The sequence below is a fragment of the Salvia splendens genome, chromosome 21 (assembly GCF_004379255.2).
Source record: "Salvia splendens isolate huo1 chromosome 21, SspV2, whole genome shotgun sequence".
In the NCBI taxonomy this organism is placed as follows: domain Eukaryota; kingdom Viridiplantae; phylum Streptophyta; class Magnoliopsida; order Lamiales; family Lamiaceae; genus Salvia; species Salvia splendens.
In genome coordinates this window covers 4918577-4990409 of record NC_056052.1, presented here as the reverse complement: position 1 = coordinate 4990409, position 71833 = coordinate 4918577, and the positions used below count along the sequence as shown (strand labels likewise).

The 71833-nt window shown below is 40.1% G+C and overlaps 3 protein-coding genes and 2 long non-coding RNA genes across 12 annotated transcripts; 4 read left to right on the top strand and 1 right to left on the bottom strand.

Moving 5' to 3' along the window:
- The first annotated feature begins 22018 nt into the window (after positions 1–22018).
- Positions 22019–23838, top strand: LOC121784089. Its single transcript, XM_042182269.1, has 4 exons — positions 22019–22041; positions 22111–22333; positions 22525–22541; positions 23367–23838. Exons 1-4 carry the CDS (start codon positions 22019–22021, stop codon positions 23659–23661), a joined length of 558 nt encoding a protein of 185 aa, XP_042038203.1. The 3' UTR covers positions 23662–23838.
- A 1807-nt stretch (positions 23839–25645) lies between these two features.
- On the top strand, positions 25646–26196 carry LOC121783710. The gene is made up of 3 exons (XR_006046624.1): positions 25646–25695; positions 25928–26034; positions 26137–26196. It is a non-coding gene; the product is annotated as an uncharacterized LOC121783710 (long non-coding RNA).
- Positions 26197–26675: 479 nt separating this feature from the next.
- Positions 26676–30553, top strand: LOC121784088. Its single transcript, XM_042182268.1, has 8 exons — positions 26676–26689; positions 26740–26949; positions 27298–27392; positions 28215–28232; positions 28336–28431; positions 28788–28954; positions 29085–29281; positions 30088–30553. Exons 1-6 carry the CDS (start codon positions 26676–26678, stop codon positions 28811–28813), a joined length of 459 nt encoding a protein of 152 aa, XP_042038202.1. The 3' UTR covers positions 28814–28954; positions 29085–29281; positions 30088–30553.
- A 2170-nt stretch (positions 30554–32723) lies between these two features.
- On the top strand, positions 32724–34769 carry LOC121783708. The gene is made up of 4 exons (XR_006046623.1): positions 32724–33369; positions 33450–33691; positions 33833–34072; positions 34711–34769. It is a non-coding gene; the product is annotated as an uncharacterized LOC121783708 (long non-coding RNA).
- A 4614-nt stretch (positions 34770–39383) lies between these two features.
- LOC121783707 (coatomer subunit gamma-like) lies at positions 39384–44696 on the bottom strand. 8 transcript variants are annotated; one of them, XM_042181863.1, is made up of 10 exons: positions 42704–42748; positions 42515–42609; positions 42346–42396; positions 41036–41149; positions 40740–40942; positions 40545–40649; positions 40254–40430; positions 39946–40167; positions 39765–39857; positions 39384–39685 (listed from the first exon to the last, which is right to left on the bottom strand). In XM_042181863.1, exons 6-10 carry the CDS (start codon positions 40635–40637, stop codon positions 39593–39595), a joined length of 678 nt encoding a protein of 225 aa, XP_042037797.1. In that variant the 5' UTR covers positions 40638–40649; positions 40740–40942; positions 41036–41149; positions 42346–42396; positions 42515–42609; positions 42704–42748; the 3' UTR covers positions 39384–39592. The 8 variants fall into 8 exon arrangements, with proteins under 8 accessions (XP_042037797.1, XP_042037796.1, XP_042037794.1 ...); XM_042181862.1 differs by lacking the exon at positions 42346–42396 and having other exon boundaries at positions 42704–42747; XM_042181860.1 differs by lacking the exons at positions 40545–40649; positions 40740–40942; positions 41036–41149; positions 42346–42396 and adding exons at positions 42997–43055; positions 43127–44696 and having other exon boundaries at positions 42704–42853.
- Positions 44697–71833: the final 27137 nt, after the last annotated feature.

Here is a 71833-nt window from a genome sequence, read left to right as displayed (position 1 = left end):
AGGAACATTTGTGTGAGGTGATTTTTGCGCCCAGAAAAATTGATTGGGAAGAAGTGTTCAAACTTACTGGTCAGAATGATACAGCAAAAGGGAAAGAGAAGGTAGGGCAAGAGCCATGGTATGCGGACGTGGCCAACTACCTAGTAACTGGAGAGCTTCCGGAAGTACCGAGTGTTACCAAAGCCCAAAGAATGAATATCAAGTGTGAAGCAAAATACTACTTTTGGGACGACCCCTATCTGTGGAGAGTAGGGTCCGATCAAGTGATAAGGAGGTGCATTCCTGACTGGGAGCAGCGGGATGTTTTAACCCACTGTCATTCGTTAGCATGTGGAGGGCACTTCGGGTCCAAGAAGACGGCAAGGAAGATTCTGGATAGCGGCTTTTACTGGCCAACTCTCAACAAAGATACGTACGAGTTCTGCAGGAGCTGTGAGCGTTGCCAACTGACCGGTGGAATATCTGCCCGGGATGAAATGCCGAAGGTACCCATAATAGTTTGCGAGCTATTCGACATATGGGGAATGGACTTCATGGGTCCGTTTCCTTCATCCTATGGGAATCTGTATATCCTAGTTGCTGTAGACTACGTCTCTAAATGGGTAGAAGCCAAGGCCACAAGCACGTGTGAAGCCAAGGAGGTGGCCAAGTTCTTAAAGAGTCATATCTTCAGCCGATTCGGTGTGCCCAGGGCGATCATATCCGATCAAGGTACGCACTTCTGTAACCGTACAATTGAATCCTTGATGAAAAAGTACGGTGTGCACCATAGACTATCCAGCCCTTACCATCCGCAAGCAAATGGTCAAGCGGAGGTTTCTAACCGCGAGATAAAGAAAATTTTGGAGAAGACTGTGAACACTTCTAGGAAGGATTGGAGTGTAAGGTTAGAGGATGCTCTCTGGGCGTATCGAACAGCCTACAAAACCCCCATAGGCATGTCCCCTTACCGGATTGTTTTTGGGAAGATGTGCCACTTACCGGTTGGGATCGAGCATCGAGCATACTGGGCAGTACAGAAAGTGAATATGGATGCTACAGCCTGTGAAGAGGAAAGGAAGCTGCAACTGCAGGAGCTTGAGGAACTTAGATTGGAGTCATTCGACTCAGCCATGTGGTACAAAGAGCGAACTAAATTCTGGCATGATCGAAATCTGAGAACTAAGGAGCTCCATGTTGGCCAGAAAGTACTACTCTTCCAGTCAAGATTGAAGCTTATGCCAGGGAAACTCAAGTCCAAATGGACAGGACCTTACATCATAACTGCACTCCGTTCCAATGGAGCAGTGGAAATTTTAGGGAGTTTTCCTAACTCTGAACCTTTCATAGTAAACAGACATAGGCTAAAAATATTTAGGGAGAATAGTGAGGTGGGTGTAGTGGATGAAATTCCACTGCAACCACTTACTACAATTGTCTACTGATCAGTAAGATAGGAATTTGGAGTTCCACGTGGCTAGTTTCTTTTTGAAAATAGTTTGCATATACTGGCCAAGTAGAATTCCAAATTGCCTAAGGAAGATGTAAATATTGTAAATACGTAGTTAATCTCTGCATGCAAGATAATTTCTAAAAATCCAAAAATATTTTCGGGCCTTAATTTTAATTTGGAGTACACATTGACTAAGGGATTACTTATCTGGTGATATTTCAAATTTTATTTAGGTGCCCGTTTGAATTAGTTTCTTTTTTAGGTAAGTATAGGAGATTATGGAGATGACGATAATTTGAATTAAGGCTTGTGCAGCTTTTGCAGGGTGACAGCGGCTAAGATGGCGCGTGAGCAGAGAGAAGGGACACGCTGACCAATCAGAGGCCAGAAATCTAAACCGCCTCCCTTCTGAAGCGTCGCGACCGGCAACCCCTGATAACCGGTTACAACCACCTGCAACTGCTCTCTCTCACCCAAATTAAACTCACCGTCCTAACCCTTTTCCCTCACAAACCCTCATTTTCAAATTCGCTTTCAAGAAATTTTTGTCCATCTCTCTCACGGAAACATCATTCTCAACCCCAACTCTCTCCAAGATATCAAACCCTACTTTCCACCACTAAATTGCAGATTTCCGATCATGGGGAAGAAAGCGTTCGCTAAGAAAATCAAACCGCGCCGCCAAGAAACCCAGGAGGCACAACCACAGCAAAATCCACCACCACCAGCACCGACCGCTCAGCCACCACCTATGATTTCCATGGATGCCATGATGGCATTTCTTCGTCAACAGGACCCTACTCGGGACTGGACGGCGGCATTGGTTGGTTTCGGTCAAATGGGGGGTGTAGGAACCGCACCCAGTGAAATTCCACCTGCACCGGTCAGTCATGCAGAAGTACAATCGGAGGAGGGATCTCCCTCGGCGACCGCGCCATCGGAGACCTCGGTACCAGATTCGGCAGAGCTCGACGCTGTCGCCGCCCATTATGACTCCGACCCTGAGGAGCGTAAGAAAAGGGCCAGCCAAGAAGAGACAACCCATGAGGGGAGTGGCAAAACGGAGAGGACGCCCGAGGAGGAGCCGGTGTCTCATGAAGTGGAAATGGAGGACATAGATCTGAACGAATCAGCCCAGAAGCGGTCGTTGATGACAGATGAGGAGTTTGATTCCATCTTGAACCAAGTAGGCCAAGCAGCGGAAGCTACTGCCTCGGAGGCTGAGGGTCTAGACCTCGCTTCGAAGGCAGTAGGCATGAGCGAGGAAACAAAGGGAGTAAGTGAACCAGAAAGCCCGGCATACCAGCTGGAAGAAGAGGAGGACAATACGATTACGGAAGCCAAGGAAACAGGAACAGAGACAGCAGAACCAGAGGTAGAAGCATCCACCCTAGTGGCACCTCAGGTAGTAAAGCCGATTTCCATCAGACGGAAACTGGTAGTGAAGACAAACTCCAAGGCAGAGCCGGCCAAACCGCAGAGGATATCGCAACGTTGTTTGGGTAAGTGGGCATCCAGCAGGGCGAAACCGAACACGGTGGAGGATCCTCTAGAGATCGTGAGTGACGACGAACGGACAACTCCCACAAAACCTGGAGAGGAGCCCCCATCTTTTACCGATCAAATAGATGCTGAAGTAGTAGACGAGGAACCCTCTCCGGTGCAAGAGGATCAGGGTGTGGAAACCGAGCGGGTGGCTGAGGGTCTGGACCTCGCACCCAAGTCAGTTAGGCCCGAACAACCGGCGAAGGAAGACGCCAAAATAGAGAGTAGCCCCACTACCCAGGAGATGAAACCAACCGAGGCGGAGGAGGAAACCCGATACCGAGTAGAAAGAAAGCGGAAGGGCAAGGCTGTTATGAAGAAACAGCCTAGCACCAAGAAACAGCGTGTTGTGAACACCGGGATCGTCATCGCGGAAGCAACCCAAAGAACTCCACCGAGCCAGCGGGAGTTGAGTGACAACGAATATACAGCCAGCTCTGAACCATCGTCCGACAGCAATGTTTCTCTGGACGATGAGGAGTACACGGAACAACATCTTTTGGCTGATCATAGGGAGCTCGTTCATCCGCCGGTAGAGAGATTAAGATACCGGCGGTGGACGGTCGACCTCAATGACGGCGTGATAAAGGAGATGAAGCTGTTCGACTCCAAGAAACTCCAGAACGCCTACCGGAAAAAGGACGACAAGAGCAAACAAATCAAGAGTGGAAAGGTACTTCATCTCCCCTCTTTGGATGAATTGGAGGTTCGCGACTCTTTTCTCGCTCTTTTGCGTGCGTTGGGTTTCGAATGGCTATTGGAGAATGAGGTTATGAACATCCCGGTCAAGCTGGCCAAGGAATTTTTCTCGTCTTTTAGATTTAAAGTTACCACTGATTTGGATGAGGAATGCATCAGTTTTAAGGTGTTTGGGAGTGAGATTAGGATGAGTATAATCGAGTGGACGGTGAGGTTGGGTATGTGTACATTGGAGGAAGCGTTGAGTTCGGAGTGGCAGAATAGGGAGAGGGGAATCCCACGCAGACACGTGGAGTTTGAACCACAGGAGGCTTGGGGGGAGTTGACTCACCCAGTTTCAGGAGAGTTCCAGTCCACCCTCTCGCTGTCCATCCATTTCAACGACCCTATTTTACGCTTAGTTCAACTGTTCTTAGATTTCAACCTTTTGGGGCAGTCGAATTCGGCTGTGAGAACATCAATGACAGAGTTGTACATCTTGTGGTGTGCCAAGAAGGGCAGGAAATTGCACTTGGGATTTTGGAAGGCATACCAGTGCCACCAAATAGCTACCCATCCCGCACGGAATCTTTCCCTCTGCCACATCTTGGGAATGTTCGTGAAGAACAATATCATCGTCAGAGAGGCTGAAGACCTCTCCCCGTTAAGCATGGTGGATGCCCCGAGAATGTTTGACACACCGTTGTTCGTCCGCACGAACACGGTCTATTTGAGGCAGGGTGTGCCCCGCTTCTATGCAATGGGGGAGAAAGCTTTACCTACCGGAAGGGTAGCAGCAGCCCAGGAAGTGTCAGAACAAGAGCAACGTCGCGAAAGGATGGAGAAAGCGATGGAAGAAGTGAAAGAAGAGAATCAGCAGTTGAAAGCGGAGGTGGTGCGATTGGCATCGGTAATGGAACGAATGTTGAAGGAGTCTACAAGACAGACGAGGCAGAGTCAGAAGCAAGAAGCTTTGGAGACGATTGTTACCAGGCTTGGAGAAGAGAACCAGCGGTTGATAACAGAAATGGCCAGGATGGCGTCCGTGACAGATGAGATATTGATGAAGTTAACACAACGAGGCCAAGAGGAAGCTGTTGAACCAAGTGGCCATGGAGGCCGAGCTAATGAACCACGAGTATCAGAGGAGGTATTAACCGAGACGAAAGAAGCAGAGCAGAAACTAGAGGCGGAACAAGAGGAAGGAGATGCCGAAGAGTCGGCAGAATCTGGGAACAAGCAATACGTAGATGAGGAGCAAGCCGGGACCGAGAAGGAACAATCTCCTGCACCACCTGCCCCGCGAAGGAGCAGGCGACACAAATAGACTGCCCCCCCGACCACAAGTTAGTTTTTCTTTTTCTTTCTCTTCAGTTTTTCTTATTTTTATTGTTTTCTGTGCTTTTAGGTAGTATAATTTCTGTTTGTGCGCAAACCCCATTCATAACACTTAGCCTATTTTATAGTCTAAGTGTGAGAAGTTAAGGGTTTGTCTTTTTGGCGCATGTGTTTGTGTTTTCTGTTTTCTTTTTCGTAAGCATGTTGGCTCACACTTAGCCCATTGCATGGCCTAAGTGTGAGGAGTTTTGTATATATGTGTGTTTTGTTTGTTGGTTTCTGTTTAGGTTTTCAAACTCTCCCACTTAGCCCATTCCATAGTCTAAGTGTGAGAAGTTTTAGTTTTAATAAGTTGTTTTTGTCTGTTTGTCTATGTGTCCATCATACTGGCCATTACCTTTTCCACTTCACAGCCCTATCTGAGGGCAGACACTTGTGAAGTGGGAGGGGGGACGCAATGACCAGTATGATGAATGTGTATATGTGTGGTCTGTGTTTGTGCTTGTGTTAGTGTCCTGTTAGGTATAGTTTTTTATTTTGTGTGTTGATTGGGCTTAAAACTCATCTGTCTTGAGATGACGGTGAGGGGAATTGAGGGAAATAAGACGTGCTGGAAAACAGAAACCACCCCCCTTAGTACCTCATAGCCAGGATAGATGATGTGAGTATGAGAGAAAAGCCCATACTTAGAGCCAAACACGAAAGCCCTCTTAAAATGTGAGTTATAAGCTTTAAGTGGAACCACTTTCCATATGTTTAGAAAAGAAAAGAGCGACTGCCACAAATTTCCTAGGGTGAAGTGACTGCGTGTAGCAACACTGAAGGCAGTAGGAACCCCCCCCCCCCAAAAAAAAAACCACCTTTAGAACCTCTTTTCTAACTCTTTATACCCAGATAAATACCCCTAGCCACTGGGACTGTGTGTGTGCAAGGCATGAAGCGAATGAGGCTTACTGGCTAGAAGGGTGTATAAGAAAGCAGAATCCAGCTGGACAAGAAAGTTTGGAAGAAAATCGGTCAGGGAGTCATCCCAGGCCCAAAAAGAAGGTATAAGGGTGGCGAAGCCACGAGGGAAAGAAAGAAAAAAGAGAGAAAAGATGAAGGAAAATGGTCAGAAAAATTGGCCACAAAAAAATGAAGAAGACATAAGGGTGGCGAAGCCACAATAAGCTACTGACCAGTTGGAGATCAAACCAGAAGCGCCAGCCAAGAGAAACAACAACCAAGAGCCCAAATGCACACAGTCCCCCCCGCATCAATAAAATAGAAATTTTGAACCTTAGAGCCTTAGGAACATCCACCCAAAACATTAGAAGCCAAAAGCCCCGTTACAAGCTTATAAGTCCTTCAGTAGCTGCTCGTGAGATCTAAGTCCGAAGCAACTGTGGTCCAGCAATTAGAGAGAACAGTCCTAATACTCCTGGTGAGGTATGAGTGACTGAGTGAACCTAGTGTTCGGCCGAGAGTTTGGGCGATCTTGACAAGCGGATGTACTGACTAGGAAAGAAAAGGGGGGCGGCAGAAGTTCAAGGCTGTCTAAGGCCGGATTGCACCTGATCCCGATGGGAGGGATGGTTGAAAATATAGTCCGATCTTTGTGTTTTAGTCTTTTTATGTTTGTTTGTGTGTTTTTTCTATGTTTGTTCAAGTGTTTTTCTTTGCGTCGTAGTATAGAGTCTAGTTTAGGTAGAGTCGGTCAGGGGAGTAACCAGGCTAGAATTCGACTTATTTCTTTTGTTTGTTCTTCACGCTTGAGGACAAGCATGTGGTAAGTGTGAGCAGTTTGATACGTCGTATTCTAGGCCTTGGTTACTGGTCAGTATGATGTGCATATTTGAACTTTATCTGCAAAACAAGTTGCTTAAGCGTGCAGGATGAGTGTTCTAGCCAGTAGGCAAAGCTTCAGATACTTCAGGTGAAAAGGGCGTCAGGACGATTACGTACTGACCATTATACATGCAAAAATGGCTCGAGATGGAGAAGAAGGATAGCTGGGACTGATCAACCACAAATAAGGGCAAAGAAGTCATCTCACCACAAGGATTTACCCTAAAATCAAGGGCAAGCCTCCCTATAAAAGGAACCCACTTGGAGAGAAAAGAGGGAAGATCTATTTTTCATCATCATCACTCTTAGGTAGAATTCTCTTGGTAGTTCAGTCCTTCAGCCCAGTCCAGAGTCTCGTTCCTCGCCACTGCCATGGTCACTTGAAGATCAAGAAGTTCCCAGAGTTCCTGACGTTCTCACCCAGTCATCAAGATCGTAGTTAGAAGTTCCATCGCCCGGCGTGGCAAAACACTTTTATTTCGCTTTAGTAGTTAAATTGCTTATTTTTCCTTACGTTGGATCTTTGTTGCTTTTGGATATTTTCTGCTTTTGAAGTACTTGTTGAAGATCCGAACGTGTTTATGCTATGAAGTTGTTTTCTGTTCAGTTTACTTCGCCGATCTCTTTTCCTTCTGCCTAGTTAGCTTAGATCTAGAGTTTCTGGTCGTTTTGAGTATCAAATCGTGTGTTTCCAGTTAGTAGTTTATTTCTTCGAGTTAGCATAATCTGTTTACTTTTATTTCATAGAGGTTTGTTTCATGCAATGTGTAGTTATGTGTTTCCTGTTTTCTTCCATGCTGATCAGTAGGCGGGATTTCAGTTTCGATGTTTGATTTTCGATTTGGAATTTTTTATTGTAGATCTGTGTTCGTGAGTTATTAATCTGTGTTTTTATGGTGCTGAATCTGGTTTGTTTTCTGATTTTAGTTTGTGTTTGTTGAAGAAGATGATGTCCATATCCAAGTTTGGGACCACTTTTGCTTTTTAGACGCTTTTTGCTTTTTGTCCTTCACCTATAGTATACCCTGCAGATCTGTCAGCCTAGTCACCACAACTACCACTTATTCTCTGCTTTTCTGTTTAGCCTTTTATAGAAACCTAGTACTTTCCGCATATATTCTATTACACCACATCCACCATAATTCCATGTACACCACTACATATCGACCACCATTCACCCTTCCTAGTCAGTAGGACACCATCTTAATTTCCCGTCTAGGTAGAAACTCAACCCAAGCGTGGTAGCTAACCAAACCCTCCAGAATATCACCGCAATTCCCAAAATGCATTCATCTCTGTGGGATTCGACCCTTACGTCCACTATACTAGCCAGTAGAAGTGGGTTGAGGATTATTGATACCAGGTTCAGAATTAGCAGGGACTTCCATACTGATCAGTAGGATACATCCTTGCTTGAACGACACCTGCGCAAACCTGCTCTTTCAATATGCTGAAGCAGATGTGGTATACTATGCATTGTGTGCTGCTGAAAATCTGGAGTATGCTGATCCTATGTCCTACAAAGAAGCAATGGTGAACAAGGACATAGACAGATGGATAGAGGCTATGAATGAGGAAATGGACTCTTTACTCAAGAATAATACTTGGGTTCTTGTGGATAAAAGCAGCTTGAAGCAAGAATCTAAGGATATGAAGCTCATAAGCTGTAAGTGGATCTTCAAGAAAAAGGTGGAGACAACAGATAAAGACAGGATCAAGTTTAAGGCTCGGTTGGTAGCTAGAGGCTTTACACAGGAGGAAGGTATTGATTTCAACGAAGTCTTTGCTCCAGTGGTAAAACACACCTCAATAAGGATTCTACTTGCTGTTGTGAACCACAGAAACTGGGAGTTGCAGCTACTTGATGTCAAGACTGCATTCCTTAATGGGGATCTTGAGGAGACTATCTTTATGAGCCATCCTGAGGGATTTATAAAGGAAGGAGAAGAGAACAAAGTCTGCTTGTTGAAGAAGAGTTTATATGGCTTAAAACAAAGCCCAAGGCAGTAGAACAAGAAGTTCAATGAACAAATGGTTATTCATGGTTTTCTCAGATCTGAATATGATGATTGCATATATATTAAGAAGAGTGGAAATACTCCAGTAGCATACCTCTTGCTCTACGTAGATGATATGCTACTAGCTGGTCCATCTTTGGATGAAATACAAAGGATCAAAGCTGATTTGCAGATGAGTTTTGAAATGAAAGACTTGGGTGAAGCTAGAAGGATTCTGGGAATGAATATCTTGAGAGAGAGGAGCAAGAAGCTACTGTGGCTATCTCAGTCAGATTATATTGAGAAAGTCTTGAAGAAGTTTAATATGGAAAATGCCAAAGCAGCTTCTACTCCCCTGTCACAAAGCTTCAAACTGTCAAAGGAGCAGTCTCCAAAAACTGAGCAAGAAGCTTTGGAGATGAGATCGATTCCTTACTCGAATATTGTTGGTAGCATAATGTATACCATGATTTGTACAAGGTCAGACCTTGCACATGCTATTTCAGTCACTAGTAGATACATGGTTGAACCTGGAAAAGAGCATTGGAATGCGCTCAAATGGACTCTCGGGTACTTGAAAAGTTCTAGAAGATGTGGGATCTTGTTTAAGGAAAGTCATAAGGATGGTGAGGAAGCTGTTCAAGGGTATTGTGATTCTGACTACGCAACCAATCTGGACAATAGAAAGTCTCAGTCCGGATACTTGTTTACTCTATATGGTGCTGTCACAAGTTGGAAGTCCAGCCTACAAAGTGTTGTTGCGTTGTCAACAACAGAAGCTGAGTATATTGCACTCACATCAGCCGTGCAAGAAAGCTTTTGGATTCAAGGTGTGATCTCTGATTTTGGGATCAGTCAAGGAACTATGGTTATTTTCTGTGATAGTAGTTCTGCCATTTGTTTGGCTCGACATCAGTTTTATCACGAGCGGAGCAAACATATAGATATCCGTCTACATTTCATTAGGGATGAGATTGAAAAGGGAAGGGTGAAGGTTATGAAGATAAGCACTTTGGACAATCCGGCAGATATGCTGACTAAATGTCTTGGCAAAGACAAGTTTGAATATTGGAAGGATCTTATTAGTCTGAGCAGTGAAAGAGCTGTGGCTTCAGGTGGAGAATTGTAAGGAGGAATCCACGAGCTCATCTAAGTTGCAAGAAAGGTTGTGCATTGATGTGTAATTTTAGGTCTTTTTAAATCAGAATAGATATGCACTCAAGTTTAAAAAATTATCCCTAATATTACCACTTCACTGCAAGAGTACAGCTTCGTGTGTAGTAATTTAAGGTATCGATCCACAGGGAAGGTAAGTTCATTTAACTCCAAATAAATAAAAATAATAGTAAAGATGAAGGTTTTTGTTTGAAGTTTGTTTTCTGAAAATAATGAAAAATAAAGTTGAATTCAAATTAACACAAGTGAGACAATTGTTACTCCAAACACTTGCTGACAAGACACGGATTTATCCTATGCATTCAATTCTATCTCATACGTTCGGGACAATTTAAAATTATTCAACCTGCAAGCACTGAACATGCTAAGCATCAACTAGTCAAAGAATAGCTAAACACTTACTCTTTAAACCAAATTCAATAATCCTAAGAACTCTACGGAAGCGTAAGATTCAAAGTACAATTGCAATTAAGATCAAAATCCATTATCAAGTTGTCATCTAAACAATTCCAATTGATAATTCATTACCACCACAATCCATCCCAATTCAAGCTAAAGAGACGTAAAATCAAGACTATAGAATTATCACTAAAGATGCACCTAAAGTAATAAATTCATTCAATAAAATAAGTAGTAATAACGAACATGAGATAAAAACGAGCATAGAATAAATCACGAAATCAAAATGTCATACTACGTGTTTGGAGTAACACAAGATTCTTAGCCTAACATAATTAGACCAAGAACAATGATAAATGGAGATAAAACCCTAGAAATCATGGAGCAAATTTGGAGTAGATGATGGCCGGAATTTTCTCCTTTTCTCTTCTCTCTTTCTCACGCAGAATTCCTCCAGAACAGTCCCCTCAATTGCTCAACGAAAGTATCTAATTTCTTCTCTCCGTGTATCTGCTCTCAAAAGTGTCGTCCCCCCACTGCTGCCTTTCTCCATCTCTTTTATATCTTTTCTTTTTTCTTCTTGCCCAATTCACGCCTTCTTTCCTCCAAATCCTCAACCACTTTATTATTATTATTTTTTAATTCATTGCTGGGACCCATGTGTATAATTGCTGACCAAAACAAATAAAACTCTAACTTACACTTTGTACAGTACGTATTTCTCCAACTTACACACATATATCAACTACTAAATAATAATTACTTTAATAATTAATTGATATATGATTTAATATAAAAATTAGGAGAAATATTAGAGTAAAATTAGCATTATTTGATTTACATCATACATTCGCATTTGCATGGATTCAAGAAAGAACCGTTGCTGATCATAGCCGTTGGAGGCTTTGTTTCTTTTTCAGTTGTAGATGGTTGTAACTGCTAAGTGTAGCTGAGTAGTTTGTTGATAGCAGTTGTGGTAGTTAGCTCAACTACATATACTCTACTTCTACATGAAGAGAAAGTAGTAGTCGATTGTATCAAGTTCCAAAAGTTCAATAAGAGTTTTTCATTGTTTTCTCAATCTCGTGTGTTACTCCATATTATTTCACAAATCAAGTTCTTCGATTATTTGCAATCTTAGTTTGTTCTTGCTGATATCTCTTGATTCTATAACAACTTTCATTTCAATAAAATATGGATCTCAATTACGTGATCTCTAAGAACGAAAACGATGGGATAAACAACTTCATGTGAGCTCGGGGCTAAAACGCCACGTAAATGCTGTGGAATTAAAAAAATATATAGTACATAAAAAAGAAAAAAAATTGATTAGGAAAGAGGCACTCAGCGGAACAATACTCTAGATATTAATTGTGAAAATTTTAAAATCATTTTTCTATATGAAGATAAAATTTAAAACTTTCACTATTTGTTCTTCAGATTTTTAGAAATTGCACAAGTCAAAGTCACGGAGGTACATATAGAAGTACATATAGAAAAAATTTAACTTCATATAAAATTTGTTTTAACTCTAGGGTGGATAGAATAAATGGCTAAAAATGGTTAACTAATTTATAAGTATAAAAATATTTTCTTGATTCTGTCTTAATTATCAGAATTCCAGCTTATAACCATCTGTCAACTACATAAAAAAAATTTCTATATTAAGCTGGTAAAAAATTAGAAACAGAAGAGAAGTTACGTCCTCCAATTGATCAACTTTCCCATATCACAGTTTTTAATTATAGTAGAAGTTTTTGTTACTAATTAATTCACAATTAATTTTAAAAGTTAATTCTAGAAAAGTTTCTATCACTAATTATACTCGATTACAAAAGGAAATATATTTACACATATTTGAGAATTTAATAAAATAAAATTTTAATGTTATTAGATCTTAAGCATATTTGTCAACACCTTGTTAGCCTGTGATGAATACTTCCAGTCAAGGCGAGACGCAACCCGGCCTTTGCAAAAGTGTACTTTTGTCATCCGACAACTTGCTACCGGACAATCGTCGGATAATTTTGACGAGTATTTGCATGTGGGGGAGTCCATTTGGTTCTTCAAACTCGATTCAACATTGCGAAGGCCCCGTCTCGGATGTGGTATGCAAACAATATTGTCGACATCATGTACACGTGTATTATCTTGCACAACATGATAATAGACGACGAAGGACCGGCAGCGGCTACCTTTTTCGACGAGGATGAAGCCGGAATCTCAACCGCTAGCTTTCCTCCACGCAGAGGTGTGCATACTACGGTGCAAGAGAGGAACCACACAAGGTGGACAATGGGCGACGCCAAAATCCACATCAAACTACAAGAGGACCTAGTCGAGCACGTTTAAGCGAAATTTGACCACGACGAGTAGTGGCTTTTTTAATTTTATGAATTTAGTTGTGCAATTTTAAATATTTAGGATTTTAATTATGTACTCCCTTTTTTAATTTTTTGGTAATTTGTATTGTTATTTCGGATATTTTTAATGCATTTTATTATTATTGAAGTATTTTTAGTAATAGAAGTATTTAAATTAAATAATGGAATAGTGAGGCTCATGAATAGTGTAACTAGGGGTGTGCATTCGGGTTTCGGTTCGGTTTTTTGCCAGAACCGAACCAAAACTGAAAAACCGAATTTAGTTCAAAATCCAAACCAAACCGAACCCGAAAAACCAAAAAACCGAATCCGAAAAATCGAAAACCGAACTTAAAAAACCGAAAAACCCGAACAAAACCGAAAAACCCGAAAAAAAACCGAAAAACTTGAAAAAAATAAATATAATATAAATATATATTTATATATGTGTATTTTGTTTTATTTTATATATACTAATAGAATATTTATATATAATATAAAATTAATAATATATATATATATATATATTATATAGTAGAATATATTAAAAGAATATATATTATATATAATATAATATATTAAATTAATAGAATATATATATAATTCGGTTTTTCGGTTTTTCGGTTTTTTTCTTCGCCCGAACCGAACCGAACCGAAAAACCGAAATTTTTTTATTTTTAAAACCGAAAAAACCGAACCGAATTTCAAAATTTCGGTTTGGTTCGGTTCGGATATTCGGTTTCCGGTTTTTTTGCTCACCCCTAAGTGTAACAGCATTTGTGGTCTTCCGAAAGACCACGGATGTGAGTTTTGTAATTTTGCGGAAGACCATGGAATTAAAAGTGATTAAAAGTGAGCCTGGACTAGGAGTGGTCTAGGCGGAGACCACGGATATGGATGCCCTAATGCATCATGTGAATTTGTATGCTAAGTTGCTGAGTAATGCATGGAAACAAGATCAAGAAACAAGTCGGCAACTCCGAGCTTCAGGAGCTGTTGGATGTCGCGGTTGAGCTGAGATTGAATCTCGGCCGTTAGATCCAACTAGCCGTTGGATTCAAATAGTGTATAAAATGTTTGTTAGTTGTAGTTAGTTGTAGCTTTCATTCCCGTTTTTCATCTTCACAATTGAGAGTGAATTAGTGTGTAGCAATCTTCAAGGAAGCAATACAATATTTTCTTCTCAAGTTCAGTTGTTCTTCAATTGTGTTCCTCGAGTTATTTCCAACAAGTGGCGTCATCCGTGGAAACTCCGGCGAGAGTATCAATTGAAGAAAGATCCAGGTGAAGCAGATGATGGCATCAAGATTCGAGTCCGAGAAGTTTACGGGCAAGAACGACTTCAGCCTATGGAGGATGAAGATGAAGGCTATGTTAATCCAGCAAGGTTTGTCGGAGGCTCTAACGCCGGCGAGCAAGGAAGGCGACGGCCAAGTGCTCGATGAAAAGGCTAAGACCAAACGTGCGGAGATCTTTGCGAAGGCGCACAACACAGTGGTGTTGTGTTTGGGCGACAAGGTGTTGCGAGAGGTTGCAAAGGAGACGACCGCTGCTGGAATTCTTGAAAAGCTTGAAGACTTGTACATGACAAAGTCTCTTGCAAATCGCCTCTTTATGAAGCAGAGGCTGTACTCATACCGGTTCTCGAAGGAAAAGGGTATACTAGAGCAGTTGGAGGACTTTGATAAGGCAGTGGATGATTTGGAAAACATTGATGTTTCCATTGGTGATGAAGACAAGGCCATATTGTTATTGAATGCCTTGCCAAAGCCCTACGATCAGTTGAGAGATGCCATACTCTTTGGAAGGGAAGGCATAGTTACTTTCCAAGAAGTTCAAAACGCTCTATGGGCCAAAGAGTTGCACAAGAAAGGTTGCAAGGAGGCTGAAGTTGTTCCGGAAAGTCTCAATGTCAAGAAGTTCAAACCCAAGAAGTTTTCAAGAAAATCGGTGAGAATAGCAAGGCACCCTCAAATGATCAAAAGGAGGGACGAGCTTGTTTTTGGTGCAAGAAGCCGGGTCACCTAAAGAAGGATTGCTTCGCTTGGAAAAGAAAGCAAGCTGCTGAATCTGGAAAGGGTAAGAATACCACTGATTTTGTTGAAGAAAATGAGGAATCCCCGGAAGTCTTGAATGTGATGGCTTATGAAGATGGTGGTTCTTGGATACTTGATTCGGGCTGTAGTTTTCATGTATGCCCGTGTGTGGAGTTTTTCACTGACCTTAAAGAATCCAGTGGCACTGTGATCCTTGGCAACAATCAAGTATGCCATGTTGAAGGCATGGGGAATGTGAGGCTTAGATTGGATGATGGATCAGAAAAGGTGCTGAGTAATGTCAGATTAATCCCCACTGTAAAGAGGAATCTGATATCATTGGGGATGCTTGAGAAAAGGGGATGCACCTTTGAATCCTCAGGTGGAATCATGAAGATTAGAAAGGGTTCTACTGTGATTACGCTTGGTGAAAGAAAGGGCAGTCTATACTATCTTTGTGGAAGTGCTATGAAGGCTGTAAAAGGGCAAGTGAACCAGGCTGCAACAGATTCTGTGAGGTTTTGGCACATGAGGATGGGACATCCAGCAGATGGCAGCATTAGAGAGTTGATCAAGAAAGGAGTGATCCAAGGTATTGATGAAAAAACAAGTGAGCCATGTGAAGAGTGCATTCTTGGCAAATCCAAGAAACTCCCATATCCAAAAGGTAAACACTCTTCACAAGCACCTCTAGACTATGCTCATAGTGACCTATGGGGACCTTCCCCTGTGAATTCTATTGGTGGTGGGCAGCATCATGTATGCAATGATAGGTTCAAGGCCGGATGTAGCTCAAGCCATCAGTGTCACTAGCAGATTTATGAGTGATCATGGCAGAGAACACTGGTTGGCTTGGAAGTGGATCCTCAAGTATCTAAATGGAGCTGGGGATATTGGGATTCTGTATAGAGGGAATGATGAAGTAAATGAGGATGCATTGGTGGGGTATTGTGACAGTGACTATGCTGGAAATGTGGACAACCGAAGGTCTCAATCAGGATACATATTCACTTTGTATGGAGGAGCAGTGAGCTGGAAATCAAGCTTGCAAAGTGTGGTTGCCTTGTCCACGACTGAGGCAGAATATATAGCCTTGACATCCGCAGTTAAAGAGTCGTTTTGGCTCAAGGGAATAGCAGCAAACTTCGGCATAGTTCAGGCTGTAGTGGCCATTGGTTGTGACAGCAACAGTGCAATAGCCTTGGCCAAGAATAATGTGTTTCATGAAAGGAGCAAGCATATAGATGTGCGTTTGCATTTCATCAGAGAAGAGATGGAGAAAGGAAGAGTGAAAGTATTCAAAGTAAACACTTTGGATAATCCAACCGATATGCTAACCAAAGTTTTGCCAAAGGAGAAGTTTGAGCAATGCTTGAAGATGGTTGGAATGTGCAGAAAAGATGATTGCTCAGCACATAGTATCCAAGGTGGAGATTTGTGAATTTGTATGCTAAGTTGCTGAGTAATGCATGGAAACAAGATCAAGAAACAAGTCGGCAGCTCCGAGTTTCAGGAGCCGTTGGATGTCGCGGTTGAGCTGAGATTGAATCTCGGCCGTTAGATCCTATTAGCCGTTGGATTCAAATAGTGTATAAAATGTTTGTTAGTTGTAGTTAGTTGTAGCTTGCATTCCCGTTTTTCATCTTCACAATTGAGAGTGAATTAGTGTGTAGCAATCTTCAAGGAAGCAATATAATATTTTATTCTCAAGTTCAGTTGTTCTTCAATTGTGTTCCTCATTTCCAACACATCATCTATTAGTTCACTAAATCTAATTGACCAAATTTTTTTCAACCAAAAACTAATTTAATAGAAAAAAAAACTGGTTTATTTATAAATTTCGATTTACTAACAATCAAATTTACTTTCTATCCTTATAACAACATTACTGCCTCTTTTTTCTCTCCAATAAAATAGCGCCTGTTTTGTTTTTTTCATCTTTCCAATTTACTTTTCTCTCTCCTCCATAATAATTAAGAAGCTAGTACGTATATTTTTTTAGAAGGAACATCTTTTTTGTTTCACGAACTTTATTAAAGTATCATTTTAGGTCCGTGAACTTAGAAAATATCATTTGACGCCTGCCAACTATCGGTTAATATCAATTGAAATACTTTTTTATTATTTCCAAGTTTTTCTGGACGAAAATACCCTCAATATTTTTAAGGGTATATACATTTTTAATAAACTTATCATATACTCATATTTTTTTATAAATATCTTTACTATATATTTTTGATGAATTTTCTAAAGATAATTTGACCTTCAATATTATCACTTAATTTTGTGACATGCAAAAAAAGATCCTTATTCAATTTTTTATTATTAAAGAAAAGTTCTTTATTCAATTTAAAATTCTTTAATAGGAGTATAAAAAATTGAAGAGGCAATTTGACTTGCATGTCATAAAATTAAGTGATAATATTGAAGGTCAAATTATATTTAGAAAATTCGTGAAAAAATATATTGTAAAGATATTTATAAAAAAATATGAGTATATGATAAGTTTATTAAAAATATATACCCTTTAAGGGATTGGGGGTATTTTCATCCAGAAAAACTTGGAAATAGTAAAAAAGTACTTCATATGATATTAACACATAGTTGATAGACCTCAAATGATATTTTCAAAGTTCACGGATCTAAAATGATATTTTGACAAAGTTCGTGGAACAAAAAAGATGTTCCCTCTATTTTTTAAACATAAAGATTTTCCTTCTCTCCCATTTACTTTTCCCCTATCCTATTTCTTTTCATTTAATAATTTTAAAACATACGCAGTAGTTATCTCTTTTCAAATGCAAACAATTTTTCCAGCATAACTATTTATATTTATTTTCCCTCTCACATTTCCTTCTCCCCCGTAATAGATGTCAAAAACTCATATTCATTCCTATATGCTAGTAATTAGTTTATTCAAAGCAACATAACTAAAAATATTAAAATACTGTACTACTCCGTATTATATTATTTTTATTGATATATGAATAAAATCTCAAATATTTGATACTCATGTTTCTATTTGATGTTATTGCTTTCTTTACTACATGATTCGACTATTTTTTTAATTTTATTTTCTGTTTTGGATAAATATTGGTAAGATAAGAAGACTAGATATATATTAATATATTTGATTTGTAAAAGAAATATTAATGATATTATTCTTTTAATAATTTTTTTTAATATACTTGTGATGTAATATTGCAAAATTCAATTAGTGATTTATTTTCATCCATTTTTTTGATTTATTAGAGAAATATTATTAACATTACCTTTTGATTAATTTTTTTAATATACTTGTATTTAATATTGGACATTCAATTAGTGATTTATTCTCATCCAATCTCTTTAATGATGTTAGTATTTGATTAAATATTTTTTTAATATGCTTAAAGTTAAAATCTCATCCAACCTTTTTATTTATTACAGGGTAAGCAACCTAATAGTACCCTAGTTTTATTTGGTTTGTAAGAGAGATACTAACGACACTGGTCTTAATTGAGATTCATTGTTGCAAAATACATTGATCAAACCTCGTGATTGAGATTTGATATTGCAACGTAAATAGATCAGAATTGTTATCATCTAACTACTATTTAGTGTTAAAAAACTAATGACACTAGTCTTAATTGAAATCTCACATTGAAAAATAAATACTTCAATTAGTGATTTGATTAAATAAATTTTTAATGTACTTTAGAATCAAAATAATCAAAATTCAATTAGTGATTTATTTTCATCAAACCTTTTGATTTATTCAAAAAATCTTAACGACATCATTAGTATATGATTAAATAATTTATTTTAATGTATTTGAGATCTATTATCACAAAAATAGATGGATCAAAGTGAAATAATCTCATCGAACTATTTGGTTTGTATGAGAAATACTAATGATATTAGTCTTCATATATTAGAGAAATCTTAATAACATTATGCTTTGATTAAATAAATTTTTTAATATGTTTGTTATTTAATATCGCAAATAAATTTATTCTCATCCAACGCCTTTAATTTAACACCATTAAGATTTTATTAAATAAAATTTTGAGTATACTTAAAAAGATATAATATTACAAACAAGATAGATCTATTGACAAAATCACAATAAACCAAGCAAACATGCCGAAATAGATGGTATTAATAATTTTTTACCGTCTTGCTCATTTAATATAATTTTTTATAAATTAAATAACGAAAGTAGCTAGTTACACAGTAACTACTTTATATTAATATATTAATACTATTCATGGGGTGACACACACAAATTCTTTATAACATCACATCACTCATAAAATTATAAATATAAGTCATATATCGCTCAAATTTTATAATATGAATAATATACTAGTATTAAGTAAAATAACACACATATATATTTAATTCAGGAGTACATAAAAAGTAGGGATCGAAGCAGTATAGTTGTGTTGTTGGAATACAGATATTCAACTTTTTTCCACTGTCAATGAAATTAAAATATTGAATATTTCAAAGCAAACTAAACTGATTATGGGTATCCAAACGTCTATTTTTGAGTTTAACCTCAACAGTTAGCAATATACTATAGTACTAATATTTTTCTATTGATGAATGGGATAGAGAGACAAAAATAAAATCTTACTATGTACTTGTCAATTTCAGTTGATGAATGGGATAGAGAGATAAAAATAAAATCTTACTTGTCAATTTCAGTTGACAGAGAGACAAAAATAAAATCTTACTTGTCAATTTCAGTTGATGAATGGGATAGAGAAAAATAAAATCATCTTGATTTTAAAATATTAATGGAAATTAATAAAAATAATTTCTACATATACAGTTACACGGATTGAATAAAAAAATAAATGAATTTTATGTTTTACATATGTACTTATATATAGTAATATCTATCTACATGGAATGTTGGAAAAAAAAATGCAAAATATGGTAGTCAAATATAAATTATTTGTGAATTAAGTTTTACTTTTTTGGAACTTACAAAATATAATCAATGCATACATTTTGATTCAAATACTACAATTACTAAAAACATTTCTACAATATTAAAATGCGTTAAACATATCCGAAATACTATTACAAATTCCTAAAATTAAATAAAAGGTACATAATTAAAATTCTAAAAATTAAAAATTACATTCTTGGAAATTAAAAGTTTCAGAATTTAAATTTGGAAATTAAACAACTACATATTTCAGGATTGGACAGAAGAAAACTAAGCCGGCGGCGGTGGGCGATTGGGGTTCATGAGCATAGCCAACTTCGGCTCGAGGGTTTCCATCATCCGGGCATTCGTGGCTCTTTGCTCGGGAATCATGTTAGTCATATCGGCATGGATAGCCCTATCCAAAAGGGTATATAACGTGTTGGGGTTTGGAAGCATTGCAGGGGGTGGACGCGGCACAAAGGGAGTCGGTTGTGGGGCCGCGTCGTGATGGCAGGAGGCCTTCGCCTTCTTCTGCCCAATCGGACGACAGAAGAAGTACTAAGTATTTCAAATATATAATTAATATTTTATTTTTGAAGAGTAAAGATAGAGTAGAACATAATAGTACTATAATTTACATTATACTATTGGAAAGTAAAGCTATATAACCTTATTACGACTTGTATTTTAGAAAGTAAATACTCCATATAGTATTAATTTTGGAAAGTAAATGAATATAAGGTTTCACTATTAACACTTATATAGAGATAAACCATTTGATTCAAATTTAATTACCAATAAATTATACTCCCTACGTCCGCCATTAGGAGTCCCGGTCACTTTTGCGTACTCATTTTATAAAAATGATAATAAATAGTTAAAGTAGAGAAATGGTAAATTAAGAGAGAGAATAATGTTAAGAAGACTCTTATCAACATTATTCTCTCTCTGAGTTTACCATTTTTCCATTTTAAAATTTATTATCATTTTTATGAAATGAGTGCGTAAAAGTGACCGAGACTCCTAATGGCGGACAGATGAAGTAATGGATAGGAGTACCCAAAAATGGTTGGTGGTCCCCATAGATTTCTGGGAACAACATAATTAATAACTCAGCATATCTTCATAGTTACTTTCTGCTCCTCTCTTAATCCTCTGTTGACCTCAACATAATTAAAAACCAATATTTTAAAAAAAGGATCGGATCAGCCGATTGGACCGGTTGGACTGCGAACCGATAGGCAGTCCGGTCTGATTTGCCTCTAAAAATCGCCTGTAGGTTGACCCGCCCAGAACCGGTAAAACCGGCCGGTAAAACCGGTTGGACCGGGAACCGGTTCAACTATATTTAAATATATTTTGTTAGGGTTTGGGGTCTTTGGAAGAATTAGTTTCATTCCCTTCACTTTTCAAGAAAGTGAGCGCCGACCCCCCACTCCCACTTCCCACTTCCTCTCTCAAGTTATCCACACCTCCCTGTTCTGCCGCCCACCTCGCTACCTCCGGCGCCCCAATCGCCGAGCCCTCCCGGACTCCATCTCTCTCGTTGCTCCTTCTCTCTTGCCCTCCCATTGCCGCTCGTCTCCTCTCCTCGATAACATCCAACACCGTACATCGCCGCCTCCGCTTCCCCATCGCCGTCGCGCATTTAGAGGTTGGTCAGCCTTCCATTTTGTTCTTCACTGCTGCTTTTTTCCCAAAGATTAATGCTTTATCTCTTTTATACTAAACTAATTTTACATTAATGGAGTAGCACTGAATTCGTGGAGGAAGGGAGTAGAAAGTATGTATATATATTGAAAATTCGAAAGCTTTTAGTTTGAAACAATGGTATGTATGGATGTGTCTGTTTCTCAAATTTAAGTAGCTCTGCTACTGGAGATGCAGACTCCTTGTAGTATAATTAATACACTATAATTAATACAGTTTTTTATTTATTATTCACAGTTAAAACATTGTTAAAAACTGAGCGAATCTTCACAGTTACTTTCGGCACCTCTCTTAATCCTCTGCTCAGCTCTCCTCTCCTCTGTATTTCGCAGGTCATTTTTAATTTGCCATTTCATCTCTCTCAAAATTTCTTTGCCGATTATGTACAACCTCTTCCCAACATATGTTTCGGGAGATTTTTTAAGTTTAGGAATGAAGATATTCCATATAACCCGCCGCGCTGTTCAGATGAAGCCTCACAATAGCTCTCTCACATAGAATCGGTACCCAATCTCGATCAAAAATTCATGTTCTACTTTTGTTTCCAGTTAAAATTTAACTTTTGATTTTTCTTATAGATCTCACCGTCGCGGATGAGTTCGAACAGTACGTTCGGGTGGGTGTCAAGAGCCATGAGCATTTCCGTCAATCCCTTTCAGAGAAAACGACCGAGGATAAGTTAAAGATTCTGGGCGACATTGCTACGGCGGGGAAGATACTCGTCCAGAGTCGTATCACCGGAAATCACTGTCGGGGATGCGGAGAGTGGCGCACGAGCTTCGTATCTCGTCCGGGTCCTGGACAAAGTGACGGTGGCGGCCAGAGAAGGGCCGCTAGAGCTGCCTGCATTGGGCCTTCAGTTGTCTGAGGCATGTAAGGAGGCCGCAAACGCAACACTGGAAAAAAAGGTAGCCAACTTCTCCACTGAAAGGAAATGGTCTCATATTCGCGGCTTTTCTTGCAATGGTTTTTTTCTGCCTCATTGTTTTTAAGTTCTGGAAATCTGAGGGCAAAAACAATGAGGGGAAACAGGGGAAAGTCAATTCCTCTAAAAGGGAATCCCAATCCTCTCTAATTGGTTATTGCTGTGTTGTTGTAGCAGGTTGTGCCTTCCTCATTCTTAAAAAGATCTGCTGTAGGGTAAGTCTGCGTCGTGATAAGTCCTTCGGGAGGATCGGAGCTTTCAGAGGATGTCACGCCCTGCTGTAGGGGGGAAGTCTGCGCCGTGGTAGGTCCTTCGGGTTCGGGAGGATCAGAGCTGTCAGAGGAGGTCACGCCCTGCTGTAGGGGGAAAGTCTGCGCCGTGGGAGTTCCATCGGGGTCCGGAGGAGGGCACGTAGAGGTTGATAACTTCGGTGGTGACAAGTGTCACCTTCTGCATCCAAGACCAACTTTCTAACATGTCATTGGCGTCCGTCTGTTTTTCCTTATACGCTCGCTCGACGAAATATAAACACCCAGAGAAGACAGTGGGAGCAAAATTCTCTATGAAATCCAAACAAGCGCTTTCCCAAATTCAAGTGACCTGATCTTTTTAAGAATGAGGAAGACATTGGGTTATTGCTTTGTTGTTGTAGCAGGTTTTGTTTTCCTCATTCTTAAAAAGATCTGGTCACTTGAGTTTGGGAAAGCTTGTTTGGATTTAATGGAGAATTTTGCTCCCACTGTCTTCTCTGGGTGTTTACATTCCGTCGAGCGAACGTATAAGGAAAAAAAAGACGAACGTCAATGACATGTTAGAAAGTTGGTATTAGATGCAGAAGGTGGCACTTGTCACCACCGAAGTTATCAACCTCTACGTGCCCTCCTCCGGCTCCCGACGGAACTCCCACGACGCAGACTTCCCCTCACAGCAGGGCGTGACCTCCTCTGACAGCTCCGATTCTCCCGAACCCGAAGGTCCTACCACGGCGCAGATTTCCCCCTACAGCAGGGAGTGACATCCTTTGAAAGCTCTGATCTTTTAAGGACCTACCACGGCGCAGACTTCTCCCTACAGCAGGGCGTGACCTTCTCTAAAAGCTCCAGTCCCAACATGATTGCCACGTCACCGACTATCCGCCTGAGTGACGAGGCGCTGACACTCCCCAAAAGGGTGACACCCTACTCTTTCGCCAACACCACTACTTCCAGTTCTACCGCGGTCCATTCCGCACGGCTGCGCCCCTCCCCTCCTCGCCAGAACGCCCCCTTGCCGATCGCCCCCGCTTCAATCTTTATTAAGACTTATCATTAATCAGTATTATAATTAATCAGTATTATAATTTAATATTGTTTATGTTTCTGTTTGCTAGACTTATCTGAGAGCACTACTTTATTAATTTATCGAAAGAAGTGTGCACATTGGAATTATAAACTGCTGTGTTTCACATACACAAAAATGATACTATATCAATTTAAATTTTTTTAGTCACGTTTTCTGTTTCAAATTTTCATGCAGGGAGTGTAACTACATTCTAAATAGATAATTTAGCTTTTTTAGCCAGAAATTTGCCACAACATTGTCGGTCATTTAAAAAAAATTGACAAGTCTATTTATAATAATATATTAAATGTTTTGTTTTTTTAAGTAAATTGGCGATACTACTAACGACAAACGCAAATATGTCAGTCCCTTAGGTCCCCCTCTCTCTTCTATGTCATTTATAAAAATAAAAATATTAAAAAAAATAGAAAACGGACCATCTGGTCGCTTTCTCTCTTCCATGCATTCACCAATGAGATTTTGCCATTTGACACAATTTCATTGGTACTTAATCATTTTTCTTAATAATTCATTTACATTTAATGTATTATATTAAATAAAATTAAAAATTATACTAAAATTCATAATTTTTCATTCATTATAAATAGAGATCAAATTTGCTATATTTTTATTTTATAATTTTTAGTACTATCAGTTATTTACCCTTAATTTTGTAGTACACAGTACAATTTTGTTTTTTAATTAGCCAAGACAGATGTCAATGTGTGCCTTGTCATGCTGAGGCTCGGCCTGTGGTGATATTGTAATTAGTTTTTTTCTTTTTTGTGTGTGTTAATAATTTAATCCCCAATTTGTGTCGATTTTCTCCCAAACCTAAAGTGTATCAAGTCCTGTTTATTTTTGTTATTATTCACCGAAGCAATTTAAGTCACATGCTGTTTTTGTTATTGATTTAAAATCATAAAGTTCCATAAATTTATGTCAAAATGCAATCTAAGGATATAAAGTGACTCATTAGCTCAACAAAATATATAAATATAAGTAATTAACTTCTTCCGAATTATTTTTTCAGTTGCAGATTGCTGACAAATGAGTGAAGTGTACTATTGTCAACCTTGATAACAGTAAATATAATACTAATAGAATAATATTTATTGTGCCGGCTTTGGTAAAATGGAAGAATGTACTAATTGAATATATGCAGTTATTATAGTTACGATGCAGATCATGAAAGGTTAGCATGGAATAGGATTTAAAAGAGTGATGCTAAATCCAATAAAACTAAAAAAATAATAAAATATTATGTAGGAGTAATTAATGCTAAATCAATAAAGTTAGAACATCTTAAAAGTATCAATATTTTAAAGACTATTATACAGTTGATTAAAAGTCAATTTTGGTCTTAAACATATTATATTATACGAATTTGGTCCAAAACATTCACTTTTTAAAAAATGGATCCATAACAAATGAAATTTGTGTCGATCGGGTCCATTTTTAACAGTTCCGTTAATTTTTTACGGTCAACCGTCGATTAGCAAAATTTTGACCCGATTAGACTTAATCTCGGATTATTAGTCATCTAATTAATGCAAATGTTCAGGACGTATTTAATATTGATAATGAATATGTTGGACTAGTTGACGGTATTTTGTTCTATTTTTCTGCTTCATCTTTGATGACATTGTAGTCCATAATGCTACGTGGATGTTTCAAATCTAGATTCAAAACCTTGATATGCATTTAAACGTTGTCGGAATTAAAGAACATAGATTTAGTGGCTTACATTCAAGATTCAAAATTCAAATTCAATTGCTTGGTCGGAAACGGAAACTGAGGTTGACGGCGACAACTTCTGTCAATCTTAATCCGATATTCTACTCAGATTAAGATTTAGAGAATATTTTATATTTCATATTTTCTTTTCTGTTAGAATTAAATGCTTTGATTGTAAATAATTTGATGACTACGATTTAAATTTATATAGTTCTATGGTTGAAGGTACACTATGTGGAGTTAATTTTGCCTTTCACCTATGGTGAAAATATGGAACTGCAAGTGCTGGTAAGAGTAGGAGATTCCAAAGCGGAATAGGAATTGTCTTGCATGGGGTTTGGGGAGGTGGCTGTAAAGTTTCATTTTTATAAATCAAGTATTCAGAGCTTCAAGTTTCACTTGATATTACAGGTGTATGTTAGTTGTAATTCATGCAAAGTGCTGTCTAGAGTCTAGACAAAGTTGCATGTAATATCTGAAACTGAAGATCTACAATTTATTTCTTTATGTTCTCTTGAAGTTCATCCTCGGAGGCTGCAAGCACTGAAGGCTCTTACTTATGCTCCTTCAAGCAACTCAGAAATCCTATCCAAGTTGTATGAGATAGTGTTCAGGATTTTGGAAAAGGTTCGTTTAGTTTTAACTTTCTACCTAGTACCTATCTCTTATCTGGGACAAAAAACTGTGTACCTACTTCTGGATACTCAAATGGAAGTTTCTGATTGCCAGGTTGGTGAACCTCAGAAGCGAAAGAAGGGGATATTTGGAATAAAGGGAGGTGAGAAGGAGGTAATGACTGTAGTCATTGACTTCTTGTTTTCCTGTTTTTCTCTAACTTCTTGATTTTCCTGCTTCTGACTCTGCCTTAAACGTATATTTAATGTTACAACTTACATCTGAATCTGAGACATCCAATTGACTACCAATCTCAGTGCTAACTCTCTTTCATTGTGATATCATATACTTGGTGTTGGTGTTCTTGGTTTGAGTTATTAATTTTATTATTCATTCAAACCAATCATAACTTATTGTGCCAGCTGTATGGACTGTTCATGTATTTCTGCCCTGAGAGATGGTGCAGAAGAATTGATAATGGACCTTTTTAGGATTTTTTATACTATCCACCTGGATGTTGCCATCTAGTTATAAGAATTCATAATTGTAGTCCTTGAGGTTTTTAGTTCAATTGGTGTATGCTTACTTGAGTTTAAGTGCTTCCATGCTTAACATTATTTTTCCTTTTTCTTATTAAAAGTATGTTTAATTCAATGAACTTTGGGTGGTTTGTCATTGACTAACTGGCTCCTTTGACTTCATCAATAATCAATATAGGTGGATTGATTTTACTAAAACTGACGTATTAAGCTTTTCCGTGATTTTGGGACTGTTTAAAGTAAATGGTCAATCACTTTCATCTTTCTTTTGGTTGGTAATTCATCAGTCGGTCATACCAAGCAATTTGCAATATGCAGCCATAATTGCTTTGAGAAGACTCCCTCTGGATCCAGGAAATCCTGCATTTCTCCACCGGGCTGCACAGGGGTTAGCTTACTGTCTTTAATTGATGCTTTACTTACTAAGGATGTCTGGAGTGCAAATGTGCAATGGTCGTCCTGTACTAGGCTGCTAGGTTTGGTTGTGTCGGTGCTGTATTTAATCTTAATCCCAATCCTGGTTTCGATATTAGAGATTGAGCATGAGAAACTTTTTGGACCCTCTTTATATTTTATTACTTACAAAGACACCCTTAGATATATTAGTTAGTTGCTGCATCCAACTAGTTTACTCTAGTTATATTACCAATTTTACTCTAACTATAACCTACATCTATGCCATTAATCTTCATTTTTTAAATAATCTAAGACCCTGCTGTTTGGAATGACATTGCAGTGTTTTGTTCTCTGATCCAGTAGCAGTGAGACATTCCCTGGAAATTCTATCTGAATTAGCTTCAAAAGATCTATACGCAGTCGCGATGGCATTAGGTAATGTTCTGCTTTGAACTTTGAAGATTCTCAGAATCTTGTTTTCGATTTTGTTCATAGCATGCATATCAATTGGTGTTTACTTGGTGATAAGATATTCTTGTGATGGGCATTTTTACACATTTTGTATTACAAATCATTGTTCTGTATATATTGGAGTTTCTCAATTTGCTAACTGCATGTCTTATTCTTCTTAATTCTTAAGAAATGTATAAAAAACTGTGGAGCCCATTTTGGAGAAAATAGCTAGCTATGGAAGCAAAACCATTTTAAACTGAACGTTGGGTAAAACCCCTGCAGATGCAGCAGAGGTTCATTGCATTTAGTTTTTCTTAAGACTTTTGGAGCCCTTCAAATGCTGCTATTTATGGTATGTGGTCATAAGTTCTAAGCTGCCTCTTCCAGTATGTTTTGTCCCCCTTTCTGCATGTGCATGGGCATATTTCTTTTTAATATCTCTTAAGAGAAGACAAAAGATTGTGATCAACATATTAGGGGAAACCCTGTGGCCTAATAGTGCAGTCACTGGACACTGCAGACTGCCGTAGAGGGTCCACCAGATAGTCAAAAGGTGTGCGGACGATGAGTTGTGAAGTTAAAATTATGGTAGATAGATGGTTGTTTTTGACCCAAGATTAAACTTGAGAGGCCAATTTGTGTATAGTTCGATACGAACGGCCAGCACAAAAATGTGGATGAAACCTTTTGATATCTTATTACTTGCCGTAGTTCTACCTTAATTGCTAGGATGATATAGTGTACATGTATTTGAATTTGAGATGGTGAATTTTATCTAATTTTCATATATTTTGGTTTTTGCAGGAAATGTCCAACCTGGGGGTATGACTGATATCTTATACCTTCTGTTCCCTAAGATATGTGTGAAAACTATCCTTGAATTCTTTTTTTTACCATTATCTTCATCAGAGTTTCTATAAATCAGGGGCCCTGCACGATGTCCTTCATTTGCGTGACGTTCTTGCTAGAGTTGCACTTGCTAAGTTGTGTCATACTGTGGCCAGAGCTCGAGTTTTGGATGGTACATGTTTATGAGTTTACCTTCTCTATGCAGTTTTACTTCTGAACTGTAATCTTAGATTATATAGAGATGACATGTGAGTGCAGAACGTCCAGACATCAAGTCTCAGTTCAATTCTGTACTCTATCAACTTCTCTTGTATCCCAGTGAAAGAGTTTGTTTTGAAGCTATACTTTGTGTCCTGGGTAAATTGGATAATTCGGAAAGGTACCCATGAATACAATTGCAGTTTTCGAGTTGTCGTCTTTAAATGACCTCTGAAGGGTAACATTTGTACATAGCTAGCTGATACATACATATTTCTTAGTTTCCCAATATACTCCTAATAGTTTAATTATTTTTAAAAATCAATACAGGCTGCAGGATGGTACTGATTAAGTAGAGAAATTCTCAAACTTCCAGATACCCCTTCTGTGAGAGAGATGACTTCTGATGAAAAGGATTCAGCTCCACCAAAGACCACCAAGGATAAATCTGCAAAAACTAGGCGTCCACAACCACTGATCAAACTTGTCATGCGGAGGTCATACTCCTCTTTTTGTTATACATTTGCTTGCTCAATGTGGCTAGGTGTCTACATTCTTTGTACATATAATCATTATGTATCTATATGAAATTCAAGCCTTACATGGTGCTTTTGCTTTTATTTACAGATTGGAAAGTTCTTTCCGGAGTTTCTCTCGACCTGTATTGCATGCAGTAAGCAGAGTTGTTCAGGAAATGGGAAAAAGTCGTGCTGCTGCATTTGCATTAGGTCTGCAAGATATAGATGAAGGAGCTGAAGTTAATACTTAGTCTGAAAACAATGACTCATATGATCCAGATATAAATCCAACTGCACCATCAGAAGGTAGTGCATGTGTTACCTGCATTACCCTTATTTTGATGTCCATTATGTCTTCTCAAAAGCAATGAGCTGGTTAGCATAGGATGAAACTTTTATTAAATAACTTATAAGTTAAACTAGGTGGTCGCTATAACTTTTAGTCAACGTGTAAGACAATGAAATAATTGTCCATGATCGATTGTCCCCGCAATTGCTTGTCTTATGGGTTGGGGATTGTCCTTGACTACTCATGAGGCTCTATTGGATGGTGCATTTTATTGAGGTGTTGAAGCAAATGGTATGGAAGGACCAAAGAGGAAGTGGTGGAAGTTATAAGAGTAATATATGGATAATAAGTAAAGGAAATGAAGTGTGTCTGTTGGGAGAATTATACCCTTCTCTCTCATTGGTCAGTCTGGAGTTCATGTTCCTCCTATGGAAAATGAAGCCGAAACCAAGTTAATTCTTGTTGAACTTAATTTTTATTTTCCATTAGGGTTGTGTTCTCGGGGTGTTGTTGAATTCTTTCCTTCTATTGGTTTAATGGTCCTCCATCAAATAGTCGTTTTATGATGTGGACCTGCTTTAAGTAACTGTGCCACTTGCCTGATTGGAATCTGATACTCTCTTTGAATGTATTGCTTATTCATTTGGTTCTAAGCATCTGCCATTTCAGATAATCTAAGGAAACAATACCTGGATGCTTGTATATTTATATAATTCAACCTTTTCAACTTCATTAATAGCCGTACTACTTTGCTTTATGACTTTCCATATTCTATGGTAACATATTATGTTTTTCTATTTTGCATTTTTGCTATTGTTGCCAGGTCGCAGAGTTCCCCCAGTATCCAGTGGGATTGGTTCGAAGGACACAATTGCAAGTTTGTTGGCTTCACTAATGGAGGTCGTGCGAACAACTGTTGCATGTGAATGCGTGTATGTACGTGCAATGGTGATTAAAGCTCTGATATGGATGCAAAGTCCATATGAATCTTTTGATGAACTGGAACCTATAATTGCTTCTGAGCTCTCAGATCCATCTTGTCCAGCAACTTTGTTAAATGATATATTGCTCACGCTGCATGCTCGTTTCAAGATAATAAAGACGGAAGGAGACTGGTTAATATTTCTAAACATTATCCCCTCTGGTTGCCTTTTTCCTATGAGAGCTTAAACTTATAGATGCCTTCCTTCTTTTCCTCCTTCCAGCCTTAATGTGCTTGTATAAGTACGAATGTGATACTGTTATTATTATTATTATTATTATTATTATTATTATTATTATTATTATTATTATTATTATTATTATTATTATTATTATTATTATTATTATTATTTAGTTAGTTAATTATGGATTTGCATATCTTTTTCATATCTTTTGTCTTGTTCATTAAGTTAGTATCCACTATTATAAATAGTGGACATTGTTATTCATATTATTCATTCAAGAAATATCAATTATCCTTCTATTTTATTTTCTCTTACTCTCTTTCCTTTCAAACGTGCAAAACGCACAAAATCATAATTTTGACGCCGGATTGATCGACGGGCAAAAGCTCCCGCGACGTTCGACGCAAAATCTACGAGTTAAGGAACTTCATCCTTAACAATTGGTGTTTTCATTGAGAGCTCTTTCTCCGAATCGCTATCTACATGTCGTACAGCTACACCGGATATCAACTCAGGCAGGTGGATTACCACCCATGGCAGCCCGTATCTCAACACCTGCTCCATCCGACCAGAGCGTTACATCAACAACCATCATATCCATATCCACGGGATGGGAGACTCCACCCACAACACCATCCCTACCAAACCCGTCAACCTACTTTCTGGGACCCGCCATGGCTGCGCCAGGAAACTGCGTGTCAGCAACCATCGTCCTACGAGACAGATTTGTACTCGCCACCATCGCCCTCTTGTTGGGACCCGCCAAGGTTGTGCACTCAGCAGGGATACTCTCAACCTTATCAACCGCCTCAGCAGCCACACCACACCGCGCTCAGACAACCCACTAGCTGGGATCCACCTGCCTACTGGGAGACAACGGGACAACGCCCCTTCCACGAGGTCTCGGCATACGATCATCCGCTGCCCCCCAACCATAACTCAGGATGGAATCAACCCGCGCCGCAGCCACTTTGTCCAGCCACCACCACGGCACATCCGACTCTCGCACAACTTCAACAATTGTTGGAAGCTTGCTACAGGATGGAGTCTCACCTTGTTGCAGCCGACCAACGCATCGACAACATGCTTCCTCCCGAGCTGCCTGAACCTGCGCAGCCCTACGGCTCTCAAATTTTTAGGTTTGGGGACCTCGTTAAGCACCTTCCTCCATCAGGAAATAGCAAGGCTTCACCGGGGCCGTCAGATTTAGTCCCCTACGACTCATTGGCTCCACCGCAGCAGTCGAGTACAACACCACCACCCTTTGCGCTGCTTCCCAATACCGCCCTCGAGCCGCCGTATGCTCTGTCCAAGACTTCAGTTAGGAATGTTTTAGAGTGCAATAAGAAAGAGATTGTGATACTTGACTATGATCGAGTCGAGGAAGGATTTGATGATTCTTCGGAGAAGATTCTACATTCTTCTTCTCGTTTTGGTGGAGTTGAAAAGGTTGAGAAGATAGAGAAGTCCAGTCCGGATTCCGCACGTAAAGAGAAACCGGTTCATGGTTGCATCGAGATTCAGTGCTCGCGACAATTGAATGCTTCTCGATTCAAGATTCCCCAAGTCCAGATTGGTTTGGGAAGTTCCATTGTGGACAACGCATCGCTGAAATTATTGAGTGATTCATCTCATGTCAAGGTTGTCGCAAGTATGAATCATCGATCAACATCGCTCGACGCCGATGTCCGGTTGATTCCTCCGCAAAATGACACTCTATGCTTGAGCATTCGTGGACGCATTGATGCAGGGAGACGACCAACTATTCGGTGTATGTTTGATCCAGGGGGATTCCTCGACGCTCATCGTTGCTTCATGGTTCCCACCTTGAGGACGGTGGATTTCAACCGTGGGGGAGTTGATACGATTATTATTATTATTATTATTATTATTATTATTATTATTATTTAGTTAGTTAATTATGGATTTGCATATCTTTTTCATATCTTTTGTCTTGTTAATTAAGTTAGTATCCAATAGTGGACATTGTTATTCATATTATTCATTCAAGAAATATCAATTATCCTTCTATTTTATTTTCTCTTACTCTCTTTCCTTTCAAACGTGCAAAACGCACAAAATCATAATTTTGACGCCGGATTGATCGACGGGCAAAAGCTCCCGCGACGTTCGACGCAAAATCTACGAGTTAAGGAACTTCATCCTTAACATATTTCTATCAGATCCACCTTTAGAATCCCTTGGGAATGCATTTATATAGTGTATCCAGAGTTTAATTAGTATGGGTCCTTGTTAGGGATAGACCGATAATAATGAAGTGAGGGTTTCAGAAGACGTTTCATATTCAAATTTGTATCCTTCACTTCATCATACATCGTCCTGGTTTCACAAATTTATTGGTTCTTTTGTTTCGTTGACTGAAATTCCCTTTTCAAGTCTTTTCCTGCGTCCTCCGGTTCTCTAAATATTTGTACACTTGGCAATGCCTCATTCCATATCTGATCTACCTTTGCCTATTTAGGAGGTCTCATTAGCAAAAAGAGTAAAGTTTTGTTAGGTTTATTGTTTCAGGGTTACAGTGGTCTCTTTGTCTTGAAAAGAAGCAACAATTTTCTAGGATCAAAAGAAAATTGGAGCATGTCTAGACAGTTGAAATCCATTTTAGGTCGACTTGACTGCATAAAAAAATTATCCAAAGAAGGGAATGCTAACATGGGTTTCTGTGTGTGCATGCCAGATTCGCATTGTTGCTGCTCAGGCTCTTACAACTATGGCAGTCAGATCTGGTGAGCCTTATAGGCTCCAGATCTATGACTTTTTGCATACTTTGGCTCACGGTGGTGTACAATCTCAGTTTTCAGACATGCATACCAGTACTGGTGAAGATCAGGGAGCAAGTGGTACTGGCCTTGGATCTTTAATAAGTCCAATGCTTAAAGTCCTTGATGAAATGTATAGTGCACAAGATGAACTGATAAGTAAGGAATACTTTCTATTATCTCTCAGTTTTAACTTTCTTGATGTGCTTCTCAATTTTTGTTTTGCCATTGAATGTTAGAGAGATGCGCAATCATGACAATGCAAAGAAAGAATGCTGTATGAGACTCATGAGAGGCTGTTAGATCTCGTCTCGCTTTTTTGCTATGTTTCAAGAGCAAAATATCTCCCTTTAGGCCCAACAAGGTGCTTTGTCCCATCTGCTTTACCTCTTAGCTGATGATATTGGATTCTTACGGTCACCTGATTGATGATATGGAGACTTCATTTCTGGAAAAAAGAGTTAGTTATTTCTTACAAAATGTATGCCCCCATAGAGCCATTGTCCTTCAGTGTACATAACTGTTTTTCTACTCATTGTAGATGTTGATAACAAAAATCTGAGTTCCTAAAAGAATCGATCTAACTGGTTTTCATTTTATTTTACTTGATATTTTGAAACAGTGGCAAGCAGATCGATATCTATCGCACTCGGCACAATATAAGCGCGTCAACGGGCTTCAATGACCCTGCTGTTGCTACAGGGATTTCTGATCATATTTATGAAACATCCAAGCCAAGGGTTCCTGATCTTTTTATGAAACTGTCAAAACGAGGTCAGCGGAGCCAGATGCACTTGATGATGACCTTGTTAATTTTTGGGCTGCAAATCTAGCTGATGATGGTGCACCTGCTATGAACAGGGTAAAAATCAATGAGCATGTCTAACATCTAATGGTTGGTACTTAGAATTCAAATATCAGGCTAAGGAATGACAATAATTTTTCTTGTTGGCTGCAATATTTTATGTAATTGCACACTTCCTGCTTTGGGACTGTTGTTACACTTAGCTACTGGTAACAACTTTTATAGTAGTAGTAGTAGAGTATGTATATTTATGTTAATAAACATGTTGAGTCTACTTATAGGATTCTTAGAATGAGGAGTTAGGAAAACCATATAGTTTTTGGGAAAGATGTTTGCGCAGGGAATGATTTGCCATGATATCTCTTATTTTGGAAGCTTTAGATGCAAAAAGGGTAAAGAAGAATTCTTAGAAGGGGTGTGAGATAACTGGATAACACTAGTTTAGAGTTGGTCGGTATGTTTAAAATCTCTGACAGTTCAAGGATTTTCAGATAATTCTAGTTAGGATGTCAATATTTTTTTGCATCCCTTTTTGGTGACTTACACTTCCTGATTGGACTTTTTGTTTCTTCACTAGACTCATAAGACCCCCAGTATATTTTATTATTGTACTCCAAGTGTTTAATAGTATTATGTTTCTCTAGAATAAAAGAAATTGTAACCAATTATCTTACTGTATGAAGTATTTCTGCCAGGGCGTGATCGAAGTATTCGGTGATCAGTATCTCCGAAAGCCTACCCCCGAAGATTGCCGGAATCTGCTGCGGATGCACGGGGATCAGCACGGGTTCCCGGGAATGCTAGGCAGCATAGATTGTATGCATTGGGAATGGAAGAACTGTCCCGCTGCCTGGAAGGGGTTTTACACGACCGGCTACAAGGGAAAAAATCCCACGATGATCCTCGAGGCCGTGGCTGATTACCGGTTGTGGATTTGGCATGCGTATTTTGGGATAGCCGGTTCGAACAACGACCTAAACGTCCTCAACTCGTCGCCCCTTTTCAACGAGCAGTGCCAGGGCATCGGTCCGGCCATCAGTTTTGTCGCCAACGGCAACCAGCATGATATGGGCTATTACTTGGCGGATGGGATATACCCTAGGTGGCCCGTCTTTGTGAAGACGATCCGGTGCGCATCAGATCCGAAGAAGGCCTACTTTGCGACGCGGCAGGAGTCGGAGCGAAAGGACGTGGAGCGCGCATTTGGTGTGCTTCAAGCTCGATGGGCTGCAGTTAAGGGACCAACGCGTTTGTGGCATGTCGACTGCATTGCTGATATAATGTACGCATGTATTATCATGCACAACATGATCGTCGAAGATGAAGGTGTACAACTGACTGATTGGGCCACCGACGATAATGAAGCAGGTCCAAGCCACGGCGTCACCACCGCCAACGTACGAGGTGGGGTACCGCACGATGAAGAAGCCCTCCTCCAAGCACATGCCGACATGCGTCAGACGGAGGCTCATATTCGACTGCAAAAGGATTTAGTTGAAGAGTTGTGGGCGCGGAGGATTGCAAGGCGTTAGTTTTTATGCAAATTTATGTAATTTTTTAAATGTAATTTGTTTAATTATTGTACTTTTTTTTAAAAATTAATGTACTTTTTAAATTTTAATATTATTATTCGAATTTTCCGTATTTGTCTCGTAAATTAAATTCCGTATGTTGATACGAGTGTAAATTAAATTATATAATTGTTATTAGTGATGTGGATAGGTAGTGTGAAGGCTATGTGAGGGCTATTTGATGTCCAGTTGATGTGGCAAGCTGATGTGGCAGGAGAATTGTAGTGCTGATGATGTGGCAGTGTGAAGGCTATTTGATGGCTATTTGACGTCCAGTGCTATTGGAGATGCTCTTAAGAACGATGAAGAAAAAGAAAAGATAAAACCGAAGAAGAAAAAAGAGACACCTCTATAATACTGTATTACTTACTCTATTGAAAAAGAACACCCAAGTTAGAAGGAGGAAAAGTTTCCCTGGGAATTGTATTACTTTCTATAGTTTCTTATGATTAAACCAAATATAGAAATTTAAAAGTTTTTTTTTCTTCTTATAATCAATCCAAACACTGAAATCTAATTATTTAAAAATCAGATTACTTTCCAAGAGTGCAATATGTGACAAACAAACATACCATTACTAGTTTATATCAAACTTGAGTAACACTAAATTGATTAGCTAACATTTCCATCATAATAATTTTAAAATACTATTATTATTCCTGACAAACCCATCAATAGTAAAAATATTTGGGGTCCACACTTAATTATATTTGCAACATAGTAGGAATCCAATAATGTAAATCGTAATGCATATTTGGCTGCCATTGATGCAGTTGGAGGTGTGACAAGAGCTATTAACTTCAGAAGCTTTGATTGAAGAAGTTGAATGTGAGTAATCACATTCACTCTTTCTAACATATACTCCATATGTTAGCTGACCTTTGCTTGAATTGTATTTTTCTTTATTAAGTAAAAATATTTAGTAAAAAGTAGCAAGTTGAATTTCAAATAAGATTTAGAGTTTAGTTTCTTTTGAAGTTTGAAGTTTTGGAGAAATGGCCATCCCTTTTCTAATCCTCCATAACATAAGTTTGCAGTCTTGTTCCCTTGTTGTGGAAAAACCTTTTAGTTTCTTGCATACCTATCCCCTCTTACTTTTCAGGTTTTATGAGTTTTAAACTATTTCCCTTTTCTTCCCCACTTTTCTGCTCTTAAATTCTCACTCAAAGTTTTACTACTTCTTTAGGCTTTAAGGTATAAATTTATTATGTTTGAAGTGGTTAGATTTTTTGTTTGAGATTCACATATTTTCACATCTCAGTTGAGAAATTAGTGCTTCTTGTATTATGGCTCTCTCCTCCCAGGAAAAAGATTGATGTTCTTGATTATGTATATGTTACCTGAGTTCTACATGACACAAGTCTTTTTAAACAGTCTTAACTTGAGCTTAGTTTTAACATTTTAAGCATATGTGATAAACTCGAATTTTAACTGTTTTATTGGACATTAAACATGATCTTTTATGTGCTTTCATTGCATTATCTTAGAGTTTATGTCCATATTTCACTATAAATGTGCTTTGATGAGTTTATCTAGTGTTTAAAGTTAAAATAGGTAAAAAAGGGTCAAAATGAGCCAAGACGAGGCTGGGGTCTGCTCCAAACGTTAATCTGCCTATCAAAATGGGGTCCAAATCCTATTTTGAGACTGTCATTGTCTTCATCATCGAAAGAGCTTTGCGTGGGTACCTCACACACCCCAATCGGAGTTCGGATGAGAGAGATATAGCCGATCTACGAAAGCTGCGCGCGACTGCCGGGAGTGCTACCCGACCAGGTGGATTTTATGTTGAATAATTCCACCCGGCCGGGTCCGTCGAACTGACGATTTTCTAAGCCAGGCGCGATTTTTGAAGAGGGAAATAAGAGGAAAGAGCTAGGGCAACTCGAGGGCATTCTCTCCCAGCCGCAAAAACACATTCCCTCCCTCTAGGAAGCACTCTTAGAAGAAGATTGGAGATTCAAGCTTCAATTCCTCCGCCAATTGTAATCCGTATCATGAATCCCGTTGTTTCCCTTAGTTTTTGCTTGTTTTCTACTTTGAACATGAGGAACTAAACACTTTATGTAGAATTCTTGGTGAAGATGCATTGATTCATAGATTTAATCCAATTGACTTCGTCTTTATCTTGCTCTTGTAATTATTTGATTTATTCTTGTGCTTTTTCCTAACAATCGCTTGATCACCAATTGGGAGTGTATGGTTTCTTAGAGTAATCGGAAGATGAAATAATTAATCTTGAAAGAAGAATAATTCACACATTAATTCAATAGAACTCGGGAGAGTTGAGGTTTTGAGTGAAATCTGTTATCTAATCGATCTATTGGGAGTTAGGTCTAAGAATTAGAAGGGGACTTCAATTATTACACTTAATCTACAGGTTTCTCACCTCGGGAGAGGGTTTAATCTACAATTGTGATTGATTCAATAATTCTAGAGACTTTAAATGGTAAATCGATTTCAATTGGGTTAGGCTATGAGTTGTGCATCAGATCCTTGAATTCTGCATATTTCTCTATCATCTTACACAACTTGCTTAATTGCTTTATTGTTTAAGTGTTCTATTTTAATCTCTGCATTTACAAGTTTTTAGTAGTTAGTTTTAAAACCAAAATTTCTGATCGTCTGGATAGTAGTTGAAATTAGTTCGTGGTACTTAGGTTGACACTTAATTGTCTCTGTGGGATACGATATACTCTTGCTTGCTATTTGCTACGATAACCCCGTACACTTGCGGGTATTATTTGGGTAAAATAAAGTTGAGTGAATATACAACATGCTATCTTCTTACATGTTCCACTTCCTCATTCGCTCTTTCAGATGGCAGCCACTCTTCTTGAAATTGATATAATGTTTTTGACTAAAGTATGTTTAGATGATCCAGTCGGCTCTGCGTACTGTTCAGTTGATCCAGTCAGATTTCTTATTGCTCTATGTTCACATCTTTGCCTAATGGTATGTCTTGTTGGAGCTGGATCTGATGGAAAAATAGATCTCTACTTACCAACCCCTTCAACCTGGCTCAGTTTACCTCAATTGATATATAGATTAGTTCAAGCAGCAGTGAGTTATATGCTCCATTAGAAGCATTTTCCATATTTAGTTTTCCTAACTGATAATTTCTTGTAGATTCGGATTTAGGTTTCCTCACGATGTCTTCCTTCCTTGTTCTCTATATATTTGGACATTGCACAATACTGTACATATGTTGGTATTCAGTTTACTAGATAAAATATTACCAAAATACAATCCAGTATTGAGTTGTGAAATTCTTTTAGTCATAGGAGGTTAGCTATGACTAATAATCGCATGATTATCCATCTAGGATTGAATTGTGATATTGAATCAAATGAACCAAACATACTAAATATTTAATGCAGGATACAATCTTACAAATCGAACACCCACATAATGTACCACCGCGATTTATAATGTACATTATGCACATATTGGATCCGACTAACTAGACAAGTCTATCTATCATGAAGATGACGAAGCGCAACTCAATTGTTAAGACGCTTCTCCTCTAACAAATATGTTAGAAGTTCGAGTCACCAATGGAGAACCATTATTGATTCTCTTTAAAAAGAAAAATATAAGTCTATCTGTCATGAAAAGTATACTATCTACATCCTATAATAGTTGAGTGGTATTCCTTTTTATACTATTCCTAAATAATTAAGTCATTTCTATTTTTAACTGAAACTTTATTTTCTCTCCTAATTTACTCTTTCTCTCTCTCCCACTTAATTCACTTTTATACTTTTATCCAGTCACCACTTAAATTTTTAAACACATTTTTAAATCTGTGCCAAAAATAAAGATTCCATTGTGAAAGATTGCAACTAAGGTGGGACAGAGAGTACATGATGAAAACTGATCTCTCTCTCTCTTAGTCACATATCCAATTGTTTCTCCACCTCATAGGATCAAACTGAATGTCGTAGAAACATATACTAATTAATTACACATTGTGCTTGGACGATTCTCAATCACGAGCCTACTCCTAAGGTTGCAGTGATGGGTTGAAGCTTTCCTTGACTGCAAATGATTGAGATTTAATGACTTGAGATACTTGTTCAGCTTCTGGCTCATTGTCCTGCATGTTACAAAAACATATTACATTTAAACTAAAGGCTTAGGCTTATAAATAAATATGCAGATTTGAGATGACTTACTCGATGGTTATATAAGTTATATACATTCACATCCAAACCAATTGCTATATGATCCTCGGGAGTTGTCCATACCACATTATGCGCCATCCCCACCTGCTACATCAATTATCATAAGTTATTCATTAGTATATTAAACAAAGATTTCCTAGCTCAAAGTATGCATTAAGAATATAGCAATAACCTTCTGCAATGCCCTGAAAGCACTAAACCTCAACACAGGCCTGTGAGAAACACGAAGAATTCCGCGCATGACATCTATGGCAGCTTTAAGCTCAGGAATACCTATGCCTACCACCCTTGCCAGTGACCGGAATCCTTCTATTGCCACCATTTCATCTTTATCATGGGCACAAGACAACATGCATTTGTATCTAACAATGTCCATGACATAGAAAGGTGGACCCTACATATCTCAATCTATATATATCAGCACTTGAGAAAACCACCCCTGCCATCAACATTAATTTTAGACTAGCAACGATGCAATACCTTAGTAATACTGCGAGCCAGGATGCAAGGCCCCAATGGCGAAGAAGACCAACAAGAATGCCCGATAATATAACACTCGGGAATAAAACGCCCGGAAACATGACGGCAGGTAATATAACGAAAGTAAATATCAGACAGTTTCATCGCAATGCACCGTTCACGACGTAGTTGTCCCATCTGCATGCTCATAACATGTAAATCCAACGGACATATTTGCGTATATAGACATGAAAAATGAGCAACAAATCAAGAATAGTGTGTCACCATCTATACCCCATGGAAACATCTTACCATAAATTCTAGATACATGGCATGGAACTGAACGTGTTTTCCTTTATCAGAAACAGTTGATTCAGGGTATACTTGACCGAGTGTGATGGCCATCCTTGGATCTCTCTATAAGAATATAAAATTATATAACTATAAATACTTCAACTACAAGCTAGATAATACTTTTGTAATTCCTCAAATATGATGTAATAATACCCTTATCAGATTGATTGCACACACAAAGGAGGCAATTTGAAGAATAGGACGGTCGTCACATAGAGCCTCATCGAGGAATTTCACGACTTTGCTTAAGGATGTGTCATTTGTAATATGACGAAGCAAACGGATAGCATTTGCCCGATATGCAACATTACTGGTGTTTGCGTCTTTAAGTAACGAACTAGTGACCAGAGGGTAACCTTATTAGCCAAAAAAAAAAATTAGCCCCTAACTAGGTAGAAGAGAAACATGTAAATGTAAAAAAAAAAGAAAAAAAAAGAGGAAATGTGAACCTCGTCTGCAATAGGGCAAAGATCCCTTGCAATTAGATGAAACATTCTTCTCAAATGAACATCTTGGAAACGATACAGATTAACAGCAGAAGAAAGTATAGCTACAGCTTCACTCTACAAAACATATTACACTAAAAGTCAAATACTATCCAAATCCTATCACATACTACTTTCTCACGAATATGTGAAAATTGAAAATCTCTACTCGGTTGGAATCGTGTGCAGTTAGTTATGTAACACGGTCATAAATAGTTCTCGGGTTTCATGAATCTCAATTTCCCAATAACAACATGGAACTTGTTAAGAATATTAGTATTCTGTCTCACATCGGTGATGTGACGTAGCCTAGCTTAGTCTCTTGTACTATACATATGTGTCATGTGTTGAGTAATAAAATACACCAAATACACTACTACTTTCTCTACTATGTCTATTTACTTTTTCGCTTATATCTATATTTTATTGCTCTACATGGTATCAGAGCGGATTCAAATCCGTCTCTAGAAAATTAGGGTTTCCACAAAAAAAAACGAAAATAGGGTTGCTGCCACTGCCTGCTCTTCCGTTCCTACTCTGATCTATTCTACCCGAAATTATGAGTGTTCTGTTCTACTACTCTACCCGAAATTATGGTTCTGCTATACCACTCTTCCTGAAATTACGGCTCTGTTATGCTCTACTCTACTTTGTCTGTTATCCTCTACTCCGCTACTTTTCCCAAACTAGGGTTTCTGACATTGCTGCACTCTGCGCTATTATTTGCTTGTTGCTTATTTGCCTGATGTTCTACTCCTACTCCGTTACTCTGCGCTACTCCTGCTACTCTGCTACAGCTGATACTAACTACCATGCATCTGCTATTGCTACAGTTGCTACTACTGCTCTGCATCAGATGCAACTTCTGCTACTACTGCCCTATAGCTGCTACTCTGCTGCAGCTACTATTACTCTGCCTTGCAACTCTACTTATGCAACAACTGCAACTAACTATTGCCCTATAGTTTCGGCTACTACTATTGCTGCCGATGTTTGAGGAAAAACGTTTTTGAGAACTTTGTACCAAGCTGGCCAATATAAATGTTCCAGCTTGAGGGGGAGTGTTAAGAATATTAGTATTCTGTCTCACATCGGTGATGTGACGTAGCCTAGCTTAGTCTCTTGTACTATACATATGTGTCATGTGTTGAGTAATAAAATACACCAAATACACTACTACTTTCTCTACTATGTCTATTTACTTTTTCGCTTATATCTATATTTTACTGCTCTACAGAACTAATTCGAATACCAAAGTTGAGAGAGAGAGAGACCTTTGTGAATGTTTCACCCTGATTGAGAAGATACAAAAGATTTTTGATGATCTAAAGCAGACAGAAACCGAAATAAGTATACAATTTTAACTAAAAACTGAAATAAGTATACAATTTTAACTAAAAACTGTTGTAATTATATTAAATTTGACATTGTAGAAAAAAGTACCTGCAAACATCTTGTTTTATCAAAATGGTGATCACCAAAGCCCCTCACTTCAGTTAAAACAGCATGTTTCTCAATTGCCATAAACCAAGAGCAATCTGGGGAAACATTAAAATATTCAGAATTTAGTTTTTTCTATTTCAAAATAAAACGAACAAAACGAAATCAAAAGAATATATAGAATTGTTCGACCTTTTTTAGTAGAACGATCATCGTCTCTCTTCCCAATCTGCTGCTGCATTGTATTCAACTTATACTGAAAAACTCAGAAAACAAGGCCAAAACTTACATACAAGTTGTACGAACACGATCTGTCACTTCTCTCCAAGGGCACATCTGAGACTTTTGGAGACAATTTAAATGGATCAAAGAAAGTAACTGATGCAGTTCATTTGTGCAGATCAGTTCAATAAGGAAAAGGAAGGAAAATAAGAAAAGGAGGAAAATAAGAAGAGGAAGCGTGGCTACTGATAAAAACGTAATACCAATAAGGGAGCGGCTCTTCAGGATTTATGAGAAGGTGACGAGTGGCAGTCATTAGAAGCTGTAACCGAGGGAGAGAAAGTCGTTAGAGGGGGAGAGAGAGTGAGAGAGAGAGAGAGAGAAGGGAATTACAGCTCATATCATAGCTTCAATACTGATTGAAGGTTTTTTGCAATTCACGCATGAAAGTAGCGTGTTGAATTGTTTAGAGTGAATCTGGAGGTTCCTCTTGCTAGTATCGTGTATTTCCTATTTTGTTATCTTCATCTTCATCAATATAATTCCTATATTTCTTAGTTCAATTAGAGAGAATTTAAGCTTCATCAACTGGTATCCAGAGCCCTTCATCCTTGGCCATGACAACACGGTCACACACACATGGCAGAAATGCTGCAGGAGTTGAGTCAGAGGCAGGAGATCCTTCACAAGCAGACGATGGAACAGCGGCAAGAAGCTCGAGAAAAAACCACAAGGACCGATGCTCGATTTGACAAGCTGATGCAAGTAATAACTGCCATGAGCTTGCAGAATCAAGCGATGAGACCATCGGAGAAGACAATTCCAGTGACAACGGGAGATGGCGAAGGACCAAACGTTAGAACAGAAACAGAAACACAAATGGATGAGTAAAGCATATGTTAGAACACCAAGAGCAAAGCTCAGGCCCCGGAGTAAAATAAAAGTTATATAAACAACAAATTAGACTATGTCCCATCGACCCACAACCCGGATTCTAGTCTCATCGCCCCGGACCGACCCGCAAAACACTGTATATGTTTAACATCGAAACAATTAGACTATTATGAAAAAAATTCAACTTTTCACTGAGGAAATATATTGGTAGGATTAAAGTAACAGAAAGTTTATTAATTAAGAAGCTATATGTGTCGCAAGACCTGTTCCCTATGTTAATTTCTGCCCTCAAAACGAGATGTCCAGAAACAAAATGATTCAGGACATTAGATATGGATACAAAGATATACATATGAATAAAAGAGCAAGAGAGATCAGATGTTAGCGCATGCCCTAATAATCATCATCCACATATAGAATTGGTGTTTGGGCAAGTATCTCTATGCCTCTCCTTGCAATTTTCAATCACAAACTAAAAAAAATAGACAGAATATTAAAAAAATATGCAATCAAAGAAGAAACAGATCAAGTGTGATCACCACATGACTAAACAGAAACAATAAAATAACTAATTTTTGTCGACAAACTTCAAGAATCCTAGTAGCTTACACAGATATGAAAAGCTAAAACACCTAATCAGTGAAAGCCATCACATTAAATTGAAAATAACAAAACAAAGCAAGAACACAGAAATGAACTAGATCACAGCGGTTTCAATCGATTCAAAACCTAATACAAAAGGTATTATAGATACTATAAACCTATAGCTCAAATTATCCCCAATTATAGCTCCATTTAATTTCTGAATTTGAATATAGTATGCAGCAAAAGATTGAAATTTCTCGATGCAGATGCTGAATTAAACGAAATATGATCTTAAACAGAAAAAATTGAGAATAAGATTCAATGTCTATTGTTTACCGAGATATAAACAGCCGACGGTATTGAGGTGGACGGCGGTGGCGCGGCTGGAGTCTGGACGAATAGGAGCGAACGACGGTGGCTTAAGGCGAAAGACGGTGGCTGTAGGCGATTAGCCGTCGTTTGAGTCTAAGGCCACACTCCTCTACCTTGCATGCCCCACAAATAAAAACGGGTCACGTTAAGTTAACCTAATTATTAACTTAATCCGGTCAAAATTCAATTAATATTCGTTGATAGTTAAATTTAATCATTTTCATCCAATTTAGATTAAAAGTGGCCCATTTTTATTTGTGATGGACCGAATAATTCAAAACATAATATTTTAGACCAAAATTGTAAAATTGCAATATGTTAAGGACCAAATTGAGTCATTATTCTTTAAATTTCAGTGGCAACACCAGCCACCCAAAATCAGCCGAACTTATTTCACTATTTTTTTACTTTTATTTTGAAGTAAAATAGCAAAATAATCTAAATTGAACACAATACTAAAATATACTCCCTCTATCCTTTCAATAATATAAACTTTTAAAATTATACGGGTTTTAATGTAAAGAAAAAGTGTGTTAGTGGAAAATACGTCTCACCTCATTAGAGAAATTTTTTTCCTAAAATAGAAAGTTTCTACTTTTAAGAAACGGATCAAAAAGGAAAATTTTTTCTATTTTTACGAAACAGAGGGAATATTTAATATTAATAAAAAAATGTAAAAAACAAATTACATAGGAACAAAAAAACACATAGTATAATAAAGAAAAAGACAAATCTAATGTATCTCAATTTTGTGCGAAGCCTGTCGATCATGTTCCTGACATACTTGGATTTTACATGGTTTTAGAGGGTGATTTTGAATGAATTTAATCATATTTCGTTTATTATTAGACGTATTTATATCTACTTCTCTATTATGTTGGTATGTTGACCATTTTGTTAAGAATGTGTAGAAAAAGGTACTCCCTCCGTCCCAAAAAAATTGAGTCATATTCCTTTTTAGTCCGTCCCAACAAAGTTGAGTCATTTCATTTTTTAACAAAAGACAAAACATCTAATCACTCTTTTTTTATTCCATCATTTACTTTACTATCTCTTATCTTTCCTCCTTTTTTCATCTGTCCTATTTATTTAATATAAATTCTTAACCTCCGTGCCCAAAAGTTTTATCTCAACTTTTCTGGGATGGAGGGAGTACAAAATATGTGTAGCAGCGTTGGTTGAGACAATTTTTACTGGAGATTTTGAAGTCAAATCAGCCTCTAATCCATATCATTCTCTTCGTCTTCGAAAGAGCTTCGCGTGAGTATCTTAAACGCCTCAATCGGAGTCATGTAGAAGAAGTTATGACCGTTTTACGAACACTGCGCTGTCCAGAAAATCTCACCCGACCGGGTGAATTATTACCCTATAATACCACCTGGCCGGGTGAATTTCCTGTGGATTAATTCCACCTGGCCGGGTCTGTCAATCTGGCATTTTTCAAAGCTGAAACACGATCTTTTGAGGAGAAAAATAAGAGGGAAAAATTATGTCAATTCTAGACACACTCTACCCCCGCCAAACACACACACATTCTCTCTAAAGCACTCTTAGAAGAAGATTGAAGATTCAAGCTTCAATTCCTCAGCCAATTGTACTCTGTATCATGATTTCCATTGTTTTCCTTAGTCTAGACTTGTTTTCTTCCATGAATATGAGTAGTTAAACTGCTCATGTAGAATTCTTGTTGAAGATGCATTGATTCATAGTTTTAATCCAATTGACTTCGTTTTTATCTAGCTCTTGTGATTGTTTGATTTATTCCTGTGCTTTTTCCTGTCAATTGCTTGATCACCAATTGGTAGTGTTAGGGTTTCTTAGAGTAATCGGGAGGTGAAATAATTAATCATGAAAGAGGAATAATTCACACTTTAATTCAATAGAACTCGGGAGAGTTGGGATTCTGAGTGGGGTCATTAATCTAATCGATCTGTTGGGAGTTAAGTCTAAGAATTAGAAGGGGGCTTAATCTGCGGATTTCCCACCTTGGGAAAGGGTTAAATTCATATTTGTGATTGATTCAACAATTCTGGAGACTTTAAATGGTAATTTAACTTCAATTAAGTTACGCTATGAGTTGTGCATCGGATATTTGAATTCTGCATATTTCTCCATCATTTTCTACAACTTGCTTCTTTATTCTCTTGTTTAAGTGCTTATTTTAATCTCTGAATTTATACGCTTTTCATAGTTGTTAGTCAAAATCCAAAATTCTTGATCGTCTGTATAGTAGTTGAAATTTGTTCGTGGTACTTAGGTTACACTTAATTGTCTCTGTGGGATACGATATACTCTTGCTTGCTATTTGTTATAATAACTCCGTACACTTGCGGGTATTATTTCGGTAAAATAAAGTTGAGTCAGTTCCCCTACATTTTTTTCATACCCTTGTCTCGGGTCTCCTCGAACAGCTTCATGGTGTGGATCAACGACTTCATATACGATGCATCAATGATCCCCTGGATGTGGACTTTGGGTTGCGCCGTTGCGGGTGGCTCGGTCGCATTGGCCTTGCCCTTTCTCTTGGTTGCTTTTTTGGCCCATGGGACGACATTATGTTGCCACTTGTGTGTCTAAACTCTCCTCCATATGAGAGTTCAAGTCGAAGGCATCGCCCCCGCTGCTGGTATAGCTTTCGCAGTCGCTGGCCTTGGTCCTCTTCAGGCTGCTAGCCTCATAACCCGGCTAGAATTTTGATAAATCCTTCACGAGGAGGAAGGCGTCGTAGTACTTAAACTCGGGACTCAAATTGTCATTGGAGTACTTCTTCATGGCCTTGTTGCGGATGTCTTCCAAACTTTGGTCATTGTCCCACGTCCTTTCTGTGTTGTGGTAAGTTGTTTCGGGGTGTGCGGCTTTGCCTAGTCGGGCTTCAGCCGGTGGTACTTCTCCAAGATCCACCCCCAAATTTGTTGACCCTTTGGTTGTTCGCGAAGATCGGGTCCTCGGAGATGTCGACCCAACACCTAGTCATTACCATTGTCTCATCAAGGTTGTACCTCTTGAGACCGAAGGGGCACGAATGAATGCATCTCCCAGCTGCCTAGAACACTCTTTTTCACTCTAGAACACTCTTGAAGGTGAAGATTGGCCTTTGACTTGAAGATTTAAGCTTCTATTCCGATTGTTCACCCCTTGGGAGTATTTTATTTATTTTCCCTATGTTTTTGTTTGGTTTAGTTGTGTTAGCTTTAGCCATGAACATGAGGAACTAAACCTCCATTGTAGAATTCTTGGAGAAGATGCACTAATTTCATAGTTTTATACGATTGATTTCGTATTTACTTTGCTCATGTGGTTGTTTGATTATTTCTTGAGCTTTATTCATTCAATTGCGTAGCTAACTCTTGAATGTGTTAGGGTTAATAAGATTAATCGGGAGATAAAATAATTAATCTAGAAATAAGAATAAATCACACCTTAATTCAATAGAACCCGAGAGAGTTGCGATCTTGTGTGATGTCTTTAATCTTGAAGGTTTTGGGGGTTAGGTGTTAGTGTAACTACAAACACCTAATCTACGAATTTCTTGCCTCAGGAGGGGGTTTAATCTAGCTAAGCGATTGACTTAAAAACCCTAGAGACATTTAAAGGTAATATGAATTGATTGGATATAAGCTTAGAATTGTGCATCGGATCCTAAAATTCTACATTTCTCCATATTATCACATCTCATCATTGTTTATTTGTTCTTGTTTAATTTAATTTAATGTCACTGTGTTTAGTAGTTGAATTAGAACAAAAATCTATTTTTGATTGTCTAGATAGTAGTTAAAATTGGTTTATGGTAGTTAAATTGATATAATTAGTCTATGTGGGATACGATACCGATACGTGCCCTAACTGCGATAGCCCCGTACACTTGTGTGTGACTTGGTAGTAAAATAAAAGTAAGCCAGCTACTGCCTCATTGACTCCACCTCAAGCTCAGGAGTGGTTTCACTTGACTTTTGAGTAGCTTGTTTGGTAGGATGTAGATAGGGTATTTTTCTTTTATAAAAAACAAGATCTCTATTCATCATCATTTCTGATTTTGTGCCTATATACCCCATAGCATGTAGCCCTTCAGTCCTTCCTGCAGGCCCAACATCATACACCTGATTGCTCTAGGCCCGAGCTTTCCTTGCTTTATGTGAGCATAAGCACTACATCCATAGATCCTGAGCATTTTATAATCACCGCAATTGCCAGACCACCTATAGTTTGGAGTGCCAAAATTTATTGTTGAGGAAGGGCACATGTTGATCAATAGGGCAACATAAGTGACGGCCTCCCCCAAAACAATTTAGGCATTCCAACAGGTAACATCATACAGCTCACCATTTCCACTACGGTTCTATTCATCCTCTCTGCTATTCCGTTTTTGCCGAGGATTATTGGGCACAGTTCTATGCATTATTCCTTTTTGAGTGGGGTCATTAATCTAATCGATCTGTTGGGAGTTATGTCTAAGAATTAGAAGGGGGTTTAATCTGCGGATTTCACACCTTGGGAAAGGGTTAAATTCACATATTTGTGATTGATTCAACAATTCTAGAGACTTTAAATGGTAATTTAACATCAATTGAGTTACGCTATGAGTTGTGCATCGTATCTTTGAATTCTGCATATTTCTCCATCATTTTCTACAACTTGCTTCTTTATTCTCTTGTTTAAGTGCTTATTTTAATCTCTGAATTTATACGCTTTTCATAGTTGTTAGTCAAAATCCAAAATTCTTGATCGTCTGTATAGTAGTTGAAATTTGTTCGTGGTACTTAGGTTACACTTAATTGTCTCTGTGGGATACGATATACTCTTGCTTGCTATTTGTTATAATAACTCCGTACACTTGCGGGTATTATTTCGGTAAAATAAAGTTGAGTCAGTTCCCCTACATTTTTTTCATACCCTTGTCTCGGGTCTCCTCGAACAGCTTCATGGTGTGGATCAACGACTTCATATACGATGCATCAATGATCCCCTGGATGTGGACTTTGGGTTGCGCCGTTGCGGGTGGCTCGGTCGCATTGGCCTTGCCCTTTCTCTTGGTTGCTTTTTTGGCCCATGGGACGACATTATGTTGCCACTTGTGTGTCTAAACTCTCCTCCATATGAGAGTTCAAGTCGAAGGCATCGCCCCCGCTGCTGGTATAGCTTTCGCAGTCGCTGGCCTTGGTCCTCTTCAGGCTGCTAGCCTCATAACCCGGCTAGAATTTTGATAAATCCTTCACGAGGAGGAAGGCGTCGTAGTACTTAAACTCGGGACTCAAATTGTCATTGGAGTACTTCTTCATGGCCTTGTTGCGGATGTCTTCCAAACTTTGGTCATTGTCCCACGTCCTTTCTGTGTTGTGGTAAGTTGTTTCGGGGTGTGCGGCTTTGCCTAGTCGGGCTTCAGCCGGTGGTACTTCTCCAAGATCTACCCCCAAATTTGTTGACCCTTTGGTTGTTCGCGAAGATCGGGTCCTCGGAGATGTCGACCCAACACCTAGTCATTACCATTGTCTCATCAAGGTTGTACCTCTTGAGACCGATGGGGCACGAATGAATGCATCTCCCAGCTGCCTAGAACACTCTTTTTCACTCTAGAACACTCTTGAAGGTGAAGATTGGCCTTTGACTTGAAGATTTAAGCTTCTATTCCGATTGTTCACCCCTTGGGAGTATTTTATTTATTTTCCCTATGTTTTTGTTTGGTTTAGTTGTGTTAGCTTTAGCCATGAACATGAGGAACTAAACCTCCATTGTAGAATTCTTGGAGAAGATGCACTAATTTCATAGTTTTATACGATTGATTTCGTATTTACTTTGCTCATGTGGTTGTTTGATTATTTCTTGAGCTTTATTCATTCAATTGCGTAGCTAACTCTTGAATGTGTTAGGGTTAATAAGATTAATCGGGAGATAAAATAATTAATCTAGAAATAAGAATAAATCACACCTTAATTCAATAGAACCCGGGAGAGTTGCGATCTTGTGTGATGTCTTTAATCTTGAAGGTTTTGGGGGTTAGGTGTTAGTAGTTACACTAACACCTAATCTACGAATTTCTTGCCTCAGGAGGGGGTTTAATCTAGCTAAGCGATTGACTTAAAAACCCTAGAGACATTTAAAGGTAATATGAATTGATTGGATATAAGCTTAGAATTGTGCATCAGATCCTAAAATTCTACATTTCTCCATATTATCACATCTCATCATTGTTTATTTGTTCTTGTTTAATTTAATTTAATGTCACTGTGTTTAGTAGTTGAATTAGAACAAAAATCTATTTTTGATTGTCTAGATAGTAGTTAAAATTGGTTTATGGTAGTTAAATTGATATAATTAGTCTATGTGGGATACGATACTGATACGTGCCCTAACTGCGATAGCCCCGTACACTTGTGTGTGACTTGGTAGTAAAATAAAAGTAAGCCAGCTACTGCCTCATTGACTCCACCTCAAGCTCAGGAGTGGTTTCACTTGACTTTTGAGTAGCTTGTTTGGTAGGATGTAGATAGGGTATTTTTCTTTTATAAAAAACAAGATCTCTACTCATCATCATTTCTGATTTTGTGCCTATATACCCCATAGCATGTAGCCCTTCAGTCCTTCCTGCAGGCCCAACATCATACACCTGATTGCTCTAGGCCCGAGCTTTCCTTGCTTTATGTGAGCATAAGCACTACATCCATAGATCCTGAGCATTTTATAATCACCGCAATTGCCAGACCACCTATAGTTTGGAGTGCCAAAATTTATTATTGAGGAAGGGCACATGTTGATCAATAGGGCAACATAAGTGACGGCATCCCCCAAAACAATTTAGGCATTCCAACAGTTAGCATCATAGAGCTCACCCTTTCCACTACGGTTCTATTCATCCTCTCTGCTATTCCGTTTTTGCCGAGGATTATTGGGCACAGTTCTATGCATTATTCCTTTCTCTTTGCAATAACTCTGGAAAGCATTAGACAAGAATTCCATACAATTGTCTGTTCTAAAACACTTCAACACAGTCCATTTCTCCACCTCCACAGAACTACATCAGATCTTAAACATGCTAAAAAATTCTGATTTATCTTTCAGAATATACACCCATAACTTTCTTGAGTAATCGTCAATTATTGACATGAAATATCTTCCACCACTAATAGTAAAAGATCGTCAAGGACCCCATAAATCACTCTGAGCATAATCTAAGCAGAGGTTGAGGTGTGATTACCTGTTGGGAATGGAACTTTCTTGTTTTTTCCCAAGATACATTGCTCACACTATTCCAGATTCTGTGGAGTGAATGATGGGATCAGCTTCTTCTTGACGAGCTCCTTGATGCCTCTGTCACCTACATGCCCAAGCCTTTTGTGCCATAAAGTGGAATCTGCCTTCTTAGCAACAAATAAGCACCCTCTGACTGTGTCACCTATCAAATAGTATAAGTTGGATCTTCTCTTTGCCTTTAGCACAATATGGAAATCTTGAGGCAAAATGACAACCTTTGGTTTCTAGCATCCCTAAGAATATAAGGTTCCTTTTGATTTCAGGGATATACCTCACATCAGGCAGATCATCACTGAGTCATCCTTGAGTCTAATTTTAATAGTCCCAGCTCCCTCAATCATGCATATATGATTGTTCCCGAACATTACAACCCTTATCATACTCAAGATTCATGAACCAATCTTTATTGGATGTCATATGGAAACTACACATGGAATCTAGGATCCAAGAATTTTCTCCAGCCTTTTCTGTGACATTAAGAACTTCTTGAACCTTAAGATCTATACCAGTTTCTTCTGTGTTTTGGGCTTGTTTTCTCTTCCATGAGAAACAATTTTTCTTCAAATGCCCAAGTTTCTTGCAATAATGGGATCTTCTCATCTTCTTTTGATCATCTTCTTTTTTCCTTTAATTATGGAACTTGCATGTTGCTTTCTAGTTCCGGGGCTTTTTTTCCTTAAACTTCTTGACATTTAGGGCTTCAGCAGTTCAGATTGCACTTCCATTAGAGTGATCGTGCATTCGTGTTCTCTCTTCCTGTTTATTTTGCATTATAGACTATAATGCAAAATAAATTGCGTATAATGCAACATATACCGTTTATAATGTAATCTGCAGAAATCCATCTATGTCATCCATTAATTTTGTTGCATAATAACGTTGTTATATTGCATATACGTGCCACGTGGCAGCACGAGATTGGAAGGATGTTATGACTCTAAGGGTGGAAGGACACTAGTGCTCCCCAGGCACTATGGTGACACCATAGTTAAAATGACAACCTAGCAAGCTATCTGCGATATATAGAGAAGCAATGATGTTATGACTCTAAGGGTGGAAAGACACTAGTTCTCCCCTAGGCACTATAGTGACACCATAGTTAAAACGACAACCTAGACAAGCTATCTGCGATATATAGACAATCAATCTGTGATACATAGGCAAGCAATTTGTTAGAGCACTATGGTAAACAATATACAATACACGGGCAAGCAAGTTTGCCACGTGGAAGGTTTGGAGCAGTCTGATTTCAGTATCCAATGGTTGTAATTGGTGGTACGTTGTCGCCATCTTAATATAAATATAGGGATGTGATCAAATACAAACTCTAAATATTGTACAAACTCCAAACTATGATCTGGACCGTTAGAAAATGTCAGTAGATGATAAAATAATAGTAACAAAAAATGTCAACACAGTGTCAACGGTTGATGCGATGATGAGATTATGTTGAAACTGTGTTGATATTTTTTGTTGCTATTAATTTTTTTTATCTGTTGACATTTTCTAACAGCCCATATCATAGTTTGAAGTTTGTACAATGTTTAGAGTTTGCATTTTATCACTAATAATGTAACAATTAGACTAATGTCACGTGTCATATAATAATGTAGATTGTGTAGTCTAATAATGTAGCTAGGCTAATAATATAACATTTTTAGTCTAATAATGTAGATTGTGTAGTCTAATAATGTAGCTCGGCTAATAATGTAACGATTTTAGTGTAATAATGTAGCTCGGATATTATTATCACAACCATCCAATTTAAGTAATCCAAGGTTTGATATTTGTTTTGATTTTTGGCAGAATTTCACTTATTGACCATAATGCGCCCCCGTGCCAATAATATACAGTTGGTTATATTTATCATTCATCAAAACGTATGCATTTTTTTATTATACATTTAAAAATATACGAATAATATTGAATTTATTGTTATATTTGAAATATATGTTTTAAAAAATATTAATACTTTTTAAATTATTTATAAAATTATTGAATTTGATAAGGCCTATTTCATGCATCAGTTTAAGGGTAAAAAGTACGCTACTTGATCTAGTATTGCGCAAAACAAAGGTTCAAAGTGCAGGAATGCAGGTAGACCAAGGCATCAAGGTCTGAGTTGATCAAGTTAGTACAAATGGCGAAAAAGGACCATAAATCTGAGGAGTTGATCAAAGGGATGATAAAGCTGTTGAGGAGGGGACCACTGGCTTCGAGAATGAGGACGCATGAGATTAATGAGCTGGCTGGCGCACAACATTCTGTTATCAAGGACGACATTCTAGAAGAAGACACGTGCTGGAATATGAGACGCAAGGACGAAGCTGAGTCACGAGTTTGTTACTGAAAAGCATCGGCATTCTAGAAGAAGAGCACGTAGCAATCGATGAATCGCTCGCTCTCCAGCTGGAGGCCGTGCCAAGCTTATAAATGGAGAATTTACCATCGATGAAAGGATCCGCTTCCTTAGTTAAAAATTAGCTTAGCTTAGCTTAGTTTAGTTAGCTTTAAATTCTCGTCCAGATCTTAGCATAGCTTAGTCTAGAATTCTAATTAGTGGAACGTAAGTGATTCAGCGCGACAGTAACTTTGGTTCTGCCCGACGTTGTTTCCAGTTTCAATCCGAGAATCGCTCGATTTTACTCGCTTATTGTTCTTTCAATTTCACAGCTTAGCTTAGTTAAATTTATTTATCGCTCATGGTTAGTTTATGCTTTGTATTTCAATTCGCGCACTTGTTGAAACATATTTTGGAATCAAAGTTCTTTTGTTTTCGGAATTTGTCTTAACTGTTCGCTCTAATTTCTGCAATTTAAATTCCAAGTAACTGTTCCGTAGCTTGATCAAGTAGTTAGTCAATTTACTTTTCTACCTAGTATAATTCAGTAGTTTAAAAAACTCCCAAGTTAAAGCGTGGCCGCAACCAAACCTCCTTGTTCACTAAACACACACTCGCAACACGTTTCTCTCTGTGGGATTGACCCCGAACTTGCCGCTTTACTGTTAAAGTTGTGCGAAATTGGGAGTTATAAATATTTAAGTTTGCGTGAGTCGGTTTGAAATTTGACTTGATCAAGTGGCAACGACAATTTGCTAACTGATCCACCCGGTTCGGTTATCTTCCATATAACTCTGATCCAGTAATCTCGAATCCCGTCTCACCAAAATGGCGCCGTTGCCGGGGAGAAATGGTGTTGTTAACTCAGATGTGTTTAGCGCATAGGTGTACATAGTTTTGTTCATTTCTTTTTAAGTTTATTTTTCATCCGTTTATCAACAGGTACTGTCGAGTTGGACATTGGACTAACCCACTCTTACTCAGAAATACGAACACTCAGTGGAGAGTCCAGGAGGCCGGAGTTGTAACCACCCGTTACCAAACCGGTTTAGCAGCAGCAGCTGCAGCATCGTCAGGCGGTGACCACGTGTTCAGTGAAGACGAAGGAGATTGTTCTACACCACCAAAGCCACTACTTGAACAACCAACACCAGAAGAGCAAATGGAGCAAGAAAACAATGACGCCGGTATCGGTTCTCTCAACGCCCATGATGAGAGGGAACCCACTCACGCCATACCCAGTATGCGTGCCATCGCGATCAAATCTGGTGTGTTGGTCGTCTTGTCCTAATTCTACGGTCTGTCGAAGGAATGTGCTTATGCGTTTATGGAGGTGTTATGTCGATATTGTGATATCCAGCCCGCGCCGGTTGGATCTACTTCGGAGGATTACAGACTGAAAGCTATCCCTTTCGTATTGAGGGGTGAAGCTGGAATATGGTTGTCAAGACTCCCAGAAAACTCAATCGGAACGTGGGGAGAATTCCGAATGAAATTTCTAGATCAATTTTTTTCGTCGTAAAAAACGAGTGCCTTTAAAAGAGACATTACAGAGGCTAGGCAAGAGTACAATGAGCCGTTGGGCCATTACTGGGACGGATTTCAAGGGTTTCTTCAAGCCTGCCCAAATCACAAGATGGGAGAAAAAGAAGTCTACTCGACCTTCTATGGCGGACTGACTGTCGACAGCAAAAATTATCTGGATTTAGCCGCTCAAGGGGATTTCTAAAAAACTCCCTTCACTCAAGCTAAAAACATTCTGGAGAAGCTGATCGAAGCCAAGAGGTCGTACGAAACATCCCGGGGCCAGTACGGCAGTTGAGGTGCAGTCCACGTGGTAGAGGCACGCAGTGAGGAGAAGCTGGAGGCCAAGTTAGAACAAATAGAGAAGAAGCGGCTGGAAGCAGTCCAAAAGTCCAGAACACCTCCATCTCCTACCCCCCAAGAGAAGCAACATGTGCCACTACCACCACCGCCAGAGGAGCACCACTACTATTACTGCGAGTTTCCTCCTGAAGTGGAACCATATGCTCAAGTCAATGCCGTAGGACACTGGAACCAAAACGGGAATTGGATCCAAGGGAAGCAGCGGGACGCCCCGTGGAGAGACTACCCCAATTTTCGGTGGAGTGATCAAAGTCAAGGCCAACAATCGTCTACTCCATAGATACAGCTTTCTGAAGGGCAGCAAACTTGGCCTGCACGCATCCAAGAAAGACCACATAATGTAGGAAGCAATTGGTCAAATAACACTCAAGTAAATTGGTCCAGGGGACAACAAGGTAACTGGTCGGGAATAGGCCAACCCAATTGGTCAAACAACCAGGGGAGACAGTCAAATAACCAAATAGTCAATTATGTCCCACCATACCAGAGAGGTGACCAGCAATCCCAAGGGAATCCGCAGTACTTTCTAGGAAGTCAACCGAACTATTTTCCTCAGAATCAACACGAGTGATAAGTCGTATTCTAGGCCTCGGTTACTGGTCAGTATGACAGGTTTAAATGATTATATTTGCAAAGCAGTTGCTCAAAGTGTGCAGGATAAGTGTTCTGGCCAGTAGGGAAGTTCCGGAGTGTTCGGGTAGAAAAAAGCGCCAGCATGGTCTCATACTGATCCGTATACGTGCTAAAACGGCTTGAGATGAAGAAGACGGATAGCTGGGACGGATTACCCACAATTAAGGGCAAAGAAGTCAAATTGCAGCGAGGATTTACCCTAAAATCAAGGGTAGCCTCCCTATAAAAGGTAGCCAAGTTGGAGAGAGAAGAAGCCTTGGAGATAGACTTCAATTCACCATCATCTTTAGGTAGAGAGTTCTCTCGGTAATTTCGGTCTTTCAGCCGTGTCCCACTTCTCGCCTCGCCGAGCCATGATCACCTGACGTTCAGAATGTTCCCGAGTTCCAGTCATCGTCCGTTCCAGTTAGCTAGATCATAGTTCCAGTCAGAGATTTTATCGCCCGGAGTGGCAAACAATTTTTAAATTGCTTTCGTAGTTTAATTAGTTCTCCGTCTTTACGTTGGATTTCTGTTACATTTTGGGATTTTGTTGTTTTGAAATGCTTGCTTTGGATATCCGAACGTGTTAATGCTATGAAGTTGATTTCCGTTTCGTTCATTGTAGTGTTCTTTTCTTTCCTTGTCTAGTTAGCTTAGATCTAAGATTTCTCGGTGTTTTAAGTGCTAAATCTCTAAATTCTGTTACGTAACAAATTTCTTTAGGATAGGTAAACAAGTACTATTTGATCTGGAAGTAGATCGTTGCATGCAAGGCTTCGTTTTATTTTCTGAATCGATCTTTCATGTTGACCAGCATGCAGAAGTCCAGTTTCAGCGTTTGATTTCAGATTTGATTTCTTAGTTTTAGATCTGTGTTCGCGAGTTGTTAATCTGCGTTTGCCGGGTTGGATCTGGAATTGTTATCTGAGTTTAATTTGTGTTGTTGGAGAAGATGATGTCTACATCCAGATTGGGGACCACCTTACTTTTATTTACTTTTGCTTTCTTTTGTCCTTCACCTCTGGTTGTACCTGCAGATCTGTCAGCCTAGTCACCACTACCTCCACTACACTCTGAATATTCTGTTTAGCCAAAAATAGAAATACCGTCCTTTCCAAACAATTTCTGTTACACCATGTCCCCTCATTTCCACGTACACAGTTGCATTCCATGATCTGCTCCCCCATCCTAGTCAGTAGGACGCCACCCTTTAATTACTCGCCTAGGTAGAAACTCAACCCGAGCGTGGTAGCTAACCAACCCTCCAAAACATCACCGCAGTAGTTTAAACGCACCATCTCTGTGGGATTCGACCCTTACCTCCACTATACTGATAAGTAGAAGTGGGTTGAGGAATCTTTGAAGACGAGGTCTAGGCTTAGTTAGGATCTTTAACCTGCCAGTAGGATATATCCTCACTTGAACGACACCTACGCACCACGTTACCTCTTCAAATGGCGCCGTTGCCGGGGATGGATGGCGTTTTAGATACTATTGTGTGTGATACTTTGGCGTAAATATTGTGTATAATTTTTTCTCTTTTTCTTTTGTTTCAGTTTATGAGAAGCAGTTCGGATCCTAATCCGTGGAAACCGAAGATACTTCAGCGAGGATCCATACTTGTGACCACTCGTTCTGGCCTGTCAACAACTCTGTCTGACCTAGACACGAGTAGCGACGAAGAACAGTACACCATAGAAGGACCAATTCCCGTGGAGTTGCCACTGTTGGAAGGCAATCCAGGAATGGCTGCCAACATGGACGAAGATCCAGAGATCGGTACGCTGAATGCGCATACCGAAGGAGAACCACCGCAAGCTATCGTGGTCACCCCGGGACAGACTGCTTGTGACGTGAAGCCTCATGTCATAGCGATTCTACCTACATACTGCGGGAAAAGCTATGAAGGGCCGTATGAGTTCCTTCACGAATTTTGTAAGATTTGTAGAGCGCAGAGAAGACCAGCAGGAGCGACTGAAGATGATTATAGGCTGAAAGCTCTGCCATTTGTGCTCAAGGGAGAAGCGAACACCTGGTTCATGCGCTTGCCCCCTGACTCTATTGAGACTTGGGCCGACTTCAAGTCAGCATTCCTGGGCGAGTTTTTTCCGTCATCTAAGACAAGCGCACTGAAGAGAGAAATAACGAATGTGAAGCAAGGATATGACGAGCCCTTGAGAGACTATTGGGCAAGATACATGGGTCTTTTGGAATCGTGTCCCAACCATCGCATGGCGGACATTGAAGTACATCATACTTTCTACGAGGGCATGAACGCGGTAACCAAAGACCTGGCCAATTCATCTTCGGGAGGAAGCTTCACGCAATTACGGGTCAGCGAAGCAAAGAGAGTCCTAAGGAAGCTACTGAATGCAAAGAAAGAGTATGACCATTCAAGGGAAGGATACAACCGAGAGCGGGCTGCTGTTGCATCGACTACTGATCAGGAGAACAAGCTGGAGCAGAAAATGGACTTGAAGATGGATGAGCTGAAGAAGTCACTTTTGAGTGCCATCGAGAAGAGCACTCCACCACCTCTCCCAACTGGAAACTACAAGGGTGCAGAGCAGGGGAATCAAGGGGCCCAATACGAACATCCGAATGACTTGATCAGTACGGAGCAAGCTAACGCTGCTGGGTATTTTAACCAGAATGGGAATTGGATCCAGGGGAGACAACGGGACGCACCATGGAGGGACCACCCGAATTTTCGATGGGGAGAAGGGAACCAAAACCAGAACCAAGGTCAAGGCCAGAACCAATATAACCCTTACCCGAACCAAAACCCTAACCGTGGACCAGCAAACCCAGACTTCTAGCCCAACTGGTCAGGAAGAAACCAACAAGCCCAAAACCATAACCCACAAAGCTCAAACTCGAACCCTGTTTACGTGCCACCCCATCAGAGAAATTTCCAAAACTACCAAAATCAACCAAACCAAGCATCCCAACACCATCAGAACCAGAATCAATTCCAAGCCCAGCACCAGAATCAATATCCTCAAGATCAGTACACTCCTCCTGCCCAATATAACCAATACCCGCCTAATCAAGGACAGCAAACCTTCCAGAACTATCAACACCAAGGGCCGGGTCATTTCCAAAACTCAAACAGGCCGAGGAGATCCATTGAGGACATGATGAGTGAAATGCTAGCATCACAACAGAACATCAAAGGAGAATTGCAAGCCCATAATGAGGTCGTGCAGGGGATGCAAAATGCCCAGAAAGAACATAAGGCGAACATGGATATGATGAATAGGCAGTTAGCTCAACTGGCCAGTTCGATGGGTGATTTGAAGGGAAATGCAGGAAAACTCCCATCTACAGTCCAAATGCCCGAGAAGGCAAATGTGAGTAAGGTCACGTTGAGGTCAGGAACTACTTATGATGCACCTCAACCGAAACAGCCGAGTGAAGGATCGAATGGAACGAAGATAGGAGGCGAGACAATTTCAGCTGAGGAAATAGGGAATTTCATGCCTCGAATGCAGGATCCATTCTTCCTGGATGATACACCAAGTATAAGAGGTGAACCCGATGCCTTACTGACCAGGAAGGAACCTCCTCAAGAGAAAAATCCCAGAATGGAGGCTCGGACCCAAGAGCTACCAAAGAAAGTTGCTGAGGAACCCGTAGAAGAGAAAAAAGGGGAGAAACCATTCCCATTCCGATTTGTTACAAAGAGGAAGAAAGAGAACCCGGTCGACTACTTGTCGATTTTTGGAAGGTTGGACGTCACCATACCATTCCTCCAAGCCGTGAAACTACCCCCGCTCGGAAAATTCATTAAGGATTTCATAGCCGGGAAAGCTCAAAAAGATGGACAAATCATGGTGGAAGGGATCGCATCCGCAATTGTGCAAGAGAAACTGCCGCCCAAGAGGGCCGATCCAGGTATGTTCACTTTACCCATAACTATAGGGGATGTGAAAGTTGAACATGCGATGTGTGATCTTGGAGCTTCTATTAATGTCATGCCATTATCAATCTATAACTGACTGAAAGGAGTGAGGCTGTCAAACACTAGGGTGTTGATCCAGCTGGCTGATAGGTCGGGCATAAGCCCTGAGGGAGTTTTAGAGAACGTGTTGGTTAGAGTACAGGAGTTCACACACCCTGCTGATTTTTATGTGATCAAAATGAGTGAGCATGAAGCGAGAGAGTCTAGTGGAGTCTTGTTAGGGAGACCTTTTTTGAGAACGGCTAAGACAATAGTGGACATGGCCGAGGGGACTATTTGCATTGATTTTAATGGTGAGAAGTTTACTTTTGATATAAATGATGCCATGAAGAAACCCATTGATTCTGAAAATCTATGCTTTGTTGATGTGATTGACCCTCTAGTCCAAGATTTTCTTGAGACCGAACTATTACAGGAAAAACTCCAGGCTTTAGATGCTTGTGATCAGGCCGACGAAGAAGCTGCTGCGTGGTGTGATTTGATCAGTAGCCAGGGGTTGACCGACGAAGAAATAGAAGGAGCGATCAAGGAATTCTGTCAAAAGTCGGCGTTCATTGGAGCCGCAGGGGCCAAGCTTCCAGTCAGTACGGAAGAACCTTCAGGGGAAGACTTAAAGAAAGACGGGGAGGCCCAGAAAAACCCTCTACCCGAAGACACACTTCCACCCCAAGTCGAGCTAAAAAAGTTACCATCGAACTTGAAGTATGCCTACCTCGGGGAGGAGAACTCATATCCCGTAATCATCAACAGCAGTCTCACAAAAGAACAAGAAGCGCGGCTACTGGCTGTGTTGAATAGGAATAAGAAGGCAATCGGATGGAGCCTTACAGATCTAGTAGGGATAAGCCCCGACGTTTGCATGCACCACATCAGGCTAGAAGAGGGAGCGAAGGCTCATCGAGATGCTCAAAGGAAGGTAAACCCTAACATGCGAGAGGAAATTTTAAAGGAAATCTTGAAGTTGTTGTCGCTAGGGATTATCTATTCAGTGCCGGACAGTGAGTGGGTCAGCCCGATCCACATGGTTCCAAAGAAATCCGGGATCCAAGTTGTCAAGAATGAGAGGAACGAGCTGATTCCAACAAGGCTGGTCACGGGTTGGCGAATGTGCATCGACTACCGGAAGCTGAACAACGCAACAAGGAAGGACCATTTTCCTTTGCCTTTCATCGACCAGATATTAGAGAGATTAGCTGGGAAAAAATTTTTCTGCTTCCTAGATGGGTACAGCGGGTACTTCCAAATTCACGTGGATCCTGAGGACCAGGACAAAACCACTTTTACTTGCCCGTTTGGAACCTATGCATACCGTCGCATGCCTTTCGGTTTATGCAACGCTCCAGGTACGTTTCAACGATGCATGATGAGCATATTTTCCGATTTGATTGAGGAGTGCATAGAAATATTTATGGATGACTGATAAGTCGTATTCTAGGCCTCGGTTACTGGTCAGTATGACAGGTTTAAATGATTATATTTGCAAAGCAGTTGCTCAAAGTGTGCAGGATAAGTGTTCTGGCCAGTAGGGAAGTTCCGGAGTGTTCGGGTAGAAAAAAAGCGCCAGCATGGTCTCATACTGATCAGTATACGTGCTAAAACGGCTTGAGATGAAGAAGACGGATAGCTGGGACGGATTACCCACAATTAAGGGCAAAGAAGTCAAATTGCAGCGAGGATTTACCCTAAAATCAAGGGTAGCCTCCCTATAAAAGGTAGCCAAGTTGGAGAGAGAAGAAGCTTGGAGAGACTTCAATTCACCATCATCTTTAGGTAGAGAGTTCTCTCGGTAATTTCAGTCTTTCAGCCGTGTCCCACTTCTTGCCTCGCCGAGCCATGATCACCTGACGTTCAGAATGTTCCCGAGTTCCAGTCATCGTCCGTTCCAGTTAGCTAGATCGTAGTTCCAGTCAGAGATTTTATCGCCCGGAGTGGCAAACAATCTTTAAATTGCTTTCGTAGTTTAATTAGTTCTCCGTCTTTACGTTGGATTTCTGTTACATTTTGGGATTTTGTTGTTTTGAAATGCTTGCTTTGGATATCCGAACGTGTTAATGCTATGAAGTTGATTTCCGTTTCGTTCATTGTAGTGTTCTTTTCTTTCCTTGTCTAGTTAGCTTAGATCTAAGATTTCTCGGTGTTTTAAGTGCTAAATCTCTAAATTCTGTTACGTAACAAATTTCTTTAGGATAGGTAAACAAGTACTATTTGATCTGGAAGTAGATCGTTGCATGCAAGGCTTCGTTTTATTTTCTGAATCGATCTTTCATGTTGACCAGCATGCAGAAGTCCAGTTTCAGCGTTTGATTTCAGATTTGATTTCTTAGTTTTAGATCTGTGTTCGCGAGTTGTTAATCTGCGTTTGCCGGGTTGGATCTGGAATTGTTATCTGAGTTTAATTTGTGTTGTTGGAGAAGATGATGTCTACATCCAGATTGGGGACCACCTTACTTTTATTTACTTTTGCTTTCTTTTGTCCTTCACCTCTGGTTGTACCTGCAGATCTGTCAGCCTAGTCACCACTACCTCCACTACACTCTGAATATTCTGTTTAGCCAAAAATAGAAATACCGTCCTTTCCAAACAATTTCTGTTACACCATGTCCCCTCATTTCCACGTACACAGTTGCATTCCATGATCTGCTCCCCCATCCTAGTCAGTAGGACGCCACCCTTTAATTACTCGCCTAGGTAGAAACTCAACCCGAGCGTGGTAGCTAACCAACCCTCCAAAACATCACCGCAGTAGTTTAAACGCACCATCTCTGTGGGATTCGACCCTTACCTCCACTATACTGATCAGTAGAAGTGGGTTGAGGAATCTTTGAAGACGAGGTCTAGGCTTAGTTAGGATCTTTATCCTGCCAGTAGGATATATCCTCACTTGAACGACACCTACGCACCACGTTACCTCTTCAAATGGCGCCGTTGCCGGGGATGGATGGCGTTTTAGATACTATTGTGTGTGATACTTTGGCGTAAATATTGTGTATAATTTTTTCTCTTTTTCTTTTGTTTCAGTTTATGAGAAGCAGTTCGGATCCTAATCCGTGGAAACCGAAGATACTTCAGCGAGGATCCATACTTGTGACCACTCGTTCTGGCCTGTCAACAACTCTGTCTGACCTAGACACGAGTAGCGACGAAGAACAGTACACCATAGAAGGACCAATTCCCGTGGAGTTGCCACTGTTGGAAGGCAATCCAGGAATGGCTGCCAACATGGACGAAGATCCAGAGATCGGTACGCTGAATGCGCATACCGAAGGAGAACCACCGCAAGCTATCGTGGTCACCCCGGGACAGACTGCTTGTGACGTGAAGCCTCATGTCATAGCGATTCTACCTACATACTGCGGGAAAAGCTATGAAGGGCCGTATGAGTTCCTTCACGAATTTTGTAAGATTTGTAGAGTGCAGAGAAGACCAGCAGGAGCGACTGAAGATGATTATAGGCTGAAAGCTCTGCCATTTGTGCTCAAGGGGGAAGCGAACACCTGGTTCATGCGCTTGCCCCCTGACTCTATTGAGACTTGGGCCGACTTCAAGTCAGCATTCCTGGGCGAGTTTTTTCCGTCATCTAAGACAAGCGCACTGAAGAGAGAAATAACGAATGTGAAGCAAGGATATGGCGAGCCCTTGAGCGACTATTGGGCAAGATACATGGGTCTTTTGGAATCGTGTCCCAACCATCGCATGGCGGACATTGAAGTACATCATACTTTCTACGAGGGCATGAACGCGGTAACCAAAGACCTGGCCAATTCATCTTCGGGAGGAAGCTTCACGCAATTACGGGTCAGCGAAGCAAAGAGAGTCCTAAGGAAGCTACTGAATGCAAAGAAAGAGTATGACCATTCAAGGGAAGGATACAACCGAGAGCGGGCTGCTGTTGCATCGACTACTGATCAGGAGAACAAGCTGGAGCAGAAAATGGACTTGAAGATGGATGAGCTGAAGAAGTCACTTTTGAGTGCCATCGAGAAGAGCACTCCACCACCTCTCCCAACTGGAAACTACAAGGGTGCAGAGCAGGGGAATCAAGGGGCCCAATACGAACATCCGAATGACTTGATCAGTACGGAGCAAGCTAACGCTGCTGGGTATTTTAACCAGAATGGGAATTGGATCCAGGGGAGACAACGGGACGCACCATGGAGGGACCACCCGAATTTTCGATGGGGAGAAGGGAACCAAAACCAGAACCAAGGTCAAGGCCAGAACCAATATAACCCTTACCCGAACCAAAACCCTAACCGTGGACCAGCAAACCCAGACTTCCAGCCTAACTGGTCAGGAAGAAACCAACAAGCCCAAAACCATAACCCACAAAGCTCAAACTCGAACCCTGTTTACGTGCCACCCCATCAGAGAAATTTCCAAAACTACCATAATCAACCAAACCAAGCATCCCAACACCATCAGAACCAGAATCAATTCCAAGCCCAGCACCAGAATCAATATCCTCAAGATCAGTACACTCCTCCTGCCCAATATAACCAATACCCGCCTAATCAAGGACAGCAAACCTTCCAGAACTATCAACACCAAGGGCCGGGTCATTTCCAAAACTCGAACAGGCCGAGGAGATCCGTTGAGGACATGATGAGTGAAATGCTAGCATCACAACAGAACATCAAAAGAGAATTGCAAGCCCATAATGAGGTCGTGCAGGGGATGCAAAATGCCCAGAAAGAACATAAGGCGAACATGGATATGATGAATAGGCAGTTAGCTCAACTGGCCAGTTCGATGGGTGATTTGAAGGGAAATGCAGGAAAACTCCCATCTACAGTCCAAATGCCCGAGAAGGCAAATGTGAGTAAGGTCACGTTGAGGTCAGGAACTACTTATGATGCACCTCAACCGAAACAGCCGAGTGAAGGATCGAATGGAACGAAGATAGGAGGCGAGACAATTTCAGCTGAGGAAATAGGGAATTTCATGCCTCGAATGCAGGATCCATTCTTCCTGGATGATACACCAAGTATAAGAGGTGAACCCGATGCCTTACTGACCAGGAAGGAACCTCCTCAAGAGAAAAATCCCAGAATGGAGGCTCGGACCCAAGAGCTACCAAAGAAAGTTGCCGAGGAACCCGTAGAAGAGAAAAAAGGGGAGAAACCATTCCCATTCCGATTTGTTACAAAGAGGAAGAAAGAGAACCCGGTCGACTACTTGTCGATTTTTGGAAGGTTGGACGTCACCATACCATTCCTCCAAGCCGTGAAACTACCCCCGCTCGGAAAATTCATTAAGGATTTCATAGCCGGGAAAGCTCAAAAAGATGGACAAATCATGGTGGAAGGGATCGCATCCACAATTGTGCAAGAGAAACTGCCGCCCAAGAGGGCCGATCCAGGTATGTTCACTTTACCCATAACTATAGGGGATGTGAAAGTTGAACATGCGATGTGTGATCTTGGAGCTTCCATTAATGTCATGCCATTATCAATCTATAACCGACTGAAAGGAGTGACGCTGTCAAACACTAGGGTGTTGATCCAGCTGGCTGATAGGTCGTGCATAAGCCCTGAGGGAGTTTTAGAGAACGTGTTGGTTAGAGTACAGGAGTTCACATACCCTGCTGATTTTTATGTGATCAAAATGAGTGAGCATGAAGCGAGAGAGTCTAGTGGAGTCTTGTTAGGGAGACCTTTTTTGAGAACGGCTAAGACAATAGTGGACATGGCCGAGGGGACTATTTGCATTGATTTTAATGGTGAGAAGTTTACTTTTGATATAAATGATGCCATGAAGAAACCCATTGATTCTGAAAATCTATGCTTTGTTGATGTGATTGACCCTCTAGTCCAAGATTTTCTTGAGACCGAACTATTACAGGAAAAACTCCAGGCTTTAGATGCTTGTGATCAGGCCGACGAAGAAGCTGCTGCGTGGTGTGATTTGATCAGTAGCCAGGGGTTGACCGACGAAGAAATAGAAGGAGCGATCAAGGAATTCTGTCAAAAGTCGGCGTTCATTGGAGCCGCAGGGGCCAAGCTTCCAGTCAGTACGGAAGAACCTTCAGGGGAAGACTTAAAGAAAGACGGGGAGGCCCAGAAAAACCCTCTACCCGAAGACACACTTCCACCCCAAGTCGAGCTAAAAAAGTTACCATCGAACTTGAAGTATGCCTACCTCGGGGAGGAGAACTCATATCCCGTAATCATCAACAGCAGTCTCACAAAAGAACAAGAAGCGCGGCTACTGGCTGTGTTGAATAGGAATAAGAAGGCAATCGGATGGAGCCTTACAGATCTAGTAGGGATAAGCCCCGACGTTTGCATGCACCACATCAGGCTAGAAGAGGGAGCGAAGGCTCATCGAGATGCTCAGAGGAAGGTAAACCCTAACATGCGAGAGGAAATTTTAAAGGAAATCTTGAAGTTGTTGTCGCTAGGGATTATCTATTCAGTGCCGGACAGTGTGTGGGTCAGCCCGATCCACATGGTTCCAAAGAAATCCGGGATCCAAGTTGTCAAGAATGAGAGGAACGAGCTGATTCCAACAAGGCTGGTCACGGGTTGGCGAATGTGCATCGACTACCGGAAGCTGAACAACGCAACAAGGAAGGACCATTTTCCTTTGCCTTTCATCGACCAGATATTAGAGAGATTAGCTGGGAAAAAATTTTTCTGCTTCCTAGATGGGTACAGCGGGTACTTCCAAATTCACGTGGATCCTGAGGACCAGGACAAAACCACTTTTACTTGCCCGTTTGGAACCTATGCATACCGTCGCATGCCTTTCGGTTTATGCAACGCTCCAGGTACGTTTCAACGATGCATGATGAGCATATTTTCCGATTTGATTGAGGAGTGCATAGAAATATTTATGGATGACTGATAAGTCGTATTCTAGGCCTCGGTTACTGGTCAGTATGACAGGTTTAAATGATTATATTTGCAAAGCAGTTGCTCAAAGTGTGCAGGATAAGTGTTCTGGCCAGTAGGGAAGTTCCGGAGTGTTCGGGTAGAAAAAAAGCGCCAGCATGGTCTCATACTGATCCGTATACGTGCTAAAACGGCTTGAGATGAAGAAGACGGATAGCTGGGACGGATTACCCACAATTAAGGGCAAAGAAGTCAAATTGCAGCGAGGATTTACCCTAAAATCAAGGGTAGCCTCCCTATAAAAGGTAGCCAAGTTGGAGAGAGAAGAAGCTTGGAGAGACTTCAATTCACCATCATCTTTAGGTAGAGAGTTCTCTCGGTAATTTCAGTCTTTCAGCCGTGTCCCACTTCTTGCCTCGCCGAGCCATGATCACCTGACGTTCAGAATGTTCCCGAGTTCCAGTCATCGTCCGTTCCAGTTAGCTAGATCGTAGTTCCAGTCAGAGATTTTATCGCCCGGAGTGGCAAACAATCTTTAAATTGCTTTCGTAGTTTAATTAGTTCTCCGTCTTTACGTTGGATTTCTGTTACATTTTGGGATTTTGTTGTTTTGAAATGCTTGCTTTGGATATCCGAACGTGTTAATGCTATGAAGTTGATTTCCGTTTCGTTCATTGTAGTGTTCTTTTCTTTCCTTGTCTAGTTAGCTTAGATCTAAGATTTCTCGGTGTTTTAAGTGCTAAATCTCTAAATTCTGTTACGTAACAAATTTCTTTAGGATAGGTAAACAAGTACTATTTGATCTGGAAGTAGATCGTTGCATGCAAGGCTTCGTTTTATTTTCTGAATCGATCTTTCATGTTGACCAGCATGCAGAAGTCCAGTTTCAGCGTTTGATTTCAGATTTGATTTCTTAGTTTTAGATCTGTGTTCGCGAGTTGTTAATCTGCGTTTGCCGGGTTGGATCTGGAATTGTTATCTGAGTTTAATTTGTGTTGTTGGAGAAGATGATGTCTACATCCAGATTGGGGACCACCTTACTTTTATTTACTTTTGCTTTCTTTTGTCCTTCACCTCTGGTTGTACCTGCAGATCTGTCAGCCTAGTCACCACTACCTCCACTACACTCTGAATATTCTGTTTAGCCAAAAATAGAAATACCGTCCTTTCCAAACAATTTCTGTTACACCATGTCCCCTCATTTCCACGTACACAGTTGCATTCCATGATCTGCTCCCCCATCCTAGTCAGTAGGACGCCACCCTTTAATTACTCGCCTAGGTAGAAACTCAACCCGAGCGTGGTAGCTAACCAACCCTCCAAAACATCACCGCAGTAGTTTAAACGCACCATCTCTGTGGGATTCGACCCTTACCTCCACTATACTGATCAGTAGAAGTGGGTTGAGGAATCTTTGAAGACGAGGTCTAGGCTTAGTTAGGATCTTTATCCTGCCAGTAGGATATATCCTCACTTGAACGACACCTACGCACCACGTTACCTCTTCAAATGGCGCCGTTGCCGGGGATGGATGGCGTTTTAGATACTATTGTGTGTGATACTTTGGCGTAAATATTGTGTATAATTTTTTCTCTTTTTCTTTTGTTTCAGTTTATGAGAAGCAGTTCGGATCCTAATCCGTGGAAACCGAAGATACTTCAGCGAGGATCCATACTTGTGACCACTCGTTCTGGCCTGTCAACAACTCTGTCTGACCTAGACACGAGTAGCGACGAAGAACAGTACACCATAGAAGGACCAATTCCCGTGGAGTTGCCACTGTTGGAAGGCAATCCAGGAATGGCTGCCAACATGGACGAAGATCCAGAGATCGGTACGCTGAATGCGCATACCGAAGGAGAACCACCGCAAGCTATCGTGGTCACCCCGGGACAGACTGCTTGTGACGTGAAGCCTCATGTCATAGCGATTCTACCTACATACTGCGGGAAAAGCTATGAAGGGCCGTATGAGTTCCTTCACGAATTTTGTAAGATTTGTAGAGTGCAGAGAAGACCAGCAGGAGCGACTGAAGATGATTATAGGCTGAAAGCTCTGCCATTTGTGCTCAAGGGGGAAGCGAACACCTGGTTCATGCGCTTGCCCCCTGACTCTATTGAGACTTGGGCCGACTTCAAGTCAGCATTCCTGGGCGAGTTTTTTCCGTCATCTAAGACAAGCGCACTGAAGAGAGAAATAACGAATGTGAAGCAAGGATATGGCGAGCCCTTGAGCGACTATTGGGCAAGATACATGGGTCTTTTGGAATCGTGTCCCAACCATCGCATGGCGGACATTGAAGTACATCATACTTTCTACGAGGGCATGAACGCGGTAACCAAAGACCTGGCCAATTCATCTTCGGGAGGAAGCTTCACGCAATTACGGGTCAGCGAAGCAAAGAGAGTCCTAAGGAAGCTACTGAATGCAAAGAAAGAGTATGACCATTCAAGGGAAGGATACAACCGAGAGCGGGCTGCTGTTGCATCGACTACTGATCAGGAGAACAAACTGGAGCAGAAAATGGACTTGAAGATGGATGAGCTGAAGAAGTCACTTTTGAGTGCCATCGAGAAGAGCACTCCACCACCTCTCCCAACTGGAAACTACAAGGGTGCAGAGCAGGGGAATCAAGGGGCCCAATACGAACATCCGAATGACTTGATCAGTACGGAGCAAGCTAACGCTGCTGGGTATTTTAACCAGAATGGGAATTGGATCCAGGGGAGACAACGGGACGCACCATGGAGGGACCACCCGAATTTTCGATGGGGAGAAGGGAACCAAAACCAGAACCAAGGTCAAGGCCAGAACCAATATAACCCTTACCCGAACCAAAACCCTACCCGTGGACCAGCAAACCCAGACTTCCAGCCCAACTGGTCAGGAAGAAACCAACAAGCCCAAAACCATAACCCACAAAGCTCAAACTCGAACCCTGTTTACGTGCCACCCCATCAGAGAAATTTCCAAAACTACCAAAATCAACCAAACCAAGCATCCCAACACCATCAGAACCAGAATCAATTCCAAGCCCAGCACCAGAATCAATATCCTCAAGATCAGTACACTCCTCCTGCCCAATATAACCAATACCCGCCTAATCAAGGACAGCAAACCTTCCAGAACTATCAACACCAAGGGCCGGGTCATTTCCAAAACTCAAACAGGCCGAGGAGATCCATTGAGGACATGATGAGTGAAATGCTAGCATCACAACAGAACATCAAAGGAGAATTGCAAGCCCATAATGAGGTCGTGCAGGGGATGCAAAATGCCCAGAAAGAACATAAGGCGAACATGGATATGATGAATAGGCAGTTAGCTCAACTGGCCAGTTCGATGGGTGATTTGAAGGGAAATGCAGGAAAACTCCCATCTACAGTCCAAATGCCCGAGAAGGCAAATGTGAGTAAGGTCACGTTGAGGTCAGGAACTACTTATGATGCACCTCAACCGAAACAGCCGAGTGAAGGATCGAATGGAACGAAGATAGGAGGCGAGACAATTTCAGCTGAGGAAATAGGGAATTTCATGCCTCGAATGCAGGATCCATTCTTCCTGGATGATACACCAAGTATAAGAGGTGAACCCGATGCCTTACTGACCAGGAAGGAACCTCCTCAAGAGAAAAATCCCAGAATGGAGGCTCGGACCCAAGAGCTACCAAAGAAAGTTGCTGAGGAACCCGTAGAAGAGAAAAAAGGGGAGAAACCATTCCCATTCCGATTTGTTACAAAGAGGAAGAAAGAGAACCCGGTCGACTACTTGTCGATTTTTGGAAGGTTGGACGTCACCATACCATTCCTCCAAGCCGTGAAACTACCCCCGCTCGGAAAATTCATTAAGGATTTCATAGCCGGGAAAGCTCAAAAAGATGGACAAATCATGGTGGAAGGGATCGCATCCACAATTGTGCAAGAGAAACTGCCGCCCAAGAGGGCCGATCCAGGTATGTTCACTTTACCCATAACTATAGGGGATGTGAAAGTTGAACATGCGATGTGTGATCTTGGAGCTTCTATTAATGTCATGCCATTATCAATCTATAACCGACTGAAAGGAGTGAGGCTGTCAAACACTAGGGTGTTGATCCAGCTGGCTGATAGGTCGTGCATAAGCCCTGAGGGAGTTTTAGAGAACGTGTTGGTTAGAGTACAGGAGTTCACATACCCTGCTGATTTTTATGTGATCAAAATGAGTGAGCATGAAGCGAGAGAGTCTAGTGGAGTCTTGTTAGGGAGACCTTTTTTGAGAACGGCTAAGACAATAGTGGACATGGCCGAGGGGACTATTTGCATTGATTTTAATGGTGAGAAGTTTACTTTTGATATAAATGATGCCATGAAGAAACCCATTGATTC

What these genes read in the sequence shown, in the direction of transcription:
- LOC121784088 (XM_042182268.1), top strand. An exon ending in CTCCACCGGGCTGCACAGGG is followed by an intron (nt 26,950 to 27,297) that starts GTTAGCTTACTG and finishes ATGACATTGCAG; the next exon opens with TGTTTTGTTCTCTGATCCAG. An exon ending in CAGAGCTCGAGTTTTGGATG is followed by an intron (nt 28,432 to 28,787) that starts GTACATGTTTAT and finishes AAATCAATACAG; the next exon opens with GCTGCAGGATGGTACTGATT.
- LOC121783707 (XM_042181856.1), bottom strand. An exon ending in GTGCAATCAATCTGATAAGG is followed by an intron (nt 40,650 to 40,739) that starts GTATTATTACAT and finishes ATATTCTTATAG; the next exon opens with AGAGATCCAAGGATGGCCAT. An exon ending in CCATGTATCTAGAATTTATG is followed by an intron (nt 40,431 to 40,544) that starts GTAAGATGTTTC and finishes ATGAGCATGCAG; the next exon opens with ATGGGACAACTACGTCGTGA.
- LOC121784089 (XM_042182269.1), top strand. Translation starts at nt 22,019, where the DNA reads ATGAGTTCGAACAGTACGTTCGG. An exon ending in AGTTCGAACAGTACGTTCGG is followed by an intron (nt 22,042 to 22,110) that starts GTGGGTGTCAAG and finishes GATAAGTTAAAG; the next exon opens with ATTCTGGGCGACATTGCTAC.